General features: G+C 39.7%; 4 protein-coding genes across 7 annotated transcripts in view; 2 read left to right on the top strand and 2 right to left on the bottom strand.

Moving 5' to 3' along the window:
* The window catches only part of ophn1 (oligophrenin 1), a 54,731-nt gene extending 43,818 nt beyond the window's left edge, over positions 1–10,913 (bottom strand). The window contains exons 1-5 of one of the 3 annotated variants that reach the window (XM_061962132.2): positions 10,354–10,735; positions 10,057–10,210; positions 4,403–4,498; positions 3,069–3,130; positions 2,645–2,716 (exon numbers count right to left, since the gene is read on the bottom strand). In XM_061962132.2, the coding sequence (XP_061818116.1) occupies positions 2,645–2,716; positions 3,069–3,130; positions 4,403–4,498; positions 10,057–10,210 (384 nt within the window). In that variant the 5' untranslated portion in view covers positions 10,354–10,735. Of the gene's footprint in view, positions 1–2,644; positions 2,717–3,068; positions 3,131–4,402; positions 4,499–10,056; positions 10,736–10,760 lie in introns of those variants that run through there. The other 2 variants (XM_061962134.2, XM_072913817.1) reach the window with 2 other exon arrangements.
* A 6,107-nt stretch (positions 10,914–17,020) lies between these two features.
* LOC133607474 (gap junction beta-1 protein-like) lies at positions 17,021–27,551 on the top strand. Its single transcript, XM_061962135.1, has 2 exons — positions 17,021–17,113; positions 21,556–27,551. The coding sequence occupies exon 2, from the start codon at positions 21,570–21,572 to the stop codon at positions 22,293–22,295; it is 726 nt and encodes a 241-aa protein (XP_061818119.1). The 5' UTR covers positions 17,021–17,113; positions 21,556–21,569; the 3' UTR covers positions 22,296–27,551.
* Positions 27,552–37,445: 9,894 nt separating this feature from the next.
* On the top strand, positions 37,446–38,491 carry gja2 (gap junction protein, alpha 2). The gene has a single exon (XM_061961572.1). The coding sequence runs from the start codon at positions 37,466–37,468 to the stop codon at positions 38,489–38,491; it is 1,026 nt and encodes a 341-aa protein (XP_061817556.1). The 5' UTR covers positions 37,446–37,465.
* Positions 38,492–66,427: 27,936 nt separating this feature from the next.
* tbc1d8b (TBC1 domain family member 8B) overlaps positions 66,428–72,089 on the bottom strand; it is a 53,009-nt gene continuing 47,347 nt past the window's right edge. For both annotated transcript variants that reach the window (XM_061962136.1, XM_061962137.1), the window contains one exon: positions 66,428–71,241. In XM_061962136.1, the coding sequence (XP_061818120.1) occupies positions 70,849–71,241 (393 nt within the window). In that variant the 3' untranslated portion in view covers positions 66,428–70,848. The remainder of the gene's footprint in view (positions 71,242–72,089) is intronic.

The following is a 72,089-nucleotide window of genomic DNA, read 5'->3' as shown; positions in this document are numbered from 1 at the left end:
TGAATTACTGGGTTTAAGACAGGGCTACAAATTAAGGTTAAGACCTGCTAAAAAAAAACAGTGGAACTTCTCAAGTACTATTTAGAATTTAACTAAAACACTGAGCAAAATATGCCTCTGAAACTCAAGAAGACTTTATTAGGTTGGACCACCATCAGCAAGCAACAAATGTTTCATTCTAATTGTACATCCGCTTTTTCTTTGGATCTTTGTTGTTTTTTTGACCAGCTCCGAGAAAAGGATTTACGAGAAGAACATCATGACAATAGAAGAATACATACAAGAAAATATATAAAATAGACTCGTGCGGTTTGTCAATGCTTACATACATGTCTAACTTGTCAAAGTTAAAGGATAGTTTTGACTTTTTACTTATTTTTACAAATGAATGACAGATAAGAATGTCAAACTGGTCTTTTAACATTGCCTGTACACTGTACAGGCAATAAATAAATAAATAAATAAATAATAAAGGCTTCGTGAGGGTGAAAATTTGAACCTGGAACAGATTAATTCTACTACCATGAGACGAGTCGCCTGGTATTTATTGTGTACTCTTATAAAACTGTTCTGGATGTCTTATTTAATTGACATATACTTGGCTAATATTATAACTATTTAACGCCCACCCAGGGCTCTGCACTTATCCTTGCACACACCTTTGGAAGTACCAAAGACAAAAAGTAAAAAAATGAGCTGATCGTGCTTTTGCTGCTTTCGCTTTCAAGTTATGGAACTCTCTTCCTTCTGAGTTGAAATCCAGCACAGGGCTAAAAGCTTTTAAAACTCAACTAAAAACTTACTTATTCAGACTGGCTTTTACACGCAATTATAGTTTTTTTTTTTATACAAGTCTCTGTACTGTTTTTATATGAACGTATTTCATTTCTGTTCTCACTTGTTTTTAACTTGTTTGTCCTGCATGATGTTGTAAGGTACTATACAAATAAACTATGATTTACTGACTAACATTTCTGCAAAATATATGATTCATTTCTATGGAAGTATTATTGTAACAAAATTATTTGGAAATGTGTATCTCATTCGTTGCGCGTGTAATCCAATTCGAGTGCGTGTGTACTAATTTGAGTGTCTGTATATCAATCTGAGTGCGTGTATTTTAGATCCGCGTACGTGTGTTTTAAGTTGTCTGTCTGTCCCTAATTAGAAGAAACCCTTGATAGGCTGTCTACTTACACGTGACTTTTGCAACACTTCTGCCGTGTAAAATCTGAGCTTGTGCATCCAGATTCTTGAACGTGTAATACAACTTGTGCGTGCGGCTTCATAAGCGCACGCGTGTAATACAATCTGTGCATGCCTATCTACGATCTGCGAGGAGCAGAAACCCTCTATTGGCTGTCTTTTTACACGTGACTTTTGTAACACTTCTTCCGTGTACGATTTGAGAGCGCGCATCCAGATTCATAGGCGTCTAATACAACTTGCTGAACTGGCCGCATGGATCCAAAATCGCTTGTCACCCAGTACCAACTATTAGTGCTCCACGTGTTTCGGATACACGGCATCCCCACTGATGTGGTGTTTGACAGAGGTCCGCAGTTTTCCTTTGCAATTTGGAAGGCTTTTTGCAAGACCCTAGGTCACTCGTTATTGACCCTGACTAGCTTAACGATTTTTAACACCGTTTCCCAGACAAGCCAGGTAGACCCCCAGGAGGCGTCCGTTGAATTGGGGGCGGGGGCCTTGAACCAATTACGCATGTACCTATTTAGCAATCTGTTCCAGCTGGTTGCTGCCGGAGTGTTGTTCTCAGTTGGTCGCAGTCATTTTCCCACAGGATCGAGTCCTCGTGTTTCTGCATGCCCAGGTCTGCCCAGTTTTCCTAGCGTCCTTATTTTGGTTTTCTTTGAACTTTTTCATTGGCGTGTTTAAGGGAAAGCAGTTTAAATAAACTATTGTTCTGCTTGCCATAACTTCCATATTTTTTTTTTTTTTATAACAAATGCAAATCATCAACATTAAAATTGCACTTTTATAAAAAAATACTTTCCGCTGTTTGTCACCACACAGACCACAGCACCCACACACCACCGCTCTCATGTGCGCTCTATTACAGCAGCCATTAGGAAACCATGTACGGTACGTATATTTAAAGTTCTGGGCACTCCTTGCGGTCCGGATTTTTTTCAATTCGTGTAACCGGTAGTTACACTCATTACACAATTATTTGAAGCAACAGAAGATTAATTTAGAGCTTTTTTAAAAAAAATAAAATGTATTGAATGGCACAGCCCCAGTTAAAACCAGTCTAATGTAGGTGGGTATACAGTATGCTCCAGCGCCCCCCGCGACCCCGAAGGTAATAAGCGGTAGAAAATGGATGGATGGGCATTATCTTTAACTAACTAATTATTATTACTCAATACATTTTCTGTATTATTTTATTTTTGTAATACGCTGAGGGCCAATAAAAATACCAGTTATAGGAAAGTCTTAGCAAATTGTCTTCAAACATCAAATATAAAATGGGGAAATGTCAGTTTTCTTCCTCATGTTGCACGCACGTCTATAGAATAAATAAAGCAGAAGTAGCTCATGACATCCTGTCTATAGCCCGGATTGTACGCTGTACATGCATTTGACTTGAAATCCAATGTGACACAGCCATAGAAACACTTACTTTTGTTAATCCTATTTGCTCCTTTCTGAACTTCTCTAAAGGTTTGATGAGTAGATCTGAAGCATTCTGAACCTAAACATACAAACAAGAAGAGCTTATGTTACAGTTCCATTCCAAATATACACATTCTTTAATAAAGTTGTCGCAATAAGAGTACAAACAAGTGTTTCCCAGGAATTATGCATTTCTTTCAGCACTGTTAAACACGTAACATCAGGTTTACCATTCCCGGACAACCCAGTTAAACCGGATCTGCATCTAGTTGCAACCCATCACATAAATACCATAGCATGACGCATAATGAGTGCACACATTCAGTTTGAAAGTAAGTTTATCAGGCTCGAGGCTGTGTCTGATGAAAATGTGCTTTTCGTAATATCTCCTAAAGCTCAAATAGGACGTGTGGAGGAAGTCGATAACCCACCAGCATCACCCTGTCATGCTCCACTTCCTGTAGGAGTCCCGCAAACTCTTGGAAGGACTGAGCTGAGGAGACAAAAGATCACAGAGGAGAAATAATAATGAAACTCTGCAAAAGCACCTTGAATGAATAATTGAAAACAAAAAGTGAACATGCCTTCACCTTCCATCATACTGATCACATGCATAAATCTGCTAAACACTGTATCAAAAAATCATGACCGATGCTCAGTTTTGACTGAAATGTCAGAGAGGTGTTACCTGAAGGACTGCACTGCATCATACTGAAAGCTTGTCCAATATTGTGGTTACAATATTTAGATACAGGACAGCGTCAAAATATCTCAGACTAACAGTGCAGTTTTACACAGTGTTTCGCATATATTCATTTATTTGGCGGTCCGCTTCGGATAGGGTGGGCACCGGATTCTGTACTATTATAGGCCAGTAAAGGCCACGATCAAATTTCGTCTGTACTAACGGGTATCAATTCATGTAAAACATAACAGTGCCATATTTGATATCTTAATGAGATTTGACATCACGTCGGGTTGCAGACTCAGCCGGCTCAGAAACTTGGCGGGCAACCAAGCACTCAAGCAGCACTCAGAGCGGACTGAGTCACACTGTCTCTAGGTAATGTTGTACATTTCCATGCCAACAAAGCATGTCTGAGTGTTTTGAGAGAAGAGCTGTCTCTCTGCTAATTTTTATGCTTTAAGTTAAGAGAAGAGATGTGAGTTACAAGCAAATATTATCCAAACAGCTGACATTCATCCATGGAAATATGGAAAAGCTGTTGATGGTGAAGCAGCTGGAAAGAGATATTGTAAAAGTCTGCTCTACAAAGTAAATGCTGTACATTAGTATTACTTTACTTCATAACATATACAAATTGCATTGTTTAATACATTATTGCTTATCTAAAAGTAGTTTTTTCTTTAAAATGCATACATATTAAAATGTTGCTGTTTTGACGGGCCAAGCACCAATTAATGGTATTCAAATGAATTTCAATGGGCAACATTATTTTGAGATGTAAGTGTTTTGAGTTAAGAGCTCTGTCACAGACCCAATAAAGCTCATACTGTAAGTTGAAGTACTAATGTATTGCAGTTCTGTGAGAAACACTGCTGCCAATTCCAACCACAATAATACAAATATTGTTCAACCTTTAAACAAGCAAGTCGAACAAAAGTCTATTGTTTGGCACATTTTTTATCCAACTCTTGCACTGGATCTCATTTGATTGCGCAAGGGCTGTAACTATTGTGGTAAACTTATGCAGGATCATGCCTTGAGTTTTGTCCACATCATGACTTTGTGTTTTCCTCTTACCAATGTTAATCTCGTCATCTGTCAGGGACTCGCCTATGATGTCGAACTGGAACACGCTGAGAGTTTGGGAGAACTTCTGTACAGCCACAGAATAACCTATAAAAACACACAAATGATTGCAGTTGTTATTGTCCACAACATGAGGGAATGCTTTTGATTTGTTATTTATTATGATCATCTGAGGCATTGTCAACACTTTGCTGTCAGTACTTGTTGGAGACATTGAGGGGCATTTGAAAAATGCCAGATGGAGTGTTTGTGTACATGCACATTACAATGAAAGATTTAGCACAGGTTTGGATTGAATATACTTGGCATTTGTGCCCCTTTGGCTGCACGTTGCTTTTGTATTTCTCCACTGGAAGGAAAGTCAGTGCAGCAGCCAGTAAATGGCCGTACATTATCCCAGCTACGTCTGGCTTTCATTATCTAAACAAACGAGGGGCTGTTAAATCAATACTGTAAGACATTTTGGCCTCAGGTACTTGGCTCATGGATCCAGTGGCATATTTGAAATCATCTTCTGAATCTTCAAACTTGTAACCCTTTGTTTTACTTGCAGGAAAAATGTGCAGTTTGACATCTGTTTCAGGGATGTACAATACAAGATATACAATATAAATATTGTGAATTTGGCCGACAATAGAGCTTCAAATGCTATCGTTATATCGTGATAATGCATGTTACTGACACATTCTGTCTGTGGCCCACAAAGTCGACAGCGAAAACGCAAACGAAGGCATCTTCAACCCAACGTAGTATCCTCCTAGCGGCTAACATCTCTCCACAGTGCAAAGTCACCTCTAAATAACTTATGCTCGCCTCCATGGCAGAAAATAAACTATGTTTCTTACAAGTATTTTTATCCCTGGAGGTGCGAGGAATTGCTAAACATGCTAAACTACACACTGTAGGAGGATACAATAAATCAAGCTAACCGCAAAGCTAGAACTCTTGAATGTAAACAGAGATCAACGGATCGATACAAATATCGACAGTAACAATACCAAGTTTAGTATCAGTGTATGGTTGATACTACAGTGATTTGATCAATATTTTTTTCTATCACAAAACCGTTTGTTGTTTCTGTTATTGTATACAAACTCAGGAAATAAGTCCCTCCTGGACGCAAGAGGACTTTGAAAGCAAAATCAAATAATTTAAATCAAATTAAAACTAATTAGAACAAATAATACATTTCAATAAATTTGAACCAATAGTAGGAAATAATGTAAATATTTAATCGATATGCATCACCGCCATCCTGTGTTTTTGTCTAATTATAATTGTGATAAAAAACGGATTAATTCAAAGATCTCGAAACTTTTAGGTATCAGTATCAGCTTTGGTATGATCAATACTGCCTCTGTAACTACTTTGTATTGGATTGATAGTCAAATGTGTAATATCGCCTAAAACTAATGTAAAGTAGCTTAACAACAAAATAATAAGTGCTTATTACATTTTAACAGAAGTGTAGATAGAACCATGTTACAGTACATTAGTAAGTACAACCCTTAACAAAAATGATGGAATCATCAAACTTGGAGGATGTTTTTTCCGTTGTTGAATTTTATCCCAAAAAAAGAAGCAAATAACAGGCAGGACACAAAAGTATTGTCATTTCAAAATGCAACTTCCTGGCATTAAGAAACATTAGAAGAAATAAAGAAAATCAAGTGTGTTAGTAACAGTTTAATTTTTACATCAGAGTAGCAAATTATGAAATTAAATTAATTTAATTTAATTAATCACGCAAATCTGAGGACGAAATTATGGAATCATGAAAAACAAAATTAAAAAAACACGACAACGTCACGACAACGTTCCACTAGTATTTTGTTACACCACCTCTGGCTTTTATAACAGCTTGCATTCTCTGATGGACTCTTCATCAATCTCGCTCCAACTTTGTCTGATTGCTGTTGTCAGATCAGCTTTGCAGTTTGGAGTCTTGTCATGGACCATTTTCTTCAATTTCCACCACAAATGTTCAACTGGATTGAAAGCCGGTGTTCTGTCGAATTTGGCTCCTTCCTCAAAAAAAAGCCACAAAAAGCATAACTCGACAGTGGGGTCTATTAGATTACGCCCTAACGTCATATTTGCGGTTGAATTTTGTTTATTTTCACTGAAATCAATAATACTGTTTAAACTTTAAGATACCATTGTTTGCATCAATGAGAACTTTCTCACGCTGTAATTGTCTACATGCTTGCGGGTCAGAAGATACAGTGGAAGAAACATCATTTACTATATGTTGGATCCACTATGGACTGGACTCTCACAATATTATGTCAGACCCACTCGACATCCATTGCATTCGGTCTCCCCTAGGGGGCGGGGGGGGGACACTCACATATGCGGTCCTCTCCAAGGTTTCTCATAGTCATTCACATCGACGTCCCACTGGGGTGAGTTTTTCCTTGCCCTTATGTGGGCTCTGTACCGAGGATGTCGTTGTGGCTTGTGCAGCCCTTTGAGACACTTGTGATTTAGGGCTATATAAATAAACATTGATTGATTGATTGATTTAAAATCACTACTTATTTGTACACGAGGCAGTTGCTTTTGTTCGTTCGAAGCAAATATTTGAGATGGTTGACATTCTTGCGTTTATACCTGCTCAGTGGCCTTGTGGTTAGAGTGTCCGCCCTGAGATCGGTAGGTTGTGAGTTCAAACCCCGGCCGAGTCATACCAAAGACTATAAAAATTAAACCCATTACCTCAGCCACCACTGCTGCTCACTGCTCTCCTCACCTCCCAGGGGGTGGAACAAGGGGATGGGTCAAATACAGAGGGTAATTTCACCACACCATCTGTGTGTGTGTGACTATCAGTGGTACTTCAACTTTATACAATGCGCGCGCATGCTCAGTGGCAGTGGGTTGCAGACATCGACAGAACACAGAACTTTTTGAATGCCATGACATTGACCTTATGTACCGGTATCTTTCTTAAAGAAAAGTTTTTATATTATATATAAAAATAATGTCATCACCCCCAAACATATTTTTGATTGATGAAATAGGAAAAGTGTCAATGTATGCCATTCAATGTAACTTGTGCATTTTTTGAAGATGTAATGACAGCCATCTCCCCACTACCATTACTTGACATGCAGCCACATATCATCAAAGACTGTGGACATTTGCATGTTTTCTTCAGGTGCAATGGCACCAAACAAAATTTCCAGCACCATCACTTCGCCAAATGCATAGCCCATGATTGCTTTTCCTTATCCTATTGGAACCTTGTTTTTTTCTGTTTAGATGTTAATGACGGCTTTTGTTTAGCTTTTCTGTTTTTAAATCTTTTTTGCAGAAGATTCTTAAAACACTCAAGTGCTGTCATAGAGATGATCTTGACTAGCTTTTTGGTTGAAAGTCCTTAAAAACAGCGCTCCTTTAACTCTGACAAGGTAAATGAACCAAAATCAAAAGTCTACTGCAGAGGACGCTGGTTCTCCGGAATATGACTAATAGTAAAGGGAGAAATACAGTCATCCCGGTCCTTAGCTTTCTGGAAATGTGACCCCAAAACAATTAGTTGAATATCGCTGCTGAATCGTGATATACAGTCACGATCAAAAGTTTACATACACTTGTAAAGAACATAATGTCATGGCTGTCTTGAGTTTCTAATCATTTCTACAACTTTTATTTTTTTGTGATAGAGTGATTGGTGCACATACTTGTCGGTCACAAAAAACATTCATGAAGTTTGGTTCTTTTATGAATTTATTATGGGTCAACTGAAAATGTGACCAATTCTGCTGGGTCAAAAGTATACATACAGTAATGGTAATATTTGGTTACATGTCCCTTGGCAAGTTTCACTGCAATAAGGCGCTTTTGGTAGCCATCCACAAGCTTCTGACAAACTTCTGGTTTAATTTTTGACCACTCCTCTTGACAAAATTGGTGCAGTTCGGCCAAATGTGCTAGTTTTCTGACATGGACTTGTTTCTTCAGCATTTTCCACACATTTAAGTCAGGACTTTGGGAAGGCCATTCTAAAACCTTTATTCTAGTCTGATTTAGCCATTCCTTGACCACTTTTGACATGTGTTTGGGGTCATTGTCCTGTTGGAACACCCAACTGCGCCCAAGACCCAACCTCCGGGCTGATGATTTTAGGTTGTCCTGAAGAATTTGGAGGTAATCCTCCTTTTTCATTGTCCCATTGAAAGCACCAGTTCCATTGGCAGCAAAACAGGCCCAGAGCATAATACTACCACCACCATGATTTACGGTAGACCCGGTGTTCCTGGGAATAAAAGCCTCACCTTTTTTCTTCCAAACATATTGCTGGGTATTGTGGCCAAACAGCTACATTTTTGTTTCATCTGACCACAGAACGTTCCTCCAGAAGGTCTTATCTTTGTCCATGTGATGTAAGATGAAACAAAAATTTAGCTGTTTGGCCACAATATCCAGCAATAAGTTTGAGGGAGAAAAGGTGAGGCCTTTAATCCCAGGAACACCATACCTACCGTCAAGCAAGGTGGTGGTAGTATTATGCTCTGGGTCTGTTTTGCTGCCAATGGAACTGGTGCTTTACAGAGAGTAAATGGAACAATTAAAAAGGAGGATTGCCTCAAAATTCTTCAGGACAACCTAAAATCATCAGCCCGGAGGTTGGGTCTTGGGCGCAGTTGGGTGTTCTAACAGGACAGTGACCACAAACCACGTCAAAAGTGGTCAAGTAATGGCTAAATCAGGCTAGAATTAAGGTTTTAGAATGGCCATCCCAAAGTCCTGACTTAAACATGTGGACAATGCTGAAGAAACAAGTCCATGTCTGAAAAGTAACACATTTAGCTGAACTGCACCAATTTAGTCAAGAGGAGTGGTCAAAAATTCAACCAGAAGCTTGTGGATGGCTACCAAAAGCGCCTTATTGCAGAGAAACTTGCCAAGGGACATGTAACCAAATATTAACATTGCTGTATGTATACTTTTGACCCAGCAGATTTGGTCACATTTTCAGTAGACCCAATTCATAAAAGAACCAAACTTCATGAATGTTTTTTGTGAGCAACAAGTATGTGCTCCAATCACTCTATCACAAAAAAATAAGAGTTGTAGAAATTATTGGACACTCAAGACAGCCATGACATTATGTTCTTTACAAGTGTATGTAAACTTTTGATCGCAACTGTATATATGTAACTCATATCACGATATAGATTTTAGGCCATATCGCCCATCCCTAAAATTACTTTAGTGGATGTGTCGGTGCAATAAACAACAAGACATTGCGCTTTGCCAAGTAGTGCACACTGGAACCTCACAAGTGTGTAACACTAACAATGACTGTGTTTGTTTGCCAGGGCAGCAGAATGGTATCTTGGCAAACCAAACAAATAATGTGCTGACCCCAAATGTAGCCATTGTAAGCTTGTTGCCACACTGTAAGCTGCTCTTCTTGACCCACTCAGGCAGAGGGAGCGACATGTGTGCACTATTAATATTATTATTTTCATATAATATATATATATATATATATATATATATATATATATATATATATATATATATATATATATATTAAGAGTGTTTGCTCAGCTCTAGCACCAGCCCAGACTCATCCTGCACACTTTAGCAGCATGAAATATGCCACAAAAAAAAGGTACATCGTGCATGCTTACCTTTTATTGCATTGATCACACTGTTTCCATCCTTTATTAGCTCCTTTAGGAATTTCCGAGTTCTCTCCAGCTCCAATTCATAGCACTTGAGTGTCTCTCTGAAGTCAGGACTGTCCGAGTAGCAGTCGCTGAACTCCAGAGGAGGATGCCCCATCTTGAGGGCAAAAGAGAGACCGAGTTCGGTTCGTACACAGCCGCTGATGTTCAAGTGCTACACGCCGCTCATTGCCGCCCAGCTTGGACAACCATGTTGCCCGTGGGAGCCTGCAATGGCCGCCGGTCACTTAGAAAACTGACCAAGAATAAAAACAGGTAGATGATATGGCTCCAATGCTTCCTTTTCCGTGACTGTCCGGTTTTTTCTCGATTATTAATTACTCAAATGTTTATCGGCTTTTGCCACTTTTCCCGTGTTGTGATGAACCTACCAATAAGAGTGGCGAATATTTTTTCTGGTCACGTCCCATTCCGAAAAGTTTCGCATTATCACGCGTCCTATTTTGACTTCTCTTTTCTAATGTACACTCAAAGTGTTTCTCAAGCCCGTTGAAGAATAAAGATAAACTAAATTAGGTTGAATTTTCGCGGTAGTGTGTAATTTGTATCGTAATGCCACGCATGTTGGCAAGTAGCCTAAGAAAACGCTAAATGGAACGCGACCGGCAGGCCCAGAACTAACACAAAAAAAATATATCTTTACACACCCATGATTTTCTTAAAGGGACCGCTGCCATCCGGGAGTGGAGCCAGCTCCAAACTAACGCAAGCGGCATCACATTTCACACTTTTATATTTTTGACGAATACATTTTAAATTTATACCAAATGTCTGTATGACAACATATATTTATTTTCAGTTTGGTCATAATTTAATACAAAACGGTTTACCGAATACAACGCCACCTGATAGCAAACCGGAAACAACTGTAGAACTAAAACAGGAAACAGTTATTTAAAAAAATAATCTAATTTCATAGTAAAATAAAAAAATTAACTTACAGGTGCAGTCTGTCAATTAATTTTTGTAGTTCATTAGTTCACTACAAACAGAGAATATATTTCTTAAAATCTTCACAATTGTGGTAATTATAGCTTATTGCTAGTATGACCCCCATATTCAGTATCTCACAAAAATGGTCAAACACTTCAATTTTGTAATAAAACTGGTTTGTGCTCTAATCAAAAAATAAACGGTAGAAACTCCCAGAGCCTTTAATTGGTTTCATAGTTTAAACCAAAGTCATAAAATAAAATAACTTCTGCACAACATTCATTTGAGATGCACCTGAAAGTATATAATTCAGTATTAAAAATCTAATTCAATCATAACTAAACATTTTCGTGATTTCCAATTTTTCCTCGTGCAACGTTATTCATTCTAGAAAAGAGATAGATGTTACCAATGTATGAACAAGTACTATTCAGACACAAACAGGCAACATTAGAAATATATTTTTTGCAATAGGATTTTGGTGATGTGCTTTTCTTTCACTAGTGGCTTTCTAACAGTGGAAATCAGTTATGCTTCTTCCGCCACTTTTTCACTAATGTTGAAATGTGCAACAGAAAACATGTGATGTTTTTAATGTAACTAATGTAACAGTCATGGTCTTGCTAAAAGTCAGGAAAAAATAAAGTTGCAATTTACTGTAGCAATGTATAAATGATAATAAATGATAAATGGGTTGTACTTGTATAGCGCTTTTCTACCTTCAAGGTACTCAAAGCGCTTTGACACTACTTCCACATTTACCCATTCACACACCAATGGAGGGAGCTGCCATGCAAGGCGCTAACCAGCACCCATCAGGAGCAAGGGTGAAGCGTCTTGCTCAGGACACAACGGACATGACGAGGTTGGTACTAGGTGGGGATTGAACCAGGGACCCTCGGGTCGCGCACGGCCACTCTTCCACTGCGCCACGCCGCCCCTGTATAATTGTCTTGGGTGAAACATTATGTAATATGCCAAAATATCTTTAGTTAGAAAATGTGTTTATATTTGTGTGCAATGTTCTTTGCAGCTTATATTTTAATATTCAATATTGAATTTGAACTTTTCTTTCTTTTGTCATTTTTAGATCTAAACAAAAAATATTTCCTATACAGTATGTCAATATAAAAAAAATAGACGTGAAAGTTAAATAATAAGGTTGCTTGAATCGAAATTAATAACGTTTAACTACCTACACCTATCAAAAATGTAAAATTGTTTGTTCCACCTGGGTGGAGGGAGTGTGAACATCAAGGGATCTGATATAGAAATAGTGGACTTATTTAAAGACACCTCAACAATAAACTGGACTGGACTCACAATTCAAACGCTGTGTACAAGAAGGGTCAAAGTCGCCTACACCTATTGAGGAGACTGAGGTCCTTCGGGGTGTGCGGGTCACTGCTGCGCATTTTTTAAGTGGTGGCTTCTGCGATGTTGCTGGGTTGGGGTTAGCACGGTCAGATTAAAAGAGCTGATTCTGTCCTAGGCTGCCCACTAGACAGCATTGAGGAGGTGGCTGACAGAAGAATGCAGACCACATTGACATCCATAATGTCCAATCCCACGGCACTGTGGAGGCCCTGAGTAGCTCCTTCAACATTAGACTGTTGCATCCACAGTGCAAGAAGGAACGCTACCTTTCAGGTCTTTTCTACCCATAGCCATAAGACTTTACAACGCACTTTTGTGATTACTGTGCCCTTTTTTTCTTGGTGTGCAATATGGTTGTTAGTGGTTTTTGTTTTAATTGTATCTTTTATCTATACATATTAGTGCACAATATGCAGTATTTATTACTATTTTTTTGTTTTTCATTATGTTTTATTTCTGCTCCTGTATGTTAAAACCTGCACTGCAACAACATAATTTCCCCATTGTGGGACAAAAAAAAAGACTTTATCCTATCTTAAACCAGTTAACTTGGAACATTTCACTTAACCCAGATGTCATAACATCAACAAAGCTCTCCTTTAAGCATTCACACACACTACCTACATTTGGAACCCGGATGTGGTGATAAAAGAAAGGTGAAACTATAATAAATCTATTTGTGGCAGTATAGGAGAAAGTTATGTACAAGTTTCACTTTTGTATCTCATTGCACATAACTGTTGTGTGTTCAGTTAAAAACACAGGTGTCACTAAGTTTAAAAGAGGGGGGGATTTAACCCCAAAGAATTGCACTAATAATTATATATTCATAACAATAATAATTATATGTTATTATCATTCATATTTTTCACTGGTGATGATCCTGTGTGTATCAGCTAATGTTTACTTTACACTCGGATTTATAGTCATATTTAAATTAACAATGTCCAATTTTACTATTATTTGAATTCATATTCTGGCCACTTTATATTTATTTTGTTTGCTTCTTTTACTTAAGAAAAAAAATAATGTATTTTTTTTTTTTTAAACAAAACCAAATTTCTAAGGTGGTTCATCTAGGGCAATGGTTCTCAAACACCTCAGAAAACACTTGTCTCTCCAAGTACCACCATAATGACCAACATTAAAACACAAAAACATAGTAGGCCTAAGTATTTATTAAAATCAAGGTAGAGGTTTTTTTTTTTAACAAGTATATTTGATATTTAACATTACACACAGTTTGAAAAGTAACACTGTGTTTGAATATTTGATTAAGTGATTCTTTGGCGTACCAACAGATGGAGCCCGCATACAGTTTGACAAAATGAAAGTGTAAATGGAAATACAGCTTCACCACTTTCGTTATAATTTCTGCGCTTGAGAAACTTCTGGGCGTCACGGTGGCAGAGGGGTTAGTGCATCTGCCTCACAATACGAAGGTCCTGAGTAGTCTTGGGTTCAATCCCGGGCTCGGGATCTTTCTGTGTGGAGTTTGCATGTTCTCCCCGTGACTGCGTGGGTTCCCTCCGGGTACTCTGGCTTCCTCCCACTTCCAAAGACATGCACCTGGGGATAGGTTGATTGGCAACACTAAATTGGCCCTAGTGTGTGAATGTTGTCTGTCTATCTGTGTTGGCCCTGCGATGAGGTGGCGACTTGTCCAGGGTGTACCCCGCCTTCCGCCCGATTGTAGCTGAGATAGGCTCCAGCGCCCCCCGCGACCCCAAAAGGGAATAAGCGGTAGAAAATGGATGGATGGGGATGGAAACTTCTCTATGACTTTAGCTCCGGACTTCTTCTTATTGTTTGATATTGTCATGACTGCCAGAAGTAGTGAAAAAGTGTAATACAACCGAGTACCACTGCGGCCCATACGGACCACAGCTGAGAAAGAGATATTTTTTGGCGGCCCTGTCGGGGGCGCTTGCGGCCTAACAATGGGCCTCGGGCCTATGGTTAAGAAACACTGATATAGAGGATCTTTGATTAGCGTTTTTGCACTAGATCCTTTAAAATAACAGTGTTCTTGTTATACAGAGGATATGTGACAATAGTATGTTTGCACTAGATCCTTTAAAAAGTAGAGCATTTCTGTCATATAAATGACATTTGACTAGTATTGTTGCACTAGGTCCTTGAAAACAGGAGTGTTCCTGTCATATAGATGATCTTTGACTAGTATTTTTGCACTAGATCCTTTAAAACAGCAGTGTTCTTGTTATACAGAGGATCTCTGACAATGGTATTTTTTATGCACTAGATCCTTTAAAAAAACAGAGAATTTCTGTCATATAGAGGATCTTTGACTAGTATTGTTATATAAAATGGTAAATGGGTTATACTTGTATAGCCCTTCAAGGTACTCAAAGCGCTTTGACACTATTTCCACATTCACCCATTCACACACTGATGGCGGGAGCTGCCATGCAAGGCCCTAAACACGATCCATCAGGAGCAATGGTGAAGTGTCTTGCTCAAGGACACAACGGACGTGACTAGGATGGCGTAAGCCAGGGGATCGAACTAGGAACCCTTAGGTTGCTGGCATGGCCGCTCTACCAACCGGGTACTAGATCCTTTGAAAAGCAGAGGATTCCTGGCACATAGAGGATCTGTCTACTATTTTATCAATATATCCTTCAAAATAGCAGTGCTCTTGTCATATAGATGATCTTTGACGACTATTTTTGCACTACGTTCTTGACCAAAGCAGTGTTGCTGTCATATAGACCAGTGGTTCTCAAATAGGGGTACGCGTACCCCTGGGGGTTCTTGAAGGTCTGCCAAGGGGTACGTGAGATTTTTAAAAAATATTCTAAAAATAGCAACAATTTAAATATCCTTTATAAATATATTTATTGAATAATACTTCAACAAAATATGAATGTAAGTTCATAAACTGAACATCAAATCAAGTAGGCTATTCCATTCAATACAATGCAACAATGCAATATTCAGTGTTGACAGCTAGATTTTTTGTGGACATGTTCCATAAATATTGATGTTAAAGATTTCTTTTTTTGTGAAGAAATGTTTAGAATTAAGTTCATGAATCCAAAGATGGATCTCAATTACAATCCCCAAAGAGGGCACTTAAAGTTGATATTACTTCTATGTGTAAAAATCTTTATTTATAATTGAATCACTTGTTTATTTTTCAACAAGTTTTTAGTAATTTTTATATCTTTTTTTCCAAATAGTTCAAGAAAGACCACTACAAATGAACAATATTTTGCACTATTATACAATTTAATAAATCAGAAACTGATGACATAGTGCTGTATTTTGCTTCTTTATCTCTTTTTTCAACCAAAAATGCTTTGCTCTGATTAGGGGGTACTTGAATTAAAAACATTTTCACAGGGGGTACATCACTGAAAAAAGGTTGAGAACCACTGATATAGACGATCTTTGACTATATGTATACTATAGTATTTTTACACTAGATCCTTTAAAAAGTAGAACTTTACTTTGATATAGATAATCTTTGACTATTGTTGCACTCGGTCATTGAAAACATCAGTGTTTCTGCCTCTGTCATATCGATGATCTTTGACTAGTTTGGTTTGACTAGATCCTTAAAAAAAACCTGACATATAGAAGATCTTTGACTATAGTATTTTTGCACTTGGTCCTTGAAAACAGCAGTGTTCCTGTCATACAGATGATCTTTGACTAAAATGAAGAAATCCAGCCATGACATCACTAATATAAAGACAATATAACATACATCCGTAAACGTGGATGCATATGCAAAAGTGCAATACATCTATCTGTACAGTAATCTATTTATTTATATCTGCACCTTATTGCTCTTTTATCCTGCACTACAATGAGCTAATGCAACGAAATGTCGTTCTTATCTGTACTGTAAAGTTCAAATTTGAATGACAATAAAAGGAAGTCTAAGTCTAAGTCTAATTTCAGAGCATTGCAATTGCTCATACTGACCTCTAGATGTCCTCCTTTAGACCAAACAAAAGTAGAATATCATTATAAACAGGTCAAAATTGTAAATCGAACACTGTATACAACCACAATAATACGTTTTTTGTTAATTACATGTTTCTATGATTATTATCTTTGTAAAGGCACAGAGACAACGTTCATACGTGCATTCTATGGGTTTGCACATGTGGCTCAAGTGATTCTGGGTCATTTCCAAGAGCTATTGGGCAGATTCAAAAGCACTCCTAAGATTTGGGAAATGGCATTTTGTAAAAAACCTTTGCAAAATTTAGTCACACAATCGGAAATATTTAGCCAGGGAGCTATGTTATTGTAAAAACCCATTATCTACAATAAATACACATATCATAATAATAAATTGGTGAATTGTATCTTGATATTCTGGGTCATTTGTTGTTTTATTCATTTTTTGCACTGCCTCCACTTCCTCTCAGGAACAAGGCACAGAAGGCCAAGAGAGCAGACAGCAGTCCCACTCACAGATTCCTCCTGGGCCCAAATTAAAACATCTGAACTGAACTGTGAGGTTGTTTGTTTGGCCTGCTTAAATGGAGCTATTGTATGCAAAATAGTGTGTGCAGTGAAGCATATGACTGCTCAGTGCAGGGCTGTGGCGAGTGTGCGTGTGTGATATCATTTGCGATGCAAAGTCTTGCCGCTTACTGGTGGCAGACATTAGTTCCAAAAATATGTTATTTTTTGTAAGCCTCAACTAAAGGTAAGGACATTCTACTTGCTGTTTGAATGTTTGCTAATCGCATGCACTGTGCACACTATTCTGTCTGAGGTACTTTTGCAATGCATTTACTCAGTTTGTAGGCCGCATTGTGGCGACTGGCAGGAACGTGTCACATGACACACGGTGCCAGGTCTCTCATAAGGGGTCTGCCAAATACAGAGGAGGGTAAAAATGCCCCCCATCATTTGGGCAGTCATCCATGCCAAGATAGTGGGCCAATAGTGTGCTCCTCGCTGCCTCATATGCCTCTTACGCCGCCTGCTGAACCTGGTAACAACTCTCACATGCATACTTTGTGCAAAATTGATGCACAATTTTAACATTTTAAATTGGGTTCTGCAGTGATTTAGTTTTATATAACTACTTATATTGACTTTTAATCTATGGATATGTGTTGTGTGCATAACATCAACTTTATCTTATGTTCTGGTAATTTGTGTTGTTTAATTTTTGGTTTATTTGTGTTAATTTGTGTTGTGTTACAGTATGTTAACCTATAAAACATGCTATATTATAGCAGTGTTATGGCATGTTATGTTTCTCGTCATACAATTAAAGTATGTTAGTTTTATGGTATACTAATTTGTGTAATGTTATGTTAAACTGCGTTGATTTGTTTTGTTTTACGGTATGTTACGTAATGTTACGTTATGTTGTAGTCATGTTGAAAATAATGGCGTTACAAAGTAACTGTACTCAAGACGTTACTGTTCTGTAGAAACGAATAATCTAATTAATTACTGTTTCAAACATTACAACGCCGTTGTTGTTACTTGCAGTGAAATGTGGCACGTTTTCAAAAAAGTAATGAAATAATTACTTTGTTTACTTTATTTACGTTTGTTCTTGGGAATCACTCACATTTAGGTTGCAATTCCATTATTGAATAAATAGTTTATTTGGAAAGAAAGTAGTAACTATACTTGTAAGTATTTTTCCCAACACTCGTTATGACTTTTGTAGGGTGTACCCGAGTGCAGCTGGGATAGGCTACAGCCCCCCAGTGACCCCAGTGACCCCAAGAGGGACAAGCGGTAGAAAATGGATGGATTGATGGTTATGTTATGTTATGTTATGTCATGGTACTTTATGATATGTCACTGTGCATCTGGAAATGATTCACAGGGCTTCACTTTTTCCACATTTTGTTATGTTACAGCCTTATTAAAAAATGGAATAAGTTCATTTTTGTCCCCAAAGTTTTACACATAATAGGTGCAACCTGTTTCAACTGATCCTCCTTGAGATGTTCCTACAGCCCTATTGGAGTCCACCTGTGGTAATTTTAGTTGGTTGGGAATTATTTGAAAAGACCTGTCTATATTTAAGGTCCAATACTTGACAAAGCATCGCAGAGCAAAAGCTGAGAATTAAGTCAAAGGAATTGTCTGTAGACCTTAATAGATAGGACTTACTTAATGCACAAATCTGGATGAGGGTACAGAAAAATATCTGCTCCCTTGAAGGTCCCAATGAGCACAGTGGCCTCCAACATCTGTAAACGGAAAACGTTTGGAACCAAAATTATTCTTCCTCAAGCTGGCCGGCCGTCTAAACTGGGGGAGAAAGGCCTTAGTTAAGGAGGTGACCAAGAACCCGATGGTCACTCTTTCAGACTTACAGCATTCTTTTGGGGAGAGCGGAAAACCTTCCAGAAGGACAACATCTCTGCAGCAATCCACCAGTTAGGCCTGTATGGTATAGTGGACAGATGGAAGTGCACAATGCACCTGAAAGACTTTCACACCATGAGAAACAAAATGATCAGGTCTGATGGGACAAAGATTGAACTTTTTGGCGTGAATGCCAGGCATCATGTTTGGAGGAAACCAGGCACCGCTCATCACCAGGCCAACACCATCCCTCCAGTGAAGCATGGTGGTGGCACATCATGCTGTGGGGATCGTTTTTAGCGGCAGGAACTGGGAGACTAATCAGGATAGAGAGAAATATGGATGCAGCGATGTACAGAGACATAAGTCAGTCTGTCAGTCATTTTTCAGTATTTCAAAAATGCATACAATACAATTACATGACATCACATATTTCCAGTTGTTTCATTACCGAAAAGGAGTAGGAAGAAGCAGCGCTTATTTGACACTACCCCTTTTCGTACCATAGCTGTTTTATTCCATTTGTTTGTTCTCTATTTGTAACAGAACAGTGGATAAATAAATGAGTAAATAGATTAATATACTATAAGTAAGTAAACAAATATTGAATACATAAATAAATATTAGACATATAACATGTACACAAAAATTTAAGTTGTCATAAATAAATAGTTAAGTAATTTATGGTTCACCTTGGGTTCATAATGTATATAATAATTGTTATCTGTACTTTGTGAACACTTGTAGTTTGAACAGTTATTAAAACTGAATCATATTGGTGCTTTGTTTAATTTCTTTGCTTAATTTATTCCTTAATTTAATTCCACATACGGATATGCTAAAGGTCTTAGGTTTTGTAAGTGCATACAAATGTTTTAAATTAGATTTTTCTCTAAGGTTTTATTTCTCATTTTTTGTTGAGAAGAATTGTTGTACATTCCTGGGTAGCAGGTTATAGTTTGCTTTGTACATAATTTTATCTGTTTACAAATGCACCAAGTCGATGATTTCAATATTTTTGATTCAATAAATAAAGGGTTTGTATGTTCTCTATATCCAACATTATGTATTATTCTAACTGATCTTTATTGTATTTAGTGAATGACGTTCACATTTGTAGTTGTTTCCCTATATTTCTGCACCATAACTCAAATATGGTAACACTAGCGAGCAGTAGAGAATATGAAGTGATTTTTGGTCCAGAACATATTTTGCTTAATTCATTATTGTCGTGTTTCTTGCTACTTTAAGTTGTATATTTTTCCATGGGAATTCCAGTTCTATTATTACACCCAAAATGTGTTTTATTTTACCCTTTCAATGTCTACTCCGTCTATTTGTATTTGTGCTTGACTTTCCCTGGACGAAATCCTGCTCCACAGCGCTCTTGAGCTCAGACTTGGGCGACAGTTCATCTTTCAGCACGATAACGATCCTAAGCCCACAGCCAAGATATCAAAGTAATGGCATCAGGACAACTCTGTAAATGTCTTGAGTGGCCCAGCCAGAGCACAGATTTGAATGTCATCGAACATTTCTGGACAGACTTGAAAATAGCTGCACACTGACACTTCCCATCCAACCTGATGGAGCTGGAGAGGTGCTGCAAAGAAGAATGGGCGAAACTGCCTAAAAATAGGTGTGCCAATGTTGTGGCATCGTATCGAAAAGACTTGAGGCTGTAATTGCTGCCAAAGGTGCATCAACAAATGACCGAGCAAATGCTGTGAATACTTATGTACATGTGATTTTTTTTTAGTATTATTACATTTCATAAAGCTCTAAAAAACATTTTAAAATTGTAATTTTGGGGTATTTTGTGTAGAATTTTGAGGACAAAAATAAACGTATTCCATTCTGGAATCACACTGTAACTAACAAAATGTGGAAAATGTGAAGCGCTGTGAATACTTTCCGGATGCACTGTATGCTATCTGTTGTTAATTTATGTCATGTTATGTTTCAAATTTATAATGGCACAATGAAGGATTGTCATTTGTCATTTCAGTAAAAAGGTGCATATTCTAAGTAACAAAGACTTAATGTAGAGTTATTTGGACACTAGGGGAAGATATTCAAAGTAACAAAGACTTAATTTAGAGTTATTTGGTTAGGGTTAGAGGGTTAGGGTTCGGGTTAGAGTTAGGGTTATGGTTAGGGTTAGTAATAGTGAATATGTTCCCCATACTAAAGTGTTACCGGCTTACTGGTTGTATAATAAGGCCATGCAGAATAAGGCATTAATAAGTACTTAATAATGACTAATTAAGAGTCAATATGTTACTTATTTGCCTGTTAATAAGCAACTCAATAGTGGTGAATATGTTCCCCATACATACATTATCACCTCAACTCCCCCCAAAATGGATTAACTCACTGGAATAAAAAAGACAATATAACATACATCCATAAACGTGGACACATGTGAAAAAGTGCAATATATTTATCAGTACAGTAATCTATTTATGTATCTATATATATTTATATATATTTATTTATTTTATATATATATTTATATGTTATTTATATATATTTATTTATTTATATATATACCTTATTGCTTTTTTATCCTGCACTACCATGAGCTTATGTAACGAAATTTCGTTCTTATCTGTGCTGTAAAGTTCAAATTTAAATGACAATAAAAAGGAAGTCGAAGTCTAAGTCTACTAAAGTGTTACTGTCATTTCTAATAAAGAAAATACAAGCAAATGTTCCATGAAAGGTCATGCATAACCTAAATCCCAGAAGAAAAAATGGACTACTTGATCCAAGAGAAGGGCTGAAACAGTTTTTTCTGTCTTTCAGACCCGGAACAAAAAATGAACTGGGCCTCATTTTATGCTGTCATCAGCGGCGTCAACAGACACGCCACAGGAATCGGCCGCATCTGGCTCTCAGTGCTTTTCATTTTCCGCATCCTGGTGCTGGTGGTGGCAGCAGAGAGTGTGTGGGGGGACGAGAAGTCGGGCTTCACCTGCAACACCCAGCAGCCGGGCTGCAACAGCGTCTGCTACGACCACTTCTTCCCCATCTCCCACATCCGCCTGTGGGCCCTGCAGCTCATCCTGGTCTCCACGCCCGCCCTTCTGGTCGCCATGCACGTGGCCCATCGTCGCCATGTGGACAAGAGGCTCTACACGTTGTCAGGGAAGAGCAACCCCAAAGACCTGGAGCAGATTAAGACCCAGAAGATGAGAATCACGGGCGCCCTCTGGTGGACGTATGTCATCAGCCTGCTGTTCAGGGTCACATTTGAGGTGACCTTCATGTACATCTTCTACATGATCTACCCCGGCTACAAGATGATCCGCCTGGTCAAATGTGACTCGTACCCCTGTCCCAACACAGTGGACTGCTTTGTTTCCAGGCCGACGGAGAAAACCGTCTTCACCGTGTTCATGCTGGCTGTGTCGGGCGTTTGTATCCTGCTCAACATCGCAGAAGTCGTCTTTCTGCTAGGAAAGGCTTGCAGTAAGCAGTGGAACAAAGCTGGAGACTCAAATATGGGGGCTTGGCTGCAACATAAACTCATACTGGGGAAATAAGGCCAACTGAAACTGTCAGATGCAGACCACACTCACCTACTACAAGTTTTGATTTACAGTACACTATTATATGAACGTGCAAGACCATATGTACTGTACATGTTGAAGCATGCATACTAACACACTCACTGGTCGCAATATTAGGCACACTTACACATTCTAATGACTCGTTTCTATGCAAGCCTGTTTACACTACTGAAAAAAACAATACCCGTATCGTAACTCATGATTATAAGGTAAAAAGTCGAAATTATGAGATAAGAAAATTGAAATGATGAAATAAAAAGTTGAAAATATGAGACAAAAAAGTCCAAATTATAGGATAAATAGTCATTACCATGAAGTAGAAAGTCATAAATATCAGATAGAAAGATGAAATTCTGAGAGAAAATGTTGAAATTCTGAGATAAGAAAGTCGAAATGATGAGATAAAAAGTCGAAATGAGATAAAAAGTCAAAATAAGGAGATAAAGTCGTAATTATGTGATTGAAAAGTCAAAATTATGAGATAAAAAGTCATAAATGCTCAGTGGACGCATTTAAGTCCCATTTTGATTGATTGATTGAGACTTTTATTAATAGGTTGCACAGTGAAGTACATATTCCGTACAATTGACCAATAAATGTATAATAAAAAATAAAAGTTTTTCAACTTGTTTAAGTCGGGGTCCACTTAAATTGATTCATGATACAGATATATACGATCATATATACTATCATCATAATACAGTCATCACATAAGATAATCATCAGGGTGTATACATTGAATTATTTACATTATTTACAATTCGGGTGTGTGTGTGTGTGGGGGGGGGGTTAGGTTTGGTTGTTATCATCAGTCATCAACAATTGAGAACAGAGAAATGGATATTGAAACAGTGTAGGTCTGACTTGGTAGGATATGTACAGCAAGTAGTGGACATAGAGAGAGAGAGAGAGAGAGAGAGAGAGAGAGAGAGAGAGAGAGAGAGAGAGAGAGAGAGAGAGAGAGAGAGAGAGAGATCAGAAGGCATAAGAAAAATATCTGCATTTGATTGTTTACATTTGATTATTAACAACAACCCGGTGAGGGTGTTAGTTTAGGGTCGAAGTTGCCTGGAGGTGTACTTTTATTGCGGTTTTGAAGGAGGATAGAGATGCCCTTTCTTTTATACCTGTTGGGAGCGCATTCCACATTGATGTGGCATAGAAAGAGAATGAGTTAAGACCTTTGTTAGATCGGAATCTGGGTTTAACGTGGTTAGTAGAGCTCCCCCTGGTGTTGTGGTTATGGCGATTAAGGAAGTAGTTTGACATGTACTTCGGTATCAGGGAGGTGTAGCGAATTTTATAGACTAGGCTCAGTGCAAGTTGTTTTACTCTTACATCTTAAAACTAGCTATTAAATAGACTCTATTTTAGACCAGTTGACCTGCCGCTTCTCTTTTTTTGCCCCCCTCCACTGGAGAGGTTACCAGGTGGCCACTGATAATACCTGAAAACGTATCCGTCTGGAGGGGGCATAGGCTGGTTTAAGTTGTGACCTGGGGTGGACCACACATCTATGACATGAAAGAAGACCTCCTGTGACCTTCTACTAGCCCCAAATGAACTGGACTCACACAATATCATGAACAATTCAGTAACTGTACCCACTTGACATCCATTGCAGCCGGTCACCCGGGAGGGGGGGTCCCTACATCTGCGACCCCTTTCCAAGGTTTCTTTTTTTTCTCATTTTGGGCTCTTTGAGTTTTTCCTTTGGTTCAGATCAGGTGTGGGTTCAGATCAGGGGATGTCCTTGTGGTTTGTGCAGCCCTTCGGGGCACTTGTGTTAAAGGGCTATATAAATAAACTTTGATTCAGTGATTGATAATTATGACATTAAAAAGTCATAATTACAGGATGAGATGTCAAAATTATTGGGAAAAAAATGTCATAATAATGAGATAAAAAGTTGAAATTACAAGATAAAACATTATAATTATAAGATTAAAAAATCATAATTATAATAATTGAGTTATAATATTAAACTTTGTATCACTTAATTATTAGTTTATCTCATTATTATGACTCTTTATCTAATAATTTCGACTTTTTATCTGATAAACCAGCAGGCACAACCTAGTGATACAACATTGATTATCCAAAACCCAAAACCAGTGAAGTTAGCAGCGTTTCTGGGTGTTGTTGATAAATGGCTTTCGCTTTGCATTGGAGAGTTTTAACTTGCACTTCCAGATGTAGCGACAAACTGTACTTACTGACAGTGGTTTTGTGAAGTGTTCCTGAGCCCATGTGGTAATATCCTTTACACACTGATGTCGCTTTTTGATGCAGTACCACCTGAAGGATCGAAGGTCCGTAATATCATCGCTTACGTGCAGTAATTTCTTCAGATTCTCGAAACCTTTTGATGATATTACGGACCGTAGATGGTGAAATCCCTAAATGTCTTGTAATACCTCGTTGAGAAATGTTGTTCTTAAACTGTTTGACAATTTGCTCATGCATTTGTTCACAAAAGTGGTGAACCTCGCCCCATCCTTGTTTGTGAATGACTGAGCATTTCATTGAAGCTGCTTTTATACCCAATCATGGCACCCACCTGTTCCCAATTAGCTTGTTCACCTGTGGGATGTTCCAAATAAGTGTTTGATGAGCATTCCTCAACTATCTCAGTCTTTTTGTGACAGCGTTTTTGAAACATGTTGCAGGCATCAAATTCCAAATGAGCTAATACTTACAAAATATAACAAAGTTTTCCAGTTCGAACATTAAGTATCTTGTCTTTGCAGTGTATTCAATTGAATATAGGTTGAAAAGGATTTGCAAATCATTGCATGTTGTTTTTATTTATGATTTACACAACGTGCCAACTTCACTGGTTTTGGGTTTTGTACATACATGTCCTTTAAAACCGACTCTGAAACAATGTTGAAAAATTGTTGTATTTGTAAATTGAGACAACATTGATGTCCAACGTTGGATCTATGTTGTTGGTTGGGAAATGACCAAATTTCAATGGTCAAATCAACGTCAGAACCCAACATTGATTAAACGTCGTCAAAAAGCATGTTGTTTCAACATTATGGTAGAGTTGCTCAACATCAGAACCTAATTCAACAAGTTCTCAACGTTGTTTTAACGTATTGTGCCTGCTGGGAATTATGACCCGTTTATCTCATAATTATGACTTACAATGGGAATATGTTTCTTTCAGTCGCAGCAACAGGCTTCTATAAGTTTCAGTGTTAAATCTGTACACAAAATTATACTTTCGTAATTATAATAAAAAAATATTGATTGACGCAAATAAAAAAGTAATAATTTGACAACATGCTTATTACAGTTTTTACAATTTTATCACGCATTTATACATTTCATTTGCTGGGTTCTCAATGGTGCCAAAATACCTTAATATTTGATCAAATGGAATATTTGTCATGTAAGCAAAAATCCCCAAGTGACGTAATTAAAGTCTTATCTGTTAAAAAGATGAACCTGATCAGTCAATTGAAGGGTTGGAAAACATAATTGAACACAGTTGGGGTAAAAGAATAATATATATTTTGTTATCTAAATATGTTTACACCACATGTGCCAGAAGTATAATAAATGTATTCAACTTGTATACAGTAAAGTAGACACTAATAATAAATGTACAATACACTCCTTTACTATATGTAACACAGTGCTCCATTCACATGGATTGTGGTTAGAACCCTCCTTTGAGGTATAAATGAAGCACTACATCTTTAAATCATATATTGATAAATGACTTTTTACCACTGACCAGATGTTGTAAAACTTGTTAGTGCGATGAAGAATAAACCATTGTTTACTTCATTGGATATTTGGTGACAGACGGCACCTGTGAGTTTGCGTCTCTGACTGATGAAGTTCCCCTTCTGCAGGCAGTAGAGCAGTTTTGGGTTATCATTAGCCTCACCACCTAGGGGGGTCAGGTTGACCTCGCCGACAGCTGGACCTGCAGGGGCACGTCTCTTTTTATGGAACACATTAACACGCAGAGTATTGACAGCAAAAAAAAAAAAAAAAACGACATCATGTTGGCTTTTGGTTAGTTATCATAAAAATGATATTTCACAGTCACCCGAGGCTGCGTGTGTAACGTTTGTTCCGTGATGTGGTATTATTTTGAGATTATATCTCTCTATCAGCAATTCAAATTTTAAAGAGTGAAAAGGGATTACGATCAAGTCATTTGTACATTAAATTTTTTTAACATGGGCACGATGCAGTTTTTACATGTAATGTTCAGACCGGGGTATTATTTGGATTCCCTATTAAATTACTGAAATGTTATCCTGTACCTAAAAAGGTATGGATATCGAATTCGCCACTTTTACAGGCACCAACCAAATTCTGTCAGTACTACCGGTATAGATGCGCATAAAATCAGACAAAGCCATATTTCCATACCGGCACAAGCACTTGGCGGATAGAAAAGCAGTCAAGCACTCAATATAACAATTTCCTATACCAAAAAGTATAGTAAGGCTCCACTTTTAGCTTGATGCTAATTTACATTGGATTTTCCATAGCCATGCTATCACTTAGCATTAGTGATTTTACAACACCTCCGAATTTGTTAATGAAAACCACAACAAGATTACAATCAAACAGGTTACAGTATAAACACTTTGTAGAACTCAACAAAAGACAAGACTGGCACACTCAACTTAATGGCAAAGACAACTTCCTGGATAAGGCAACACAACGTAACCTACACACTACTGCCATTTAATATCTTGTATTATAACTACATGCGAAATGTACTGTATAATATGAGACACAGAAGTGTTAGAAAGCAATATACAACAAAGCACAGTTATTATCATACGCTTAGTGTTAAATGATAAATAAATGCATTAAAAATTGGTACCATTGAGTACTGGTATCGATTCCCAGGTAGCGAGAATTGGTACCATATCGATTCAAATGTGAAAGGTACCCATCCCTATTTGTATATAGTATGTAATGGTCATACCATCCATCTATCTACTGCAGCGTTTCTCAAACTGTACAGTGGTATGCCAAATAATCACCAAATTAAATATTCAAACACGGCGTCACTGTTCAAACTGTGTGTAATGCTGCAGTGGCCAAAATATAAAATATACTTGTTAAATAAAACCTCTGCCTTGTTTTAGTGAATACTTAGGCCTACTACGCTACTGTATTTAAATGTTTTCTGAGGTCACACTTGTCACGGCCCGGGCGCACCTCAGTGCGCATGCATCTGTGCGCTGCGCTGGGCGAACCTCCAGGCGCGAACCTCCAGGCGCGAACCTCCAGGCGCGCCCCTGCGCACGCTGCTTTCAATCAGCAATCTGCACACCTGAAGCTGATGAGAGACCTGCCTTCTTAAGCCAGTGCAAACCTGCGTTCCGGGCCAGAACGTAGTCTACTGTTCAGTACAGTAAGCTGTAACGTCGAGCTCTATGCTCTCTCTCTCTCTCTTTGTGTAATTTCCCAGTCGTGCTCATTGTGTCCTGTGTCGTGTCGTTCCAGCAGCATTCCTCCGTCCCCTGATTGCGAGCAGTGTGTCTTGTCCCCCCGTGTTCCCCTCTGGTTCCCTGGCTGCCCCTTTTGGATCTCGACCTCCCGCCTGGACACGGACCTTTGACGCCACTCCCCTGCCCTTGACCTCACCCCTGTCTCTGGACCTTCCAGCCTGCCTTGCCCCTCTTGGACTTCCGCACCTCGCTCAACACTTCCGGGTAAGACTCATCAGTTAATCTCTACACATATTCGCACACCACACATATTTTGGATTAGCTACACACTCCATAATATTATATATATTAATAAATAGAGCTAAAAACGACCTTCCTGCTGTCTGTGCCGTATTCTTCCCCTGTATCCGGTGAAAAAAGTTTGAGAACCACTGATGTACTGTGTGTGATGAATGAAAATATACACTTCCTTGGTTGTTGTCTGTATTATAAACATCCTCATCCCATTTCCGCCACAGAGCGTCACTACATTCATTCAATATCAAGTGCTCAGCAATATTTTTTGTCTGCAAATGGCTAATTAGTCATAAAGCTTCATTTGGCGATTGTAAATAATAAAAGTTTGAAACATGTGAGCACACAGTGTAGGCCACATGAGTGAATATTTTGTTTCAAAGCTTGTTTATTGATGCGCCACAACACAGTCAAGGGTCACTTTGCCCCAAATCCCAGATCAGTGCCACCCGGGTGACAACCAAGCCACACCCTTGTCTGTGGTTTATATTTAGAGAACACAGACGTGCAGGACTCAACCCGCATCCCCGCAAGAGCTTTCAGCTGCCAAATGAGGACCTTTAAGATCTTCTGCAGTGCGGCCTCACGTGAGGCAAACAAGAGCGTATTTGTTGAATTGTAAATGGTTCGTTTTAAAACATGTCAGACTGGAAGGCTTGCAGGCAGAAGATCAAATAAATAAAACATTACGAGAATTTTGTGCTCATTGAAGGTTTTGGGAAATCGTTTTGCTTTGAATTCAAGACCTTTTCATTCACTGGAACTCCAAAGCTGGGGGAGATGATCGTTATCAGGTATGTCTAGGTAAATTCAAAAATGTAATATATACAGGTTGTTCCAAAAAAACATAACAATCTTTTAAATTTTTCTTTTCAGGGTGTGCAACTAACAATTATTTAAGTACTCAACTAGTCAGCGATTAATTTTACGATTAGTCGGCTAGTCAAACGATTTTTGCTTATGATCTGCTTTAAGTTTGACTTACTTTTAACTCATTTGTAAAACCTATGAGAGTAAATTCAGTTATTATGAAGGCTATAGCTAGCAGAATTTTTTTTTTATTATTTCAACTAATGTCTCTAAAATACTCACTGAGGGTGTAAAGATTAACCGAACAAACTAATCAATAGAGTAGTTGATTACTAAAATAATTGATAGCTGTAGCCCTACTGTTAGGTTTATTTACCTGACTTTTATTTCGCATGTAAATTCCTGTCCGTGAATTTTTTTTTCAGTGACTGGTCAACAATGGAACATCTTTCATAGTCAACATTGTCGATTATGTCGACTAATCGTTGTGGACCAAGTGGACTTTGTGCATGAAACATTGAAACAATAGTCTTCCTTAGCATGTGTTGATCCACCAAGGAAAAGGCATTTTGCGTCATACACTGCTGTGCAAGAACTTTTTCGGAGCAAGTTTCCGTGTCATGGTGCTCCATCAAAAAGGTGCAATTTTGACATTAGAAGTTCAGAGAAATTGTAGAAAATGTTAATTCTAAAGTTCGAGTAATTGAAAATTACTCGTACTTTAGAATTTTGTCAAACGCAGCGGAGCCCATTTGAAGCTTAATGTAGTTGGGAAAGAACGTGACTTTTAAGCAAAGCGCCCATGGATAACAGAAACTTTGGGGAATGTCTGTACACGCACTGAACTTTAGGGTTTGTAGGTTTTACATCAGTCTTTATGGGTTCGGTATTTTGGGTCACCCTTACTAAATGCAGGATTGTTTAAAGTTCCAGCAATTACTTGACTCGGATTATACTCAGCACTGTCAAAGTAGAGGGGTAAGTGACAAGGTTTTACCGGGACCTCCGTGCTTTTTTCAAGTTTGAAGATTTTTTTTCTGCCATGTGGTGGTATGGTCTTTATTGTCATTGCACAAGTACAACCAAATTTCATTTTGAAGTTTAGACAAACAAACATTGCATGGGTAGACAGAACATGAATGGTGATTGGTCGCCACTACTGTGCCCTGTATAAGGTGGGAAAAGGTAGGCACTGGAGAAAGATTAGTAAAAAAAAAAAGTAAATCTCACACTTGGCTCCATTGGGGGTGGTAAGTACAGACTGGGGCCGAGAAAAAAAACGTGATAGCCAGTAAGCACACATAAACATTTTACACAGAAACTTGCAACAGGATGGAGGGGGGCAGACATCCGACCACTAGGGCGCTGCTCTGTTTGTCCGTCAAACCACAAGGGGTGAAGCGATGGGGTGTGTGCATATTTAGCCATAGTCCATGGTGTATGTGTTAAGTCTGTGTCAAACACTTCACTCAACACAAGCATCCTAATGTCATCAAAGCTCACCTTTAAGCACTCACACACAGAATCAGCATTTTGGAACAAGGACGAGGTGGTAGACGAAAGGTACAAATACAGTATAATCAACCTATCTGTGGCAGCATAGGAGAAAGTTATGAACAAGATTCCCTTTTTCATTGCATTGCCCACAACTGTGGTGCATTCAAGGACCCTCGACTAAAGTAACAGAGATATCACTAGGTTTTAAAGACGGAGGGAGACTTAACCCCCAATATATGAACTAGTTATTATATAATCATAATAGTCATGATGTGTTATTATGATTTGTATTTCTTAGACTTCGGGAGTCTTATTTATGGGGGATTGTCAACATATAAAAGAGATGATTCAAATCCAGTAGTGGATTTACCAGAAAAAACCTGTAGTGCCCAAACAAAATATTCTTCATGATAGTGTGTTATTATGGCTCTTTTGTTGTATTAATATTAATACTACAGTCTATTAGATACAACAGGTGCTTTGTTGACTTGCACTGCTTGTGGCCCAAATGACAGGCACAAGTGTTGTGAAAGTTTGCTGCAGTGTCACCACTAACAGACCCTGAAATATAAACTACAAACCTAAGTCTGGGTCTCGTGTCACAAGATCTATGCAGGCAGCTCCAGTGCTTCCTCTCATAAAATCTTGCCCCATTTTTTGTTGTCAAATCAGCCTGCACCAGTGGAGAAGACACAGCCTTCAGGAGGACAAGTGGTGATTTATTCATGATCAACTGGTTTCTGTTCATGCTGCCAAAGGCAGACGCTTTGCGTCGCACACTCGCAAACAAGTAAGTCACCGTCAGTTCTATATATTTCAGTTCTCTATGATATGGACTTTCTGAATGAGGAATTTTGTAAACTGTTTGACAAAAAAACAGCTGTTTAAAATCAATGTACTAAAGTTGAAGAGTTTTACTGCTCAAGATCTAAACACCGAATTTATATGTAATTTATTTGTTTATTTACAATTTGGCCACCATTTTATTTGATTTTCTCCTCTCATGAATATTTACTTATCCTGGTTATATGTACTAATTTTGACACAAACAAAAGCCTATTTGAATATATTCATTTCTCAAGCCGGACAAATATTGATGTAAATATATGGAATAAAACATACTAGACATTATATTTAACCTTTTCACCAATTATCTCAATACATCAAATATCAAATTATTATTATTTGAGAATATTGTTATTACTATCAATAATATGATTATTGTCATAATTGTACTGTAATAATTACTGTTTGATTTACAAATATTGTTTTATGAGTACTGGTATCATATGTGTAGGTATTAGGGATGTCCCGATCCAGGTTTTTGCACTTCCGATCCGATACCGATATTGTTTTTGCACTTCCAATCCGATACCGATACTGACCGATATTGGCCTATCCGAGCATGTATTAAAGTTTAAAGTTATTTAGCCTACTTAGTTGTCAGAATCATGTTGAAAAGGGTTTTAGTACTCTTGATAACAACTAGCCAGCTGAATTGGGGGAGTTTGAATAATACACAATGGTTGGTAACAAGAAACTGACCTGTTTATTCAAGGATAAACACAAAATAGACAAAATTATACATGACAAACAGAAATGGCATCATTGAACTAGGACTGGGCGATATGGCCTTTTTTTAATATTGCGATATTTTAAGGCCATATTGCGATACACGATATATATCTCGATATTTTGCCTTAGCCTTGAATGAACACTTGATACATATAATCACAGCAGTGTGATGATTCTATGTGTCTACATTAAAACATTCTTCTTCATACTGCATTAATATATGCTACTTTTAAACTTTCATGCAGAGAAGGAAATCACAACTAAAAAAAATCACTATTTTTTTCATACGGTGTTGATCTGGAAATGTTTGCCTCGGCATTTTGATGGTGTGGACGTGTGGCACCGAATGGAGATAAGCGTCTCGACAGACGTTACAAGATTTGAACAATGATGACGAAAACTGTTTTCTCTGTCGTGTCCGTGTGTCGAAAATTGTTATGCGCTTATTTTTTTATTTGATTTTGTGCGTGGCATAAATTTGCCGTGCGCAGAGGACTCTTGAGCAGTGCGCAATTGCACAGGCGCGCACATTAGTGGGAACGTTGCTCGCACGGCTGCGCTAGCATCACAGCTAATGTTAGCCATGCTGCTACCTCTCTGCTCGGGGAGGGCGTATACGTATGTGACGTATGACGTGGCAGTATGTGACGTGTGTAAGAAGGTGCGCTTGCTGTCTGTGAGAGGGAGACACAGGAAAGAGTGAGAAGAGCCTGTCGTGTAATGCCAGCAGCTAAAAGCAACTGCGTGAGAATCCACAGACCTGTGGATGTGTTGAAGGTGTGCTGGAAAATGCGGAACGGAAATTAGGGAGCAGCAGAAAAGTGGAATGTATTATTCAAATCGGTGTGTTGGAAAACACGGACCGGAGTTTTTTTTTTAAACTGGATCCGGATCGGCATTTTCCCATGCCTTGCCGATACGCATTTTTTTGCAAATATCGGCGGCCGATCCGATCCAAATATCGGATCGGGACATCAGTAGGTATACTATGTCGTTGTCTCTCGCTGTCTTGTCCCCTTTGTCTTCTTTTTTCTCTTTCCATCCTGACCTGGGGCCCCATGTACAAACGTTTGTATTAAGCTTGCAAAAACCTGGAGTATGCCCTTTTTCACGGCAAAGACGAGATGCTTCAAGACTGAATTGGACGTTGAAATGTGCGCTGCTTCATGTATTCAGATTTCTACAGGCTGTGGATACTTTGGTGACACTCAGAGTTGATTGTTTGGGTTTTGCCAACATTTTATTTGAATTACAGTATGTAAAAAAAATTGGGGTAAGGACACAAAATTGTTACGGTACAGGGGAAGAAGACGGCACAGAATGCAGGACGTCGTTTAACTCTATAATTATTTATTTATATATTAACAATAGAATGGAGTGTGAAACTAATCCAAAATGTGTATGTGTGTGACTATGTGTAGCGAATACCTGCAGAGTGTTACCGGAAGTGTTGAGCGGGGTGCGGAAGACCAAGAGGGGCAAGGCAGGCTCGGATTTCTGTGGGCAGGCGTGAGGTCAAGGGCAGGGGTGAGGCGTCAAAGTCCGTGTCCAGGCGGGAGGTCCAGATCCAAGAGGCAGCCAGGGAACCAGAGGGAATACAGGGAGACGAGACACTGCTTGTGACGCGGGAACGGAGGAACGCTGGTGGATGATGACAAGGGACACGAGACAAATGAACATGAAGGGGGAGAAACATAGAGAGAGAGAGTGTGCATAGAGCTTAGAGATATTCGGCTTACTGTACAGGAACAGGTCGCTATGTTCTGGCCCGGAACGCAGGTTTGAACTAGCTTAAGAAGCCCAGGGAGCTTATCAGCGGCATGTGTGTTGAGTGCTGACTGACTGGCGATTGAATGCAGCCGCATGCTGCAGTCGAAATGGCGTGCGCAGGCGCGCGCAGCACAACACGCAGATGAATGCGCATTGGATTGCGCCCGGGCCGTGACAAAAATGTACTTTTTTGCCATTGCATTCAATGCTTCATATTCATATTAATATTTGTGAGGACATCTATTAATTTATTTATGCGATTATTTTGCCACCTATTGCTGTCACAATGTGTTCCTGTGGCGACTTGTCCAGGGTGTACACTGCCTTCTGCCCAAGTGCAGCAGGGATAGGCTCCAGCAACCCCCGCGACCCAGAAAGGGACAAGCGGTAGAAATGGATGGATGGAATGTGTTTCTGTGACTCCAGCACGAACTAGGCCGGACAGCAGCCGCCGGTTGCTGTGACACATTGATGGCACCTCCGATACCGTGGAACGGCTGTGACAGCAAGTCCTCTCCTGAGTTGTGATAATAAATTGAGGAATCAAACGAGGGTCAAAGTCTTTCGTATCCTTTTTGATAGCGCTGGTATGTTTAAATTTGAGAGATTCCAAACCAAATATTACATAATTTTCACACAAAACTCTAATCTGGCTGTGAGCAGGCTACTTTATGAACACATTTTGTTATAAGTTACACAAATTATGTTTATATTGGGGGTAATCAGAGTCACCCGCTAATCTAAAGTTTTACGTATCATACCAATGGACGGTCGTCCTTAGGTGTATGTGGTCTGCTGCCATTGAACACTAGACTTCGGGAGGGACACACATGGTGCGGTGAGGAAGGAAGGGGACATCCGCCTCGCCAGTTGCAACGACTATCTTTTCAAACGCTTCTCTGAATCAGAATCAGAATCAGAATCAGAATAGTTTTTATTGCCATTGTTTGAGAACGGGTTCACAAACTAGGAAACTCTGATATGGCGATGTACATCCATCTTCTTCTTCACCTTCTTCCTCATGCCCGACCATTTCTTTTTTATTTCAGCCTGTCTGCACATGGCTACGTTCAGAATGATTTGCGTATTTACAGTATAAGGGGGCGGAGCCTGGGCGTGCCAAGCCAAGCAAACTTCTGCCTTCATTTCCAAGCTGACAGCGATGTAAAAAAGAAATGTGCTTGGATTAGCGCGTGCGCACACTTTCATACATCTGAACTTTTTCTTGCGTACATAGTTTTCTGGATCCAAATTTTTGTAGGAAATCCATGCAACTCTTAATACATAAGGGCCGTCGAAATATTCCACATCTGTACAGCCCCTTTATACAGTAAATTGACAATATAATTTGCCCAGGTCTCTTAACTGGATAGGTTAAAAAAAACTAATAAATCATGTTATATCATCATATAAAAAATACTTCAATGCTCCATATTTTGAATTTGTACAAATACAGTAGTACATTAACCCTTTCTGTGCCTTTATATATTTGCCTTGAACTTATTTTTGTAACCATGAATGGATACATAATAAAGCCATAATAATGGTAATTAACTATTGTACTACTAATAGATGGGTTTCTGTTATCCATTGTATTAAAGTTTAAAGTACCCATGATTGTCACACACACACACAAGGTGTGGCAAAATTATTCTCTGAATTTGACCCATCACCCTTGATCACCCCCTGGGAGGTGAGGAGAGCAGTGAGCAGCAGTGGTGGCCATTTTTGGTGATTAAACCCCCAATTCCAACCCTTGATGCTGAGTGTCAAGCAGGGAGGTAATGGGTCCCATTTTTATAGTCTTTGGTATGACTCGGCCGGGGTTTGAACTCACGACCTACCGAATACTAAAGAATAACATACCAAACTGTTAAAGGTAGTCCTGAATTAAATTTTAATTCTGGTGAATTGTATTTAGCAGTATATCACTGATAATATCTAAAAATGATTCTCTTTAAATATTATTAAGAAGTAAACCTCATTTCCAATGAACCAGCAGGGCGTCTTTACTGTTTATCTTATGGGAATATGATGAATAATTTCAATTAAGCAAACAATTGTAATTTAAACATAGTAACATTCAATATTTCAATCTATTACATTTAATTGATGGGTGAAAAAAAATAATATATATATACATACAGTATATACTAAGGTTTTAGAACACCTTATTTATAGCACAAGTATGTTCAAACATGTGAGTGGTATTATAAATTAACAATATTTTTTACATCCTTTGATATCAATGATGTAAATACAGCAAGGTTCAGAAATATCTGGAAAGTGACATTTGGTGTACAGTCGTCCCTCACCACATCACGCTTCAAAAAAAATGAGGTGATCTAATTTAAAAATAAAAATAAAATAATTTCAAAAACGTTTTTAAATAAAATAAAAATTAAAAAGTGTGGAGAAAAAATGTTTGAATGTACTTACCATACTAATTGCTTTAAATTGGGTGCTCTTACTTAAGAAAAACAAATATATAATGTAAATATGCTGGGACAGCGGTACTAAAAGTGATGGATGGAAACATAATGTAATAAAAATGTACAAAAATGTTTGGTAACACTTTAGTATGGGGAACACATAGTCACCATTAATTAGTTGCTTATTAACATGCAAATTAGTAACATATTGGCTCTTAATTAGTCATTATTAAGTACTTATTAATGCCTTATTCTGCATGGCCTTATTATACAACCAGTAAGCCATTAACTAAGAGTGTTCCCTCAATAACCTCAGAATTATTGCTGAATATTAACCCTAACCCTAAATAACTGTAAATTAAGTCTTTGTTACTTTAATAAGCAACTAATTAATGGTGAATATGTTCCCCATACTAAAGTGTAGCCAAATATTTTTATGTACTTATTGCTATAATTGAGGTGTTTTAATTCATTTTTTTGACTTTATTATGTCCATCCATCTATCCATTTTCTACCGCTTGTCCCTTTTGGGGTCGCGGGGGGTCGCTGGAGCCTCTCTCAGCTGCATTCGGGCGGTAGGCGGGGTACACCCTGGACAAGTCACCACCTCATCACAGGGCCAACACAGATAGACAGACAACATTCACACTCACATTCACACACTAGGGCCAATTTAGTGTTGCCAATCAACCTATCTCCAGGTGCATGTCTTTGGAGGTGGGAGGAAGCCGGAGTACCCGGAGGGAACCCACGCAGTCACGGGGAGAACATGCAAACTCCACACAGAAAGATCCCGAGCGCAGGATCGAACCCAGGACCTTTGTATTGTGAGGCAGACGCACTAACCACCGTGCTGCCCGACTTTATTATGTTTTAATCAAAATTAAATTAAAAAAATAAAAATAAATGTTTAGATGTACTTACTGTATTTATTGCTATAAATGAGGTGTTGTCATTCATTATATTTGTTATTTAAAAAAAAAAAATATATATATATATATATATATATATATATATATATATCTTTATTTTATTTATTTTTTTAAATAAATAAATAAATGCATAAACATGAGATGTTCTAAAACTTTTGACACTTTCTGCAATACACACGCCATGACTCAAATATGGCGTGTGTATTGTAGAATATTATTGTGGTTATTATTGTTTTTATTGTAGGCGTGTGAAACTGCACCATTTGGCTTCCCCCTGAGAACCAGCGTCCACTGCTCAGGAGGAAAGTAAAAAGCTGTCCTCTAATTGAGTTAATGCAACGATTGTCTCCTCCCAGGTGTCAGTGCTGGTCTGGTCAATAAAGCTGATTGTCAGCATCATGGGAGACTGGAACCTGTTAGGGAAGCTGCTGGAGAGTGCCCAGGAGCATTCAACCGTGGTGGGCAAAGTGTGGCTGACGGTGCTGTTCATCTTCCGCATCTTGGTGCTGGGGACCGCCGCCGAGAAAGTGTGGGGCGACGAGCAGTCGGGCTTCACCTGCGACACCAAGCAGCCCGGTTGTCAGAACGTCTGCTATGACAAGACCTTCCCCATCTCCCACATCCGCTTCTGGGTGATGCAGATCATCTTCGTGTCCACGCCCACGCTCATCTACCTGGGCCACATCCTGCATCTGGTGCGCATGGAGGAGAAAGTGAAAGAAAAGGAGAAGGAATTTCAGAATGAAAAGGCCAAGAAAGCGCCGATTAAGGACAATCTAGGGCATGTGCGGCTGAAAGGTGCCCTGCTGCGAACGTATGTCTTCAACATCATTTTCAAGACTCTTTTTGAAGTGGCTTTTATTGTAGCTCAGTACTTCCTGTATGGCTTTGAGCTCAAGCCCATGTACACGTGTGACCGCTGGCCGTGTCCCAACGTGGTCAACTGCTACATCTCCAGACCCACCGAGAAGACCATCTTCATCCTCTTCATGCTGGCCGTGGCCGCCATCTCTCTGCTGCTCAATCTGGTGGAAATCTACCATCTTGGCTTCACCAAGTGCCACCAAGGCCTCCGCTACAGGCGCTCGCAGGCTGCCATCAAGGCCGCCAAATCGCCGGGTGAGCCCGCCACGCCTTTCGTCCCCAACTACAACTACTTCTCCGCTCGCTCCGCCGTGCCCGAAGCATTCCCGGTGGAGGCCAAGTACAACATGGAGCACGGGCCCTACAGCAGCAAGGCGGTGTACAAGCAGAACAGAGACAACATGGCCGTGGAGAAGAAAGGAAAAGCGGACGGAGACGACGTGCAGGAGAGGAAAAGGTCTACGTCGGTTTCTGAGATGTCCACAGAAAGCACGCGCAGAAACAGCCTGTCCAGCAAGCACAGCAATACCAAGAGCAGGATGGATGATCTAAAAATATAAAGACAAGACTCATTATGGACACGCCACACAGAAAAACAGCTTCGCTTAAATTGTTCTTTTAGTTTGAAATGTGATTGACAGTTGTAAAGTCCATGTATACTGTTTATTAGGCGTGTAAAAAAAAAATTGATTTTCAAATAAATCGCAATTTTTATTTGTAACGATTTTTAATTGATTAAAAAAAATCTAAAGTCAAAAATCGAATGAACATTTTTTTTAATTCGTATTTATCTATTTATATATATTTTTTTATCTGTCCTGTCCAGCCACTCAGGCAAATCATATAGATGCTCCTATTTGCTGGATAAATTTACCTTATAGAAAGGAGAAGTGTGGGATCCTTCTCTTGTTGCCTTATTTGTATTTGACTTTATTAAATGTTTGGGTATCATTTTTTTTGTATTTGTATTTCACTTTATGAAATTTTTTTCAAAGAAAACCAGTTTTCTTTTAAGTGATATCGAAATTTATTGCAGCTGTTTGTGTATTTTATGGAGGAATGTCATTATTTATAGAACTGAATCAGAATCAGAATCAGAATCAGAATAGTTTTTATTGCCATTGTTTGAGAACGGGTTCACAAACTAGGAATTTTTCTTGGTGCAATCGTGCGACATAAAACACATATAACACAGAATAGGTAATAAAATAAGCTGTGACTGAGCAATCAGATCTTGTTATTGGCACTGGTACCCAATGTTATTTAAAAAAAGCATTGATTTTGAATTGAGAATCGATTCTGTATCACATCAATAAGAATCTAATTGAATTGAATCCTGTGGTGCCCAAAGATTTACAGCCCTACTCTTTATAATAAAGCTGCACCAAACTAAATCAGACTATGCCACTAATATTATAGCCAGAGGCATCGTTAGTAATTCTGAGCACCATTAAAAAAAAATCACATTGGGCCCCCATGACAGCTGTTGTCACCACAATCCTATTTTAGGGGGGGCCCTTGGAATTGTCCTGACTTTGCCCCCTAAAGCAAGTTATGTGTTGCTAGGAGAGTTTTCCAAAGTATGAGGACTTCAGAGGCGATACAGCAGCTTAAGAAAAAAGAAAAAAGATGTTTTAAGTTATTAAAGGAGCCATATGTAATACTTTCATTTCAAATCATCATTAAATGGCCCTGATATGTCAAAAGGCATTAATAAATCATGTTCTTTTCGAATACTTTTATTACTGATAGCAGTAGTTCAGCCAGGATATGCTCAGTTCAAAATTAGATTTACAGCCCCAAAATCTTGTTATTGTTTTCATTTCGATGCCCCTCCCTCCACTGTTTGACCAATTAGAAAGTGCGTGAGTGTGTCATATCCAGGTTGCCACTTACGCACCGCCCTCTTCGTCTAGCTACTGCCACTGGTAAAGTTACTAAACATGTCAGACCTTAGTAAATCTAAAAGGTGTCGTTACGATTCTCAACTTATTCATGACAAAGCCAGGAACAAAACGAGGATTTGCATCGGGGACGCCTTTGAAAGATAGAGACGATTGAAGGCGGAGAAGATTTTTTTCATCTGACGCCAAACTTTCGAATTTCCTCCTTGATATGTAAGTAAGGCATTTACGTTTTGTTATTACTTGTAATAAATGGTAATGGACATTTCGTATGTAAACTATATTGTCCAATACAGACTATGATCTTGTTTAACAAAGCTAGTATGTTTGTGCAACGAATGCTTACTTAGTGTGATGGCGCTTAGCTCCTAGTGTTATGATTAGCATGCTAGCCCGGTCAATGACACATCAACTAATAGGCTAACGGGGAAAATATATGCCCGTCAGCCTGTATGTCCATGTGTATTTGAACTGATGGCCAAATATATTTTCGACAAATAAAATCTCGGTATATAAATATGGGTAGTGGCAGTGCCTATTTCGTTCTTAATATGCTGATACGCTGAGGGCGTCATCATGGCACATGGCAACATATGAAGACAGCCAAATCACATGATAAAATAGTTAGCCTACAGGCATACCTTGGTAAAATGTGTCCTCTTTAGTTTTGGGCGTACATTAGGCTGCTATGCATGCTGTACTTATTTTCACCAGTATAACCATTGCTAGCGTTGGTTGTAGTTTGTTTTAGTCTTTGTTTTCTGATAGCACTGACAATAACCTTATGATTGCCATTTGTTGTGATATTGTATGCAGGCATGACATACTTCTTCCTGAAAATAGCTTCATTTCTGTGTAAAATGTGTTGGTTAGAAATGTGTTATTGACAAAATGCTTGTTTATTCAGCTGTTATGGTCCCAGCACCTCAACCCCTAGTAAGAGGCAGTGGAAGTTTGAAGCTGGATTCGGCTGCGTATCTGGCAACCTCAGTCAGGGAGAGTGGGAGGGGACTCCAGAATTTTGACTGTGATTGCAGTACCATTTTTGGCCACATTATGACATATGGCTCCTTTAAAGGTGGAATGGATAACATTTTTGGTCTACGGTGAGAGGGGAGGTGTCAGAGTTTGTAGGTGACGAACCCCAAGATGCAGAGAAGGCGGAAGGCATTGTACGAGAAAACATGATTTAATTATACACTAAGGCAAAACAACAAACGAAAGGGTAACAAAAGGCGTGCACAAGGCGGAGAACAAACTTGGCTATGAACTAAAATAGCACAGAGGCTAACTGTGGACAAGAAACCAAAAACACTTACTGTGACACGAAGGAACTAGGACATGAGCAGAGTGAAACAAAAGTAGTCAGAGCTACAACGACACGTGTTAAGACAGGTAGTAGTGACAATGATCCAGCAGTGACTGGAGGGTAGGGCAGGTATAAATAGCAGCTGGCTGATTGACACCAGGTGTGGCCAGGTGCCAATCAGCCACAGCTGAAGGGACACAGCACTCAGGGAGAAACAGGAAACAGAACCAAAATAAGAGCGTTGACAGGAAATGACAGAGGAAAAACTCAAACTTGACCAAACTGTCAGGAACTTATGAGATAAAAAAAATATTATAATTATGGGATAAAGATGTAAAATTATGAGATCAAGTCATGAATATCATATATGACAAAAGAAAGTCATAATTTCAATATAAAAAACCTTGGTAGCACAGTGGAGCAGTGGTAAGTGCTCGTGCTTCACAACAAGAAGGTCCTCGGTTCAATTATTATCTTTCTGTGTGGAGTTTGCATGTTTTCCGCTAGATTGTGTGGGTTTTCTCCGGGTACTCCGGGGATAGGTTGATTGGCAGCACTAAATGGTTTCTAGTGTGTGAATGTGAGTGTGAATGTTGTCTGTCTATCTGTGTTGGCCCTGTGATGAGGTGGTGACTTGTCCAGGGTGTACACCGCCTTCCGCCTGAGTGCACCTGGGATAAACTTCAGCCACCCAACAACCCTCCTTTTTTTTCTTCATTACTTATTACTACTCACTGCAGACTTTATGAGAGCCAACAAACATAATAAAACATCACTTACTGTATAAGGTTTGCTGTCATTAGGATGCCGACTGCTGGGATGTTCATATAATTCCCATTTAGATAAAGAATATCTAATAATCCTTGCGAAGAAACGGGGTGGGGGCAGTGGGAAACAAATGTTTTTCGTGTCGTCCTCAGGATGATTATATTCTTAGCCATCTATATTTCAGGTGAGAGGCATGATTTATTTACAGGGGAGCAAGGAAGCAAGGAAAGAGCAGACCACTCAATGTATACATAGGCACACCCGGAAGTGATCACGACGCTGCTCTAAATAGTTTGTCCACGTTAGCACTTATATTAACAATATGACTAATACTTGGTTAATATTCAAGTCACAAAATGTACATGGAGTTTTGGTGGCCCTTTTTGAATGGTTATTTATTGGAGTTTATGGGCGGAATAGTGGAGCTCCCAACTGGCTCCGCTGTAAGATGACTTTTATTTACGTTTAATATTTAGAATGCATTAAAAACAATCCATCCGTAGCCATGTCTTTCACAATATTTGTGAACGGTAGACAAAATTCCAAAAAAAAGTGCAGTTCCCCTTTGATAAATGTGTAATGCAGCCTGACGTCTCCTCTGAAGTTCATAACTTGTGTAGCCTTTTTCAGAATTGTAATTGTTGTCTGGAGACCCGGTGTTGCCAGGTCTCATACAAACACTTCATTTACATGTACTATTCTACAAACCTTTGTAAACAGTGTTACTTTTCTATTAGTGCTTCTTTGTCAAATTCCACCCCTGTGTGAGTCATGAGGTGGTTCAGTCTAATCATTGCTTCCAGGTGTGCCTAATTGGTAGCATACAAAAAGGGCCTAAACAATTGGCCTCCCTAATTGCTGGGGTTTGGGCCGGAAGTTGGTTGGTGTCAGACAGCAAAGTGTTTTTTTTTAACGGTCGTGAATAAACAAATTCCATCGTCTTTTGCAATTTCAAAGCCAGTCCTGATCCCTGTCAGGATTGTGAATTATCGGCAATTGGCAGGCAAAACCTCGAAGAAAGAGGATAATGAGTCGTGATAGAGAGTCAAGCAGTGTGAGTGAGAGTGAAAGGGTGGCTCAAAGGAAGATTGATGGGGAGGACAAATGTGCTTATAAAATTTAAAGAAGGGCGGGACATCAGGAAAGTAGGGCCAAGTGCAATTACGAGGTTCCTATGTGGAAATCTCGGTGACGTGAAGAGGGCAAACGTGCACAATAATGGGGATCTAATGATAGTGTGTAAGAGTGAAGGACAAAGAGAAAAGGCTTTAAAACTTGAAAACATTTGCAAGAAAGAAATTGCAGTGGAAGGAATGGTAGAAGCAAGCAGACTAACAAAGGAGTAATATACGATATTCCACACTGTAAACCCGAATAAGTAAACAGAACTCAAAAATAGTGAAGCTATCAGTTGCCACATATTTTTTGAGTTCATAAACTCAAATATTTAAGTATATCAGATCATAAATATTTGGAGATTATGTTAAATTAACTTTTAAATTATAATTGCATTAAACTTACCAATTAAGCCAACTCAAACATTTTCAGTGCATGCTACTCAGAATATTCATTCATCTTTCTAATTGTAATAACTCAGGAGAACTAAATCATTTCAAGTATGAAAACTCAGGATTTAATGTTAGATGAACTTTACATTTATTAGTTCTTTCTTTCAATTTTCTAATCTTCCAATTAGACATAACTCAAAAACAAAGACTTGCTGAAACTCAAAACCATTTACCTCCAAACTTAAAATGTATGTGGCAACTGATTGCCTTAAACTGTCAGGTTCAAACACTGATGCCATCTATTAAACAGACAAGAAGCAAGGAAGTTAAATTTTGCTCAATGTGGAGAGACTTATTGGGCTGTACACTTTGTTACAGTTCCAACCTTCGCTCTAAGGCACAGCCCACGTGCTCCACTATTTATTCGGGAGGTCCCTGGTTACATCACTGAGGCTGCTTCTGAAGGAAGGGGGGTAATTTCAGCAGCCCCAGTTAGACACAATATATGATTATTCATGAAATAGAAATGTGCTGACACTCGTGATATCCCCCTGTCTCTTCTTTGCTTGCGTCAAGGCACTCGATATTCGCCCTTGGCAGTCAGCAGGCGCGCCTGGGAATCATTTTGGTGATTTAACCCCCAATTCCAAGCCTTGATGCTGAGTGCCAAGCAGGGAGGTAATGGGTCCCATTTTTATAGTCTTTGGTATGACTCGGCCGGGGTTTGAACTCACAACCTACCGATCTCAGGGCGGATACTCTAACCACTAGGCCACTGAGTAGGTGGCCTAGTGGATTGCAAGTTGTCCCTTTGCACGGATAGAAAGGTAGAACTTCAGCACAATTGATAATAATTATAGCAACGGCCTTTAAGCATAAGAGTTGTGTGATAATTTATACATAATTATTGTAACATAAACATATTGAGTACTCTTGACTTAAAAGACAAACCAAACAAACAAAACACATCAAGTCTATATTTCATTCAAATGTTCATTACAAACGTTCCCAATATCCAAACTCAGAAAAGCTCAAATTAACATTAACATAAGATCTTCATGTCATGAATAGCTTAGAAACTGTTAATATAACATTACCGGGAAGGTGTTTAGAAATATTATTTGCCTACACCTGTGTCTTTCAGCACAAATCAAACATAAACAATATTTGAAAGACAATAGTTATAAAAAAAAAAATTAAGAATTAAAGAAACAATTACAAAGGCACACTTTGGGCCCCCTATTTGTACAATTGCAGTGCAGCAACATATAAACAATTAGCTTTCGTTTCACAACGAAAACTGCTAAAACTCCAAAACTGTACAATAACATGTACAAAGGCAGTGTGTAGCCTTCCTTTGGCTATTTGGTTTAAAACAACTTCAGGGTGCATATCAGTTTAACATCAATGAAATATGAATTACACTAACCACTAACAAGTACAAAGACAGTGTGTACTTTGTGCCATTTATCTTAAAACCAGTTGAGTAGAGCAGCGACTTTAACATCAACAGTTGAACATTAGTCAAATGAGTCAATGACATTGTCGTTGTGGACTCTGCTCTAACAGAATGAGCCACCCTCTCGGACGACAGAGATTCTCACTGGGTTGTAGTTAACTGGACTCGTAGCATCGGCACTGACGATTGTCAGGAGGACCACTGCTGCATCCTCCAGGTCTGGGTCATACATAACATCTTTAAATTAAAGGGAGATCATACACTAATCACTTGATTTCTTAGCAGTGATTGTTGATTTTTTTTAATGCCCTAATAGGCACAAATTGACTCCTCAGGTCTTTAAACATCTTGCCAAAGGTTCGCAGTTGAAACACTGGCACATTTGCCGAAATTTTAATGTGTGTTGTCCTTATACATAAATAAATAACATGAAAATATGAATTGGTTAATTTACAGTACAGTAGGCCTGATATATATCTACTAGGACTTACCACACGTCCTGAAAAATCCAGAGACTTCCTCTCGTAGAGAGACAGGAAGGGCATGGAGTACAGTGGTATGCCTTGTGTGGACATCATGTCCTTTTTAAGAAGGTTTAACAGTGTAAATACTGTGACAAGTTTACTAATCAAACTCAATGCCAAACAGCCCCGACCAATTTTCCACCACAGTGATATCTGCACATAAATCCACTAATTACCTTGCTGGCTTATCAGGTGCAATTGTGGAATTCAAAAGCTAGTTTTAAGCATTAAACTCCCAACATTACACAAATACTTCACCTGTGAATTGTATATTCACCTGTGCATCATGGACTTTGAAAATGTCAGCCAAAGCATCTGCAGTCTTTCCAGTTTGGGAAGCTTTCGGTCTAAATAAGGCCATTAAACGAGGAGTGTGGCGATCCAGCTCCACATAGAAGGTGTTAGGAAGGTTCTGGTTTGTTATCCGTTGGAACTCTGCATACACCTGCAGTGAGGAAAGAACAGTATAGTAACAGCAATCTTTTTTTTAATGATGCTCGGGATCTTTCTGTGTGGAGTTTGTATGTTCTCCCCGTTACTGCGTAGGTTCCCTCCGGGTACTGCGGCTTCCTCCCACCTCCAAAGACATGCACCTGGGGATAAGTTGATTGGCAACACTAAATTGGCCCTCGTGTGTGGATGTGAGTGTGAATGTTGTCTGTCTATCTGTGTTCGCCCTGCGATGAGGTGGCGACTTGTCCGGGGTGTACCCCGCCTTCCGCCCGATTGTAGCTGAGATAGGCTCCAGCGCCCCCCGCGACCCCAAAGGGAATAAGCGGTAGAAAATGGATGGATGGATGGATGGATGAACAAAATAAGGTAACACTACACACAATGTGACAAAGTACCGGCAAAGATAAAAACAGATGAAAGAGTTGATCCACATGATCTCAGATGGCATATGAAGAGCAGGCCAGAGGTCCATCAGCTCTTTCACAGGTGGGCAGGACAAAACTATAGTCTGTCAGAAAAAGAAAAAGGTTGCTGAAATGTGCATAAAGGACACTTGGAAGTCACAAGTTCCTGAATCTTGTTTGCACTGCTTTTAGGTTCTTGAGTATGATATATTGACAGATGTGTTCTCAGTGCACTAAGTGTGTGAAATGTGCACATGCAATCAAAATGGAGGCATGGGACTGGGCTAACTTTTGAAAAGTGGCTGTGCTGCAGTCTACAGTGTTTAAATAAATATGATATAATGGTAAAAGAAGCTGAACACAACTTGCACTGCCAAGTTATATTTGTTGCAGCAACCTGAAAACACACACAAAAAAAATATTATTTTACAAACCACCTGTGATAATATTTAAACCTCCATCAAATCACAGTCATAGTCCTCATTCTAAAAGGATAAAAGAAATTACACCAACATTGATTAAATCAAAGTTAATGTGTAAGATGTCTGTTAAAGACTATTCAATATGTAACATTTTACACAAATACATTTGAAATAATTTACAATTTATCAAAACCATGTTGATGTGATTACATTTATATACTGGCTGATGAACCTAAATTTGCAAGTGCATGACATACAGGCATGGATGTTTGTTTTATTATCTAGCTTAATGGTCAGACAAAATAACTGCAAAATAACAAATATAAGTCCAAGTACAGCCTCAGTCATTGTTTTCACAAATGCTGGTGGTATAACTTTACTGACAATTTCATTATTCAGCTGGGTTGGGGGTCTAAACTAAGCACACTGACAGAGCTTTTTATTTTTTATTTTTTTTATTATAAATCAATCCAACAAAACAATACACAACAATACCATAACAATGCAATCCAATTCCAAAACCAAACCCGACCCAGCAACATTCAGAATAGCAATAAACAGAGCAATTGAGAGGACACACAAAGATGACACAGAATAATCTAAAAGTACTGAAACAAAAATGAATATTATCAAAAACTATATCAATATTAGTAACAATTTAAACATAGCAGTGATTAAAAATCCCTCATTGACATTATCATTACAGACATTTATATATAAAAAAAAAAAAAAAAGAACAATAGTGTCACAGTGGCTTACACTTGCATCACATCTCATAAGCTTGACAACACACTGTGTTCAATATTTTCCACAAAGATAAAATAAGTCATATTTTTGGTTCATTCAATATTTAAAACAAATTTAAATAATGGATCCCATATTCCAATGACAGAGCTTCTTGTTTTTTTTTCTTTTTTCTTCAGAGCATCATGCTTTTTTTCTTCAAAGCGTCACGTTTTTTAAAAATGAGTCGTAAAAAAGAAAAAAAAGGAGTCCAAATAAAAAAACGTCTCTAATGTAGCACTTAACTTTGACCACAGAGGCACTGTGTGACGACCGGGTCGCATGATGATGCGGGGTCTTCTTATCCCAGGGTGCAACGGACTTCGGATACAGCGTGCAGGTAGGAAAAGATGATTTATTTAGAAATAAATCAGACGGGAACAAAGAAAAACGTGCTCATGGCACTTAAGGCAAAAACTAAAGGGGCTAGCAAGTAAAAAAGAGCCTACCGGGGAAGCTAGCAGGTACAGAGCAGGGAACAAAAGTCGTCATGTGTTGCAAAAAGCAAATTAGGAAGCCAGCCCGAGTAAGGGCAGGTCATACACTAAATAGCCCTCTGATTAGTGCCCGGACAACAGGTGAGCGTCCCGAACACCACCATCCTTGTACCAGAGAGGCAGCAGCGAGTCCAGAGGGGATCCGGGAAGACGAGATACCCAGTTTGACAATGGGGAAGGAAGACGGGAAGCTGGATGACGACACAACACAGGACACAATGAACACGACGGGGAAAGCACACAAAGAGCGAGGAAGCACATATGCAAGGAAAGCTGGAGACGTGATAAGGCTTACTGTATGGGTACGAGTAGCTACGTTCTGGCACGGGAACGCAAGACGCGCTGGCTTATGTAGGCAGGTCTCTCATCACTGGCAGGTGTGTTGATTGCAGAGCGTTTGCAGCTGCACGGAGGCGCGACTGCAGCCGGAGGGGAACGCCCGTGGGCGTGTCCTGAGGTGCTCGAAAGAGAGGCGGCAGGTGTGTGATCCGTAACAATTACAACAGGAAACTCTGCCTAAATATGTGTTTATAGGGTACGTGAAGCATGATGTAAGAATGTTTGTGCCAACACCTCTACGGTGCGACGAGTGCCAGAAATATGGCCATGTAGCAGCTAACTGCAAAGGGTAACAAACATGTGGAAGGTGTGGGGGAGGCCATGAACATGGCAAGTGTGGAGGCGGTGTGCAGTGTGTAAATTGTGGTGCGGCACACAGTGTTGGCCACACAGATCGTGAAGCGAGGATAAAAGCTGCTGAAATACAAAATCATAAGAACTTGGGGGGAAATGTCGTATGCAGAGGCAGCAAAAAAATTACATGAAATCAGGTGGAGCAAAGAGTAGATGCTTGCTGCAAGATACAGGAAGGCGCTCTCATAGTCAAAAAGAAAAATGTTGTCTATTTCATTGCAAAAATAATTAATTGTAAATGCTAAGCTATATAAGTCAGAAAAAACATACTGCATTCGATACTGTTTGTCTCTGTAGAAGAGTTAGTTTGATGCTGTTTGCATGGGACAAAATAAGTCAAAGTCCCAAAGGCAGAAGAAGCCAGAGCACTGTCTTTACTTCAGCTGTTGTGTTCATTTACTGTTTTTCATCCAGCATGAAAAATCTGATATTATTTATTAAGATTATGTATTATTATGTTGATGTTTTTATTAAGAATAATCATCCTTAACCTTTAAGCTACATTCATTTTAACCGTGGAGCTGAAATAACTGTTTCATCTGATGGCCTTTCTGCCCTGACATTTGACCTTTGTGCCCTCAAAAGGTTGACGACCCCAAAGGCCAAGTGGCCTTGCCCCTGAAATGACGAAATTCCAGGCCTGGTTTTAGGATTGATAAATCACATTGCCAGTGATAAATGATAACATTTGAATCTTCTCCTCTGAGTATGGAGGTTGTTTTAATAAACTATATATGGCATTGATCGGCCAAAATGTGTGAGCAAGTTGCGGGGATTGGACAAAGTTGCGAGTAGGCGCTTTTCTTGCTGGCACACATCGAGGGCGGACGCTCCCTTTCCCTCTCCCGTATCTCTCCTGCTTGCTTCTTTGTTTTGCCTTCTCTTAACTTTATTATTGCCTCTTTTTGCACTGCTCTCTAAAATCTAAACAATGGAAGTAATTAACTGGCCTCTCAATAAAATTGGTAAGATCTCGGATTTTTGGGCAACCTGCCTGTCTTAAATTTCAGAAGGGTTAAAACCATTAAAAATCAGTTCCCAGTGGCTTATTTTATTTTTCGAAGTTTTTTTAAAAATTTTACCCATCACGCAATATCCCTAAAAAAAGCTTCAAAGTGCCTGATTTTAACCATCGTTATATACACCCGTCCATTTTCCTGTGACGTCACATAGTGATGCCAACTCAAACAAACATGGCGCATAGAACAGCAAGGTATAGCGACATTAGCTCGGATTCAGACTCGGATTTCAGCGGCTTAAGCGATTCAACAGATTACGCATGTATTGAAACGGATGGTTGTAGTGTGGAGGCAGGTAGCGAAAACGAAATTGAAGAAGAAACTGAAGCTATTGAGCCATATCGGTGTGAACCGTATGCAAGCGAAACCGACGAAAACGACACAACAGCCAGCGACACGGGAGAAAGCGAGGACGAATTCGGCGATCGCCTTCTAACCAACGATTGGTATGTGTTTGTTTGGCATTAAAGGAAACTAACAACTATGAACTAGGTTTACAGCATATGAAATACATTTGGCAACAACATGCACTTTGAGAGTGCAGACAGCCCAATTTTCCATCCATCCATCCATTTTCTACCGCTTATTCCCTTTGGGGTCGCGGGGGGCGCTGGAGCCTATCTCAGCTACAATCGGGCGGAAGGCGGGGTACACCCTGGACAAGTCGCCACCTCATCGCAGGCCGAACACAGATAGACAGACAACATTCACACTCACATCCACACACGAGGACCAATTTAGTGTTGCCAATCAACTTATCCCCAGGTGCATGTCTTTGGAGGTGGGAGGAAGCCGGAGTACCCGGAGGGAACCCACGCAGTCACGGGGAGAACATGCAAACTCCACACAGAAAGATCCCCAGCACGGGATTGAACCCAAGACTACTCAGGACCTTCGTATTGTGAGGCAGATGCACTAACCCCTCTTCCACCGTGCTGCCGATTTTCATCAATTAATATATTTTGTAGACATACCCTCATCCGCTCTCTTTTCCTGAAAGCTGATCTGTCCAGTTTTGGAGTTGATGTCAGCAGGCCAGGGAAGCTAGGGTCGATATTCTTCTCTTGATCATCTTTGGTGGCATAAGGGACGGTGTGAGCCAAGACATCCAGGGGGTTTAGCTCGCTCGTCTGCGGGAACAAACTGCCGCCATTGCTTGCCGTGCTACCGAGGTCCTTTGTCCTTTGCTCACACACTCCGGCAGATTCAATGGGGGTCTGGCGGCAGATTTCTTTGACTTTATCGTTGGAAATGCATCTGCTTTGAGTGTCGCAGGATATCCACACATTCTTGCCATCTCTGTCGTAGCATAGCTTTCGTCTGTAAAATGTGTGGAACAAACGTCCAATTTCTTGCCACTTTCGCATCTTTGGGCCACTGGTGCAACTTGAATCCGTCCCTGTTCGTGTTGTTACACCCTTCGACAACACACCGACGAGGCATGATGTCTCCAAGGTACGGAAAACAGTCGAAAAAACGGAAAATAACAGAGCTGATTTGACTCGGTGTTTGAGAAAATGGCGGATTGCTTCCCGATGTGACGTCACGTTGTGACGTCATCGCTCCGAGAGCGAATATTAGAAAGGTGTTTAATTCGCCAAAATTCACCCATTTAGAGTTCGGAAATCGGTTAAAAAAATATATGGTCTTTTTTCTGCAACATCAAGGTATATATTGACGCTTACATAGGTCTGGTGATAATGTTCCCCTTTAATAGAACGGTTGTTGCTGGACACACGACGCACTCTTGGGAGGAAAAGAAGTGCCGCATGCCTGGCGACCCTTCCAGTCGAGGACGTTGGAAATATCTACCTATTCGGATTCATGACAACAGGAAATCTGCTGATTGGATTAAGCGTTGCTCTGGTTTGTCGACAAATTGGAAGCTGCTTGCAGCCATTCATGGTACCCCAAAGCTGCCACAAATGATTGGAGGATGCGAGCAGAACTGTGGACACTCGTGTAATTTTGGATAACCCTGCAGGATGAATTTGAGGACCAGGAATAGACAATTCCCCGAGAGGGACAAGCGTTGGAAATGGATGGATGGAAGAAAGAAAAGCAAATTTATTTTCGCTCGCAAACAAAAACGTTGCAGTTTGGATTGTTTCCTGGCTTTGAGACTCTCCCGGAGCAGTGCAATGAAGACACAACAAACTCCTTTCCTGTCTCTCAAAGACACACACCTGTTGTTGTTGACTTTGGGCTGACTGGCTGTTATCGCGGGTGCAAGAGCACCAAAGTCGAGGAACAGAGACACTCTGCAGGCTTACACACACATGTGCAATCACGAAAAATACACGCTACACAAACGCACATACCCCACCCCCCATCCCACGATGCTTCACCCCACGTGGTATGATGGATAGCCCATGAGTCTCCAAAGGAGCCCAGTCTGAGATGTACTTTTTTTTTTACTCAGCTACCTTTTTCCCACCTTTTACGGGGTGCCGTACAATGTTTGTTTGTCTAATCTTGAACGGGTTTGTGCTGAAATCAAAACTTTGTTGTACTTGTGCAATGACAATAAAAATCCATCCCTCCATCCATAATTTACAGGGATTGTTGGAATTTGCGATGGCACAATCGCCTGTAGTCCTGGAGGGACTGAATAAAGAATAGAACATACTTGAGCTTATTTCACCAATCATGTCATTTGTCTGCGTGAGTTAAGTCATTTAAAAACAACAACAAAAACTAACCTCACACTGGTTTTAAAAAAGCTAGCCCCTATGAAAGGTTGTTATTTTGTGTTTTAGATGTTCACAACACAGTAATAAAGGGGACCTATTATGCAAAACCAACTTTTCTTAGCTATTGGTACATGTTTGTGTATTTGGGATCTGCGTAAGTCCTGAAAATATGAAATCAAACCATGGAGGCATTACGGAGATATTTATAAAAAAAATCTTGTCTTCCTTCACACATCCTCCAAACGAGCCGTTTGGAATTTGCCCAATTGTAAGAGCTATGCACAAGTCCGCCATTGTAGTCTGACGTTGTAGTCAATATATTCCTTCTTTTTCTCTGTCCTCTTGTTGTGGGGCTGACTGGCCCGTACATGCACATGCATCCTCGGCTGTTGACATTTCTAATACAAAGTAGTGTATAGTTCTAACTTATATCTGTCAGTAGACACCATATGGATGTGCTAAAAACTACAACTAAGATGGCAGGGAGAAGATGCAGTTGAAGTCGAGGTACGTAAATAAGACCGCCCACAAAACGGCAAATCCTGAACTTTCTGAAGAAAGTCAGAAAGTGGCTTAAGAATGGTCTGTAACACATCATCTATGCAAGGTTTTCACCAAAGAACCCCCACTACATGGTATGTAGACCACAAGGAAGTGTATCAAATGTAGGAGAATCATATTGTGACCCTTTTAAGTTATTGACATGAGGAAGCTCTTGAAGACAAGGTTTCTTTCATTCATCTGGAATGAACTGGCTCACCACAGACATACTGTAGTTCTATCATTAATGTGGATGAAGGACAAGATAACCATCCTCCTTTACTGCAACACTAATACATACTGAAAGGGCTTCATTAGAGAGTGTGTTAATGTCACCTAATATCACTACCCAATTTGTAGTTTGCACAAATTCTGTTAAAATAAGACCAAGTGGTTAGCAGATTGATTTCACAGTCAGGAGATAATGGGATCTTTGTTTGGGTATCTCTGTACTCCGGATTCCACCAATTTTCCAAAAACATTCATTTTAGATGGTTGTTTGTCTATACCAGTGTTTTTCAACCTTTTTTGAGCCAAGGTCCTTTTTTTTTATTTAAAAGATCCCACTACAGAAAATGTTAACAGTAGCGTATATTGACAAAATATGACAAAATGTGGCGCAATTGCACCACTAATGCACGACTAATTCTCAAAGTAGGCCTACAAAGCAATTTACTACCTGCTGCCACCTACTGATATGGAGGAGTATTACATGGTCACTCTGCCGATCGCGAGACAGCACAGACATTTAACAACGGCACATTTCTTGCGGATTTATAATTATTGGTTTGCAAAAAATAGTTTTTAGGCTAATTAGGTGAAATTGCATATTTTCCCACGGCACACCAGACAATATCTCAATAAATCACTGGTCTATACGTACCCCGTGATGGGCGGGCGTGACATCATCAGTAAACACCAATGAACATGTTCCAGCAACCAGTCTCTCCAGGATTTTGCAGGTTTTTTTGTGATTGATACGACTTAAAAATGCCTTAATTCGTAGCACATTTTTTTTTAGAAAATTGTGGCAAAAGTTGCATTGTTTTAAGATTTATTTTTTTCCAATCACTCTTAAAGGCTGGTGAGGGACTTTGTTGTCTGGTGCCACAGGAATTTCTTGCAGCTCAATCCGTCAAAGACCAAGGAGCTGGTCATTGACTTTGGGAGGTCGAGTCCAAGGTCACAACCTATTGTGATCGAGGGAGTCGAGGTACAGACCGTGGACTCATTCAAGTACCTCGGGGTGTGGGTGGACAATAAGCTGGACTGGACTGTTAACACGGACCACTTGTACAGGAAAGGACAGAGCAGGCTGTACTTCCTGAGGAGGTTGCACTCCTTCAACATCTGTAAAAAAAACTATTGTGGATGTACTACATACTTGCCAACCCTCCCGGATTTTCCGAGAGACTCCCGGAATTCAGCGCCTCTCCCGAAAACCTCCCGGGACAAATTTTCTACCGAAAATCTCCCGAAATTCAGGCGGAGCTGGAGGCCACGCCCCCTCCAGCTCCATGCGGGCCTGAGTGAGGACAGCCTGTTTTCACGTCCGCTTTCCCACAATATAAACAGCGTGCCTGCCCAATCATGTTATAACTGTAGAATGATCAAGGGCGAGCGAGTTCTTGGTTTCTTATGTGGGTTTATTCTTAGGCAGTTTCATTAACATCCTCCCAGCGCGGTGGCAACACACAACAACAGCAGTCACGTTTTCGTCTACCGTAAAGCAGTTTGTCTGCCGTAAACAGCAATGTTGTGACACTCTTAAACAGGACAATACTGCCATCTACTGTACATGCATATGTGACAATAACATCTAGGGCTTTTAGAGAGTGCAGTGCACAACTGCGCACACAACAAGGAGACGAAGCAGAAGAACGAGGAAGATACAGCCGTGGCGACGCCGACGATGAGTAAGATGAAGAAATACGCTTGTAAGTTCCAAGCCGCAGCTGCGATTGGACCTGGATAGCCTCCGGGAAGAAGTAGTGGACTAGCAAGTGCTTGGCAGTGAAGATCTTCCTCAGGAAGCAAAGATTGACAGGTTTTGGGCCATGCTAGGGAGAGATGGAAGATTCCAGACTCTAGTGCATTTGATGAAAGCACTTTTGTGCGTGCCACACAGCAATGCATCATCAGAGAGGGTGTTCAGCATGGTTAGAAAAATAGTGACAGAGAATAGAACAAGGATGGACAATTCAACCCTTAACTCAACAATGAGTAGATGAGTGTTATGTGTGTATATATGTGTAAATAAATGAACACTGAAATTAAAGTATTTATTTTATTTATATATATATATATATATATATATATATATATATATATATATATATATATATATATATATATATATATATATATATATATATATAGCTAGAATTCACTGAAAGTCAAATATTTCTTATATATATATATATATATATATACATATATATATATATATATATATATATATATATATATATATATATATGGAATACTTGACTTGGTGAACTCTAGCTGTAAATATACTCCTCCCCTCTTAACCACACCCCCCCCAACAACCCCCCCCCCCCCCCCCCCCCACCTCCCGAAATCGGAATGTTTCAGCCTTATTCCAAAATAGAAAAATGTAATTGTTGTCCCCAAAATTCTACAGACAACAGCCACTAATGACAATGTGATTTATTTATTTTTTTCAAATGTATTAATACTAAAAAATCACATGTACATAAGTATTCACAGCATTTGCTCAGTAAATTGTTGATGCACCTTTGGCAGCACTTACAGCCTCAAGTCTTTTTGAATACGATGCCACAAGCTTGGCACACCTATCTTTGGGCAGTTTCGCCCATTCCTCTTTGCTCATTCCTCTTTGCAGCACCTCTCAAGCTCCATCAAGTTCAATCAATCAATCAATGTTTATTTATATAGCCCTAAATCACAAGTGTCTCAAAGGGCTGCACAAGCCACAACGACATCCTCGGTATAGCCCACATAAGGGCAAGGAAAAACTCACCCCAGTGGGACGTCGATGTGAATGACTATGAGAAACCTTGGAGAGGACCGCATATGTGGGTAACCCCCCCCCTCTAGGGAGACCGAATGCAATGGATGTCGAGTGGGTCTAACATAATATTGTGAGAGTCCAGTCCATAGTGGATCCAGCATAACAGTAAGAGTCCAGTCCACAGTGGGGTCAGCAGGAAACCATCCCGAGCAGAGACGGGTCAGCAGCGCAGAGATGTTCCCAACCAATATACAGGCAAGCGGTCCACCCCGGGTCCCGACCCTGGACAGCCAGCACCCCATCCATGGCCACCGGATCTGTGTGTCTTCCCCTCCACAAGGGATAGGGGGGAGCAGAGGAGAAAAGAAAAGAAACGGCAGATCAACTGGTCTAAAAAAAGGGGGGCTATTCAAAGGCTAGAGTATACAAATGAGTTTTGAGATGGGACTTAAATGTTTCTACTGAGGTAGCATCTCTAACTGTTACCGGGAGGGCATTCCATAGTGCTGGAGCCCGAATAGAAAACGCTCTACAGCCCGCAGACTTTTTTTGGGCTCTGGGAATCACTAATAAGCCGGAGTTCTTTGAACGCAGATTTCTTGCCGGGACATATGGTACAATACAATCGGTAAGATAGGCTGGAGCTAGACCGTGTAGTATTTTATACGTAAGTAGTAAAACCTTAAAGTCGCATCTTAAGTGCACAGGAAGCCAGTGCAGGTGAGCCAGTATAGGCGTAATATGATCAAACTTTCTTGTTCTTGTCAAAAGTCTAGCAGCCGCATTTTGTACCAACTGTAATCTTTTAATGCTAGACATAGGGAGACCCGAAAATAATACGTTACAGTAATCGAGACGAGACGTAACGAACGCATGAATAATGATCTCAGCGTCGCTAGTGGACAAAATGGAACGAATTTTAGCGATATTACGGAGATGAAAGAAGGCCGTTTTAGTAACACTCTTAATGTGTGACTCAAAGGAGAGAGTTGGGTCGAAGATAATACCCAGATTCTTTACTGAGTCGCTTTGTGTAATTGTTTGGTTGTCAAATGTTAAGGTGGTATTATCAAATAAATGTCGGTGTTTAGCAGGACCGATAATCAGCATTTCCGTTTTCTTAGTGTTGAGTTGCAAGAAGTTAGCGGACATCCATTGTTTAATTTCATTAAGACACGCCTCCAGCTGACTACAATCCGGCGTGTTGGTCAGCTTTAGGGGCATGTAGAGTTGGGTGTCATCAGCATAACAATGAAAGCTAACACCGTATTTGCGTATGATGTCGCCTAGCGGCAGCATGTACATACTACAGAGTGCAGGGCCAAGAACCGAACCTTGGGGGACTCCGCACGTTACCTTAACATAGTCCGAGGTCACATTGTTATGGGAGACGCACTGCATCCTGTCAGTAAGATAAGAGTTAAACCACGACAAGGCTAAGTCTGACATACCAATACGTGTTTTGATACGCTCTAATAAAATATTATGATCGACGGTATCGAAAGCAGCGCTAAGATCAAGAAGCAGCAACATAGATGACGCATCAGAATCCATCGTTAGCAGTAGATCATTAGTCATTTTTGCGAGGGCTGTCTCCGTAGAGTGATTTGCCCTGAAACCGGATTGAAAAGGTTCACAGAGATTGTTAGACATTAAGTGTTCATTTAGCTGCTGTGCGACAATTTTTTCGAGGATTTTCGAGATAAACGGAAGGTGGGACACCGGCCGGTAGTTTACCATGAGGTCAGGATCGAGGTTAGGTCTTTTGAGCAAAGGATGAATAACCGCTTTTTTGAATGCTAGTGGAACAGTGCCAGAGGAAAGTGATAAGTTTATAATATTTAGCACTGATGGACCTAATAATACAAAAAGCTCCTTAATAAGTTTCCCAGGAAATGGGTCAAGTAAACATGTTGTTTGTTTTGTCCCATTGACACATCTTAACAATTCCTCTAATGTTATTTCATCAAAGAGAGAGAAACTATTTTGGAGGGCGGTATCCTTCGTAGATACAGTCGTATCTGTGTTAATAGAACCCAGTTGTAGCTGCGATGCATTGTCTTTAATCTCCTTTCTAATGAGTTCAATTTTCTTATTAAAGAAATTCATAAAATCATCTGCTGAGTGGGTGGAGCTACTGGGAGGAGTCCCTTGTTGGGTTAGCGATGCTACTGTACTAAACAAAAATTTCGGATCATTTTTGTTGAGGTGGATGAGATTTGAGTAATATTTAGCTTTAGCTAGGGTAAGCATGTGTTTATAAGTTGTTAAACTATCACTCCATGCTTGATGGAAAACCTCAAGTTTAGTAGCGCGCCATTTGCGTTCCAGCTTTCTACATGATAATTTATGGGCTCTAGTTTCTTCTGTAAACCATGGGGTGCGCCTTTTAGGGGCTCTTTTAAGCTTTAGCGGTGCTATACTATCAATGGTGTCGCGCAGGGCGTCGTTAAAGTTGTTAGTGAGGTTATCAATAGAGCCGACATAATTTGGGAATGGTGCCATTACCGAAGGCAGTAGGCCAGCAAGAGTCATCGTTGTGGCAGCATTAATGTTGCGGCTGCTATAGTAGTTATTATTATTAGTTTGTTGACAATGAGTCAGAACTTCGAATTTTATAAGGTAATGATCGGACATTACTTTAGTATACGGGAGTATCGTAACTTTGGAGGTGGTGACACCCCTGACCAGCACTAGATCTATCGTATTTCCGTTGCGATGCGTAGGTTCATTTATTATTTGTGTAAGACCACAGCTATCAATTATAGTCTGGAGCGCCATGCACTGAGGGTCCGATGGGGTATTCATATGGATATTAAAGTCCCCCATTATGATTATATTGTCGGCGTGCGTCACTAAATCAGCAACGAACTCTGAAAATTCACTGATGAAGTCCGAATTGGGTCCTGGGGGGCGGTAGATAACAGCCAGGTGGAGAGGCAGCGGTGTGACAAACATCATAGTAAGCATCTCAAACGAGTTATATTTATTATTTAGGTTCGGGGTAAGATTAAAGTTTTTATTGTGGATGAGTGCAACTCCCCCACCCCTTTTAATGGGACGGGCAATATGCGCTCCCGCATAGCCAGGAGGAGACGCCTCACCCAGCGCAAAGAAATCGTCTGGTTTGAGCCAGGTCTCGGCGAGACCAATAACGTCAAGATTATTGTCTCTAATGACCTCATTAACTAATAACGTTTTGGAAGATAATGATCTTATGTTTAAGAAGCCCATATTATAGGTAGTGGGCTGTTTTGAGGAGTTTTTGTTGAAATTATCCGTAGTAGCAATATTAATAATGTTGTGTTTATTATGTGTAGTGCACTTTAAATAATTTCGACCATATCTAGGAATTGATATGACGGGAATTTTCCGATTGTTTGCTTGATGTTGTGATAAACCGCACGCATCATAACTTGCCACCTCAGTAGAGTGCATGTCTACTTCTGACACAGAAAAAACATTTTTTGAGTTGTGTATTGTTCTAAAATAGTTGCTATGTGTGCAGGTATTATCCAGCCTGGCGCTGGCTAGTTCTATTTTAACTAACTTCTCACCCGGACTAGCGCTTCTTTGAGGATTAGCCTTTCGCTTTGTTGTTAGCCCCGCTCGGCATCCCCGCTTCTGCTTCCGCTCACACGCTTACGTGTCTTCCGTTGACGGTCCACGCTGGCACTTAACTCCGCTGCTTTGGAGGCCGTTGGATGTAGCCAGCGAAGAATCCCCATGCTAGCGAGGAGGTCGAAAATACCCGCATCTTTCAGCCTATAGCGGCCCGATCTATCCACATCCAGAATCGTCTGTTGGTCGTATCTGATCACGAAGTGTCCACGCTGTGAGCCAGCCATGAAATAGACAGAATTGACGGGTATTTTTGCCAAATCGCTCTACACTTCCAAGAGCGTCTGCAAGCCGCTGCCATCAGGGCGCCGCCATCTTGCCAAGTTGCATAAGAAGCATTGTTTTTTATCCAGGATGTTTCTGTACATTGCTGCATTCATTTTTCCCTCTATCTTGACTAGTCTCCCAGTTCTGAAAACCATCTCCACAGCATGATTCTGCCACCACCATGCCTCACTGTAGAAATGGTATTGGCCTGGTGATGAGCGGTGCCTGGTTTCCTTCAAACATGATGCCTGGCATTCATGCCCAAAGAGTTCAAACTTTGTCTCTTCAGACCAGAGAATGTTGTTTCTCATGGCCTGAGAATCTTTCAGGTGTATTTTGGCAAACGTTTCCTAAGAAATGGCTTCCATCTGGCCATTACACCATTCGTACTCGCAGTAGTTCATCCTTGGTATTTTCAGCTTCAAAAAGATAAGGTTGTGAATCTTCATTTGTCCAAAAATAGTCATCTTCGTTGTCTGTTACCAAGTCTGCCATGATTAGAAGACACTAGGTTTGTTTGCGGCAGTAGGAACACACAAGTATTGTCGAAACTCAGAAGTGTGCTGCTATGGAAACGGAAATAAATGTGCTGAGGAAATGCTTAAAATGACCAAAATACGATAAATATATATTTTGCAAAGTTAGGATTTAAGTTTGTCTGTCTAAATGAGTGTAGAATGCAAAAACTTTGAGGCATAATGCAGCTGACCTGATGATAATGCAATTCTGAGGGGAAAACTGAATCACCCTGTACATTTTAATTTTCAAAGCTAACATCTGCATCGGATTAAATCTGTTCAATACCCTGCAGTTAAAAATGAGTTTTCACACCTTAGGGAGCTGTTGCACCAGGTGGATCGACATGAATCATGGCTTCAACACAACAGACATCAGCTTAAACCAAGAAGAGGATTATCACACTTCTTTAAGAAAGTAAATCATCACACAATGTTGCAAAATGTGTTGATTGGTCACAGTCAGCTGTGTCTAAAACCTGTACCAAGTCTAAACAACATGGGAAGGTTGTAAAGGGCAAGGAAAACATCAAAGCGTCTAGACAGAAAACTTAAAGCAAAATGTCTTGAAAACAGAAAATGCACAGCAAAACAAACAAAGAACACATGGACAGAAATTGAAATCACGGTCTGTGTAAGAAACCGCCTGAAGGAAATGGGATTTAAAAACAGAAAAGCTAAACAAAAGCCGTCATTAACATCTAAACAGAAAAAACAAGGTTCCAATGGGCTAAGGAAAAGCAATCATGGGCTATGATGACTGGATGAAAGTCACATTCAGCAATGAATCGTGAATTTGCAATGGGAAAAGTGATGACGCTGGAACTTTTATTGGTGCCGTTCCAGTGAGATTTATGAAGACGACTGCCTGAAGAAAACATGCAAATGTCCACAGTCTTTGATGATATGCGGCTGCATGTCAAGTAATGGCAGTGGGGAGATGTGCTGTCATTACATCTTCAAAACATGCACAGGTTTACATTGACATTTTGGACACTTTTCTTATTCCATCAATCAAAAAGATGTTTGGGGGTGATGACTTCTGTTTTCAAGATAATGCATCTTGCCATATAGCAAAAACTGAAGACTTTCCTTGAAGAAAGATACATAAGGTCAATGTCATGGCTGGATCTCAATCCAATTAAAAATCTGTGGTGGAAATTGAAGAAAATGGTCTATGATAAGACTCAAACCTGCAAAGCTGATCTAACAACAGCAATCAGAAAACGTTGGAGCAAGATTGATGAAGAGTACTGTTTGTCATTGATTAAGTCTGTGCCTCAGAGACTGCAAGCTGATATAAAAGCCAAAGGTGGTGCAACAAGAGTACTAGTGGTGAGTTTTGTTTTTTGAGTGATTCCGTAATTGCTTACTCTGCTTGATCTTAAAACATGACTGTTACAATTTATATTGTTGATTTATTTGAGTGTTTCTTAAAGCTATAACGTTGACTGTTGAAATGACAAGTCTTGTCAACAATGTCATGTCTGTTATCTGCTTTTTTCCCCCCACAGAATTCAACATTCTCCAAGACTGCGAATACCATTATGTTTTGCCAGGGATTGATTCCGTTTCCAAACACTGTATGCTTGTGATCAAGAGATGTATCTTTATCGCTCATGTGATATATGAAATGAGTTCATGCCCCCTGGGCAAACTCGAGTTTGTTTTCAACATTTATGTTGTCGGTAGTGAATTAGGGGTAACGGTTTACCACAAAAAACACACACAAACACCATAGAACCAATGCAACAGCAACATGCTGCAATCACTTAAATGCTGCAGGATCAAAATAAATGTGTCATCACATTTGTTTTTTATGGTGTTTAGTCCAATTTTTTTTTTTTATTTAACAGAGAACATACAGTAGATGACAGGGTTGAGGTAAAGCACCAAATCTCAATTCAAGAAGGATGATCCAAGACCTGATGCTTATAAATCAAAACATGACAAAACTAAGTAGCATTTCAGTGCTTTTTGATTTATAGTTGGATAACTGTCACAAAAAAAGCTTTGATTCCTTCCAAAATGTTTTTTAACCTTTCCGGTTGTTGAAAATGTGGTTTTAAAGGATGCCAATCAGGTCACAAAGACACACTTTCAAAAGAAATGTAACTTCTTGGAAAACATGTGCAACTCACTGTTTTCTTCAAAATACTCATGAACCAGTTGACCGAATCAGCGCTAACTAAATAAAGTGTGCTGCACGTTGATCTAATTGTATATTTACTAAACAAAATGTATGAGCTTCGGTGGAATGACACGTGTACACCCATCGGTCAAAATGGAAGTTGCACAATATAATGGGATAATTATAATTCAAGTCGGGACCCCCGGGGTGACCACCTCTTTTGCATCAGTCGGTGACGTCTCTGCTCTGCGACATGTCTACATGCAAGAGGTTCCCCTGCTGGCCCCACTATGGATAGGATAGGATAGATAGGTCTTTATTGTCATTGCACAAGTACAACAAAACTTTGTTTTCAGCACAAACCCGTTCAAGATTAGACAAACAAACAGTGTACACTATTACAACATACATCTCGAGATTTCTAGCAACAGAGGGAAGGGAGTGCGGGGTAATGGTGGTAGGCCGCAGCTCTCAGGCGCTGACCATCCTTTCATCACCCCTATGGGATTTGTGTCAAGGGCGTTGGATTTGGGGGGGGGGGGGGGGGGGGGGGGCAGTCGCTAGTCCAAAGTCAACAAAAACAGGTGTGAGTCCATGAAAGACAAGAAGGGAGTTTGTTGTGTCTTCGCCGCACTGTCCTTCGGGAGAGTCTCGAAGCCAGGGAAACAATCCAAGTTAGAATGTTTTGTATACGAGTGAAAATGAAATTTGCTTTTCACTCTAAATTGTCTATGACTCGTCCTCAAACCTGCGGGGCAGACAGTCCGATGTGATCCAAAATCACAAGTGTCCACAGTTCTTCCCGCATCCTCCAATCATTTGTGGCAGCTTTGGGGTACTTTGAAGACTGCCAGCAACTTCCAATTTGTCGACAAACCAGAGCAACGCTTACTCCAATCATCAGATGTCCTGTTGTCATAATTTCGAATAGGTAGATATGTAGATTAACTACGATCAAAGTATTGGACAGGACGTCGAAAATGTGTAATATAGTTGTACTTTATATAAGAAGAAAATGGCATACAAAACGATCCTTATATCTTGTTATCTGTCATTCATTCATCACCCGTAGGCTCGTAATCCTCAATCTCAATGGGGCGGCATGGCGTAGTGGGTAGAGCAACCGTGCCAGAAACCTGAGGGTTGCAGGTTCGCTCCCCGCCTCTTACCATCCAAAAATCGCTGCCGTTGTGTCCTTGGGCAGGACACTTCACCCTTTGCCCCCGGTGCCACTCACACCGGTGAATTAAATGATGAATAAGTGGTGGTCGGAGGGGCCGTTGGCGCAAATTGCAGCCACGCTTCCGTCAGTCTACCCCAGGGCAGCTGTGGCTATGAAAGTAGCTTACCACCACCAGGTGTGAATGATTGATGGGTTCTACATGTAAAGCGACTTTGGGTACTTAGAAAAGCGCTATATAAATCCCAGTTATTATTATTATTATTAATCTCAACAACCACAATGCACCTGCTCCCGGTCTTTTCTAACATCCGGTTTTTCCGCAATGCATTGTGGAACATGCAGTCTTTTAGTTAACCCTTTGTTCGGCTATTGAGTAGAAAACAACTCAATTCAGTGTCAGTGTTTCTCAAATAATCAATATCAAATACATGTATAAATCAATCAATTCCCTTTTAACTCTTTAGCTGTAAATAATAATAAATCAATTTATCAGCAATAAATCAAACATGCAAATTAGGAATGATCATCACACATGAACTATATAACCCATAAGTTACAACAAGATATATTCACGTCCTCCACAGAAAAGGGTCGCCAGGCACGCGGCACTCCTTCTTCTCCCAAGAGTCAGTCGTGTGTCCAGCAACAACCGCTCCGTCACGACAAGCAGGGCCTAAACCCAAGATCTTGTCAATTTCGTTGAGGCCAGTTAAATAGTTCCAATGATGATTTGGAGAGCAGTGCAAAAAGAGGCAACAAAAAAAGTTAAGACAAGACAAGACAAAGAAGCAAGCAGGAGAGATAAGGGAGAGGAAAGGGGAGCGTCCGCCCTCGATGAATGCCAGAGAGAAAGGACTGGACTCTCACATTATTAACTGTATCCACTCGGCATCCATTGCACTCGTTGTTCCCATTGGGTTGAGTTTTTCCTTGCCCTGATGTGGGACCTGAGCCGAGGATGTCGTTGTGGCTTGTGCAGCCCTTTGAGACATTTGTGATTAAGGGCTGTATAAATAAACTTTGATTGATTGATTATACCGGTAAGTATTGCAAAAAAATGTATTAAGGGTAGAGTTTGTTTGGAAGGGTTAGCCCCATTGCTAATATAATAGAAAACTCATTCTGAAGGCTGTGGGCAGATTACATTAACATCCATCCATTTTCTACCGCTTATTCCCTTTGGGGTCGCGGGGGCGCTGGAGCCTCTCAGCTACAATCGGGCGGAAGGCGGGGTACACCCTGGACAAGTTGCCCTCTCATCGCAGGGCCACCACAGATATAGAGACAACATTCACACTCACATTCACACATTAGGGCCAATTTAGTGTTGCCAATCAACCTATCCCCAGGTGCATGTCTTTGGAGGTGGGAGGAAGCCGGAGTACCCGGAGGGAACCCACGCAGTCACGGGGAGAACATGCAAACTCCACACAGAAAGATCCCGAGCCCGGATTGAACCCAAGACTACTCAGGACCTTCGTATTGTGAGGCAGGCGCACTAACCCCTCTTCCACCGTGCTGCCCCTTACATTAACATGACAACACAAAAGCTGAAATCTTGATTGGACGAATACAACATATACATACTGGAAGCTGTGCAGCTGAGAGACATGTTATGAAATGAAGTCAATAGACCAGTGATTCTCAAACTGGTGCATGTACCACCAGTGGTACCGGGGCTCCATGTAGTGGTACGCTAAAGATTTGAGTCATTATTCAAGTACAGTGTTGTATTTTCCTATTTTCAAACAGTGTTACTGTTCAAACTGTGTGTAATGTTACTGTGGCCAATATTGTTAAATACAACCTCTGCCTTGTTTTTAATGTATACTTTGGCCTATCACACTACTGTATTTTAATGTTGGTCCTCATTGTGGCAGTTGGGAGAGCCAAGTATTTTCTGAGGTGGTACTTGGTGAAAAAAGTTTGAGAACCATTGCAATAGACTGTTGGGAATACATTAATACCATTTCAGAGAACAAAAAAAATTGAATTTAAAAGGGATCTTTTATTATTTTAATCTACATTAGAAACACTTCCTTGTGATCTAGATAATATGTATTGGATATGCTATGGTGTACATTTTGCTGCAGTCACTTCTATAACCCGTTTTTTGAGTCTGTCTGCAAGATCTTCCCAGATGTTCCCAGATGGCAAATGAAACCACGCCCCAACCCTCTCCAAAAGAATCATAATTTATCTTTTGGAAATGTACACTGTATATCGTCACCAATATTTTTCTCTAGACACGATTGAAAATAAACTTCATAAACATTATATAGTCAGCCGGTCACTACATTAGGTACACTTTCCCATTCCCTGACTGATTCAGACCTGAATAAAAAAAAACAGCTGTTTTAGCAGCATTTATGTCGCTGCATGTTGCACATCAGTTTTATTACAGTATGTGCATACCAAGATTAGATGAAAATACTTTATCCTACCTTTTTTTTGTGTTTCTTCAAGTGCCTTACTAATGTCCAAATATGTACATCCACCTCGCTGTGACGTCAAGACGTAGCCAGACTGCAAAACCCCGCAAACAGAGGCATCCAAAATGCGTGCAAGCTCAAGTCAAAATGCATAAATCTCATGATTAGATGTTTTGGCATTATTAAACACAACAATGTAACTACATTTATAAGTTAGAAAAGACGAAATTCCTCCTCGGTCCCCTTTAAATTGTAGATGTAGGTCAGTGCTTCTAAGAGTGTTTAGGCTCGTAGAAAATGCTTTGCTGGACCTGCCAACAAAAGTAATGCCACTCATGTATTTAAATGATGGTTAGTAAGATTGATACATAGCCTGTAATTTAAGAATGGCAATTCTTTATTCTGATGTACTTTGAACAACAATGGAAAAAAAAACCATCATCAAGCAACAGAAGTATCAGCAAGTCACACATGAAGCTGATAATTTCATACATAAAAACGTTACCCCATTAAGAAAGATCAACACTTTCATCATTGCACTTAAGTAGAGTCATCTTTTTTACCCAAAAAACCACAAAAACAGTCATGTGAAGTGCAATTTTGTAGGAATCAAAGCCCGATTGAATAAACTGATTTCTCTGAAGTCAAACAAACTAAAAAGGTTTTTGTGAAATGTGCGAGATGGCAATTAGCTGAATGGAAAATGTCAAGTCCTCACGTGGCAGCCTTACTTTGAAATTGTTGGTTTTGATTTGAAGATGAAGTACATTTGCAAAAAACAATAAATCATTATTATCATGGACAATTAACAATGTAGATACAGCATACATATATACACAATAGTCATTTTGAAACACATTTACTGTGATGTATATCTGTGCAATATAGTCAATATATGTTCTGTATAGTCTTCTATTTAAATGCATCAGAGAAGCAATCATACTGGAATAATGAAAAAACAGCTACATTTTTTTTTTAATATAGAGGCCTGGGTTCTATGGCTTTATGTGATGTTCTTTTACAACAGTACCTCAGTTTTCATACGATTCTTTTTGACTAAAGATTTTGCTAAAATATAGCCACGTATTTTGTATACCGTCTCGGTTATCGTACAAATGAATATTCAGGTAATAATCTCGTCAAGTATCATTCCACAGAATCAAGTGCCCAAACACGACTTAATCCCTCTGTTCTTTCTTTTAATACAACCAAATAGGCCACCATGGGGCCAAATAAAGTTGAAAGTGAGAGCACTTTGATAACAATAGTCTTTAATTAAGTTAAAAGTAATGTCAAATATTTGTTTGTCATTTTTGCATTGCTTTCTGCATGTAAAACTATAATTGTTCAATATAAAATGTTTTATTGTGGAATGTCTGGAACAGATTACAAATGAAAACTGAAGTACCGCCATGTTTTTTACATTATACATGTAAACATTTACAAATATGAATCATTCATTTTAATGGATGATGCTGGTTTGTATCACTCGCAATTGCAGCACTGACTATAAATACTCTATGCTATGAAAAATTACAAAATATATATATGAAGCTTTGAGAACAGTATTTTCCAACACAAAATTAATAAAGCTTTTAACCCTCTGGGGACATTCAAATGTAATTATATTCAAAGGCAAACGGTACAAAAAAGGGCATAAAAACATTTTGGATTTGGATTTTTTTTTTGCACAAAAATTTCAATAAACTTGAGTCCTACACAAAAATATCTAACATGTATTTTTTTAAATTTTCATTAGATAGTGTCACAGGTTTAACTTAGTATAAGAACTTATGTTTTGCAAATATATACTAATTGTCAACTGTGACATCATTTGATCACAAGGCAATCAAAGGGTTAATTTCTTGAGTTTTGTTTAAAGAAGAAATTGATACAGAGATTTAAACAAAAAAAGTAAAAAATAAAATAAAATAAAAAAAAGTATCCAAACTATTTTTTTTTATACTTTTATTAGGGTTATATGTAGGGGTGTTCTCATCAGGGTTCTATGCTGCCAATTCTGATACTAACCCCTACTACTAACCCTAACCCTTGAGCAGGATCAGCCAATACCAATGCCGATCACATGTATTAACTGTACATTTTTTCAATGCATTCATAGTGAGTGCTATTGACAGTTTAACAATATTAACACAATATTTAAAGTAGTTCTTTATTCTCTTTTATTAAACAACATTGTTTGATCAAAACAAAGTCAAAAGTACACAACAACTAAACAACAGCAAAAACTAACTGTGTTCGGGGAATTTTTCCCTGAGTGTGTAAACATTAAAAAAAGACAAAAATTATTTTGAGAAAATAAAAATATCGCCCTTGTCGCTCTAGTATCGACTCTATACTGCTATTACCATTGGTATCGACATCACCAATTTATGGAAAAATCTGACCTCTTTCGTGTCGTGTACAGACTGTGACAATGCTGACACATTAACAGCTGTTATATTATCCTCACTCTAGACTCTTAACTACTTGTTCATATCTGCTTATTTTCTGCTGTAAAGTGGTTCCAGCTACTCTTCTTAAACCAGGGGTCCCCAAACTACGGCCTGCGGGCCCAATACGGCCCACCAGCGTCCGAAATCCAGCCCGCGGGAAAAGTTAAGTTAAAGTACCAATGATTGTCACACACACACTAGGTGTGGTGAAATGTGTCCTCTGCATTTGACCCATCCCCTTGTTCACCCCATGGGAGTTGAGGGGAGCAGTGGGCAGCAGCGGTGCCGCGCCCGGGAATCATTTTTGGTGATTTAACCCCCAATTTTTGGGGATGGCGTGGCGAGGTTGGGAGAGTGGCCATGCCAGCAACCTGAGGGTTCCTGGTTCAATCCCCACCTTCTAACAACCGCGTCACGTCCGTTGTGTCCTTGAGCAAGACACTTCACCCTTGCTCCTGATGGGTCGTGGTTAGGGCCTTGCATGGCAGCTCCTGCCATCAGTGTGTGAATGGGTGAATGTAGAAATAGTGTCAAAGCGCTTTGAGTACCTTGAAGGTAGAAAAGCGCTATACAAGTATAACCCATTTATCATTACCATTTAATTTGAACAGTTGATGCTGAGTGCCAAGCTTAAATAATTTTTTTTTTTTTTTTTTTAAATCTGTCCTTTCTAATCCATTTGCAACCGCTTGTTATTCTTGGTGTCTCCTAGCTGCTCAGGCAAATCAAAATGTCTAAAAATGCCTTTTGCCATCGATAACGTGACATCAACACGCTCGCGCCGCAGTGTCGGACGAGCACGCGGCAAGTGCGCTCTCTTTCAGTCAATTAGTGCACGAGAAAAATATATATATATATATATATATATACACACACACACACATTTTTTTAACCCAATGCAGCCCCTGAGTCAAACAGTTTGGGGACCCCTGTCTTAAACTTTACAAAGTACTAAGTATTTTTTGTGTTGTTTAAAAAACAGCTTAGTGGTTAGCTTAGCTATTAGCATGCCTGCTCCTAGATTGCTTTCGGTGTTTAACATGTTTAGGCTGGTACTCCAGGGATAAACGATACTTGATAATGATACTTAGGATATTAAGAAATGCAGTTTATTTTTTGTGTATGGAGACACTTTATTAGCTGCTAGCCGCTTGTCAGCCTGGAAACTTAAAATAAATACAATGTAAGCCGGAGGGGATCGGTGTTTGTTATCGGCTTTAAAAGGCGATCACATACGTTTACACGAAAACCGCCTACTTATATGTCCAGTTTGGCTTTGGGGTATTGTCTAATAACTGTCAGTGTATTGTACACTTGTGAAAGAACTGGACATAGACATGTTAAAATTGAACAGAAAAAAATGTGGCCAAAATACAACAAAAACTTACTGAAAGGACAAAAAAAGTCTGGCTTTGTCCCCTGAGGGTTAAATGTCTCTTTTTGACTCCAAGAGATTCAGAAGAAGGCATAATGTAGAATAAGTAGCTGCAAATAAAGTGAGCATAAGTAGCTGCAAATAAAGTGAGCGTAAGCAGCCTTTGCATGTTGCTGAAGGCTATAGCGTGACAATGTGAGAACTGCTCCACATGCTCCACATTGAGCGTTACACAACTCAGTCATATACCTCAAACTACACTTCTCAGGATAAAACAACAATTACACATATGCAAATTGCACCCTGAGATTTGATTAAAGTAAAGTATCCTTCAGTGGCCTTTATAAACCTTCCGTCGCCGTATTACATATTGATCTACGTCAACATTGGACTGGTGGTGCAGGTGCGCTGGTACTAGCAATACTGTGTGTGAGCTGGTGTTACAAATTAAGAAACATCATTCTCAGTGCTTAGCCTGACTTACTGCACAATTTGAACAAATTAGAAGATGCGGGCTCACCGGACAACACACATCAGCACGCAGCCACGCACTGTATACATGACATTTACAGTACAATGGTGGCCTCGGCTGGTATAAGGACAACCTCATCCATCAGGCTTTTGAATATTGTACAGCGAACTGTAATTTATGTGTTTTATAGAATACATTTTAATAATGTAGGGGGCTGCATGGGTGCAACACAGAAGCGCAGCATCATGGAGCTAAAACTCAACATAGTGAGTGGAATACTGTTGATTGACAGATGAGTAAATAGTGGGACGAGAATGTAAGAATTGATAAGGTGCTTCCTGTGTGCATGTTCCTTATCTGCATGTCAGCCCTTTTTGCCCTTCCCTTCATCTGCCTATTCTACTCTAAACTGCTATCTTCTGCTCAAAGGTCAGCAATTAATTTAAAAAAAAGAAAAAAAGAGACTTTTTCCAATGATTGAATTATGCGTTCACTCACTTGTTATTTCCTGTTAGCTTCAGCTGGGCCACTTGGGCTTGCGTCACTTTACTTTGAATGTCAACATGTCTGTCAAAGAAGCTAACTATTGTCGGCTCGTTGAGCAGCGACGCCAGGACTTGCTCGAATGAAAAGGACCACTCCGTCTCTGCGAGCCGGGGAGCCGCCTCCTGGGGGCTGGAGGTGTCCGAGCTTTCGGCGGTTGGAGGAGCGTCACCCGCGGGCTTTGAGGGCGAGGCCAGGCTTTTGGGCTCCTGCAGCCTGCGGCCCACCTCCTCCATCCTCAGGAGGAGGCTGGTGACGTGGGCCACAGCGCGGTATAAGGACTCCTCCTCTGGGTCGCCGTGAAAGATGTTATACAAGGTCTTGGAGAACTGAATGAATTGAGCCTAAGATTTTACAAAAAATATATATTAGTAGATAACAAAACATACACTAGAGCAGTGGTCCCCAACCTTTTTGTAGCTGCGGACCGGTCAACGCTCGAGGGGGGCTTTTTTTTTTTTTTTTTTTTCATAAAGAAATACAATAATGTGTGCTTACGGACTGTATCCCTGCAGACTGTATTGATCTATATTGATATATAATGTATATATTGTGTTTTTTATGTTGATTTAATAAAAATAAAAATAAAATATTTATTTATTTTTAATTTCTTGTGCTGCCCGGTATCGGGCCGCACAGCCCGGTGGTTGGGGACCACTGCACTAGAGCATCAAATGTACAACTTTGTATATCATAAGAAGTGATTCTTTTGAAGAAGAACCTCTGATAAAACCACTCTTCACATTATATCTATACAACTGTTGGTAACTGATTGGTCCACTAACATTTGTCACGTTTACATAAAGCAGTCAATCTCCCAATCCCTCTGTGGTGCGCACATATTGCAGGGCAATCTTAATCGACGGATTTGGCGCGCACATATTCAGGTGGCGGGCAATCTTTTCCGGCATGCAGTGCCCGCACGTATTGTCGGACAATCTTTATTTGAACGCACATTTGCTGGTGGCGGGCATTATTTTTTGACTGATGATGACCGATGATGAGCAGTCAGGTTCCAGATGTCCGTGGTCCTTCACTAAATCTAAGTAATTTTAGTTACAATATATATTTTTTACACAAGAGTGTTTAAAGTGTTTGCCTACCAAAACAAGAACGTTATCTCAGTCCAACCATCTTTTGTTATTCCACCATGATTTTATAGTTCTTCTCAGTCCAGGTAATGTATTTGTTG

Source organism: Nerophis lumbriciformis, linkage group LG09, assembly GCF_033978685.3.
Source record: "Nerophis lumbriciformis linkage group LG09, RoL_Nlum_v2.1, whole genome shotgun sequence".
Taxonomy (NCBI): Eukaryota; Metazoa; Chordata; class Actinopteri; order Syngnathiformes; family Syngnathidae; genus Nerophis; species Nerophis lumbriciformis.
The sequence above is the reverse complement of the archived record's forward strand: the minus strand, read 5'-3'. Positions and strand labels throughout refer to the sequence as shown.

What these genes read in the sequence shown, in the direction of transcription:
- LOC133607474 (XM_061962135.1), top strand. Translation starts at nt 21,570, where the DNA reads ATGAACTGGGCCTCATTTTATGCTGTCATCAGCGGCGTCAACAGACAC.
- gja2 (XM_061961572.1), top strand. Translation starts at nt 37,466, where the DNA reads ATGGGAGACTGGAACCTGTTAGGGAAGCTGCTGGAGAGTGCCCAGGAG.